We start from the raw sequence: 72,089 nt of genomic DNA on the forward strand, positions 1-72,089 counted from the left end.
GAGATAAACCTAACGAGACAAAGAGAGAGAGAGAGAGAGAGAGAGAGAAAGAGAGAGGAAGAAGTTAGGTATGTGAGAAAGATGCATACATGTAATATACATGAGATGCGTGTGCATCTGGATTCTGTACACGTAGAAGGAGAAGAGACAACATGTTTGATGAGAGAGCAGGAAAAACATGGACGAGAGGGGAAGGATCTCGTGGGTTGAGGGATTGAAAATTTTGTGCGGCAGAGAGAGGGATTGGTAATTTTGTGCAAGAGAGAGAGGGGGGGTGGGGGAGGAGTCAGTCAGCCGTCGTCACATCACCCTGCTTCCAAATGACCCCGCATTCTCTAGCGCGGTGTGGTCGTCGTCTTCGATCTGCTTGTTGCCCTCTTTGAAGATTGAGGTGTTGTGCATGTTGGGGTGCAAAGAAGCACAAGCGAGAGTGGTCGCCGTATAACCTTGGATGGGGATGAATTGTGTGCTCGGGGGAGTGTGTGTGTGTTGTGCTGCGTGTCTCTCTCTCTCTGTGTGTGTGTGAGATATTGAGAGAAAACAAACCTAAGGCGATAAATGGGTATTCACGAAGAGATTGTGCGGGCCTTGAGGTGGGCAGGGGCTGGGTGAGGGTGTCAAAATGTGCGTGTTGATGCATGTGTTGCATGCGACCGTGCGAGGGACGAATGAATCGAGAGAGATGGTTGTTGTGTTACGGATGCTCCTCTCTCTGTCTCTCTCTCCCTCCCTCTCTCTCTCTCTCTCACACACACACACACAAGTAAACTAGAAGACCATTCTCTCATGTATACACAATGTATCGGCATCTGTCTATGTCTCACTCATGCACGATCATTTGCACATTCACACCTCTCTATGTCTGTATCACACGCACACCGTCTCCACATTGCCCTTCCGCCACAACACACATATGGACACATGCACATGTTCTCTCTCAGTCACACACACAAAATCAGTATTAAAAAAAACTAGGGCGCACCTAAAACGTCCAAATCCAAATAAACATGAACTGGAGCTAAATTCAAATATATGGAAATATTGCAGCGTCAAGAACTTTCACAGGAAAAAAAAGTTGAGTAATATTCAAGGATTGTTTTCACACACACAAAAAGGTTCGGTGGATGTCCTTCGAGCGCGACACGGTGATGCACCGTTCGATCGACCACGCGGCTGCGGTTCACACGCTTGCACACGATTCCGTATCGTGGCCGTGGTACTAAGGCTGGTCACAATGGGCAAGAACATAAGCTAGTAACTAATAAAAGCGCTGCCTAAGTCTAATGTTTATGTGTACTAGTACGGTTTTCTTTTAAGTTTGACCAACCTTATATATAAAACTAAAGTAAGCTCCCACACGCGCCGCCGTTGCGCATGCCGGCGCCCGCCTGCTCCGGCCAACAATTTCTCGCCCATCACCATTGTGTCGCCGCCATCCCTGTGCCAAGAAGCCGAAGGCTCACCCGCTCACGTCATCTGCAATCCCTCCTCGTGATGCCGCCGTGCTGCCAAGCACGCGAGCAGCTGGTGGAGCCGCGTCTATGCACGCAGTGTATGAAGAGGAGGACGAGCGTGTGCTCCAGCACGCCGGCGAGGAGGAACTAGCATGTCATTGTCGTCTCCGCCCGTGCGGAGGAGGCGCGCATGGTGGCTGTCGCGTCGGAAGCCGGTCGCGTGCGCGTTGAGCCCGCAAACTGGGTGCGGACGCGGATTCTACCTTCGAGACCTTGAATGCCATGTGGATCCTGCAATCTGAAGGAGCAATTTGGGTCAGTCGACTCATGTGAGCCGTTTGATGCAACATGGATGGCTAGAAGGGCTTCTTCCACCTCTACTGCCGTCTTCTTCCTTCGCTCCGTCGATCTTCTTTCACAAATCGACTGACCCAAATTATACTACTAGTACGAACGTATTAAGTACAGTAGGAACAAGAAGATACGAGCAGTAGTACCAACTGCAGGAAGAACAGTAGTAAGACATAGTACTAGTACTAATGTACGTACTAAAGAGTTCAAATAACGAGAAAGAACATAAAGATGGTTCTGCTGGGGCCTCAGCACAACACACCCTTGAAAATAAACTAATAAGTAGCTAGTCTGCTTGATGCTACAGTAGAACCAGCAAGAGCAACGGCACTGCCACCTACTTGGAGTCCGAGTCCACGTCCTTGACTTCGTCCTCATCCCTCTTCCTCTTCCTCTTCGCCGATGCTTCTTTGCTTGAACCGGACACTGGGCTCTGCTTCTTCATCCAACCCTTGTAGATATTTAAACAAAGGTCGGCATCCATTGCTACGTACAGGATGTGATCTTCATCTAATGTCTTCGACTCCCATGCATGATGAAACTCGTGATGAGGTTTCTTCAGTTTAGCGTACGAAGGATCAATCATGGCTGCTGCCAGGGTCAGCATTGAAGGTTGAGAGGAGGACACCAGGCTTGCCTTCTGGAGATCAAAGGGCTGGCCTACAACGAGACCTATCTGACGCAGGACGTCACTGTCGTTCTTAAAGCCTACAACGAGACCTATCCGATGCGGCACGTCGTGACGAGGCGTGGCGTGGCGAGGCGAGCGAGGAGGAGGAGCGCGCGTGTAGGTCTCCTCTTCTCGTGCTCATACAAGTGGTAGAAGAGCTCACCTTATAAAGGCCTACTAGCAAAATTCCAACATCGACCAGGCCGTCCATGAAACGGGAGTGGCTGTAGGGGACGTTGCGCCAGTTGAATATATGAGCAAGTTACTACGAGATTTAATCCGAATAAGCACAAAATAAATCATGGCGGCTATAACAGAGATGAAACTAATCGTGTGGACTAGCATAGTAGTAGGATACAAAGTACAAACATGAATTCTACCACGATTTCGAATAGGAAGGACGGAAACACATACGGTGCAAAGGGAGCAGCACCGTTGGCGTTGAGGTTGTCGCCCATGTCCAAATACCACATAGACACGGTCTTTGAGCATGGTTCGTAGTTGTTCCACGCTCGGGCATTGAAGTTTGTAACTATTTTAGATTAGAATATACTACTCCTCTGGTTCTAGTAGTAGAGCAGAGTCCTACTCTACTACTCTACTCAAGCAAGTTAGGGCATAGCATTGTAGGGAGTACCAGTACTGTGATCACTCAAGCAAGTTGTCTAGCATCGACATGACCCTACGCTGCTGGTATGTGTCTCGTAAGTCAAGCGGCGTGCTGTAGTCATCATCACCTGTCCACTTCCAGTAGCACATATTCGCTTCTCCATCTTTGTCCGCACATAATCTCGTCCAATCTTCCATCCCCGCTAAGGCGCCGCCCCCCCCCCCCTCGTCCGAAACCCAAGCACTACAATGGAAGAACCGAGCAGTGTCCGCCGAAAGAGTGGCTGGAATTCGCTCCCCACAGAGGTAATCAAGCTCATTGTTTCGCGTGTGGACAATCTCTGTACCATGCCGCTCGCCGCGTGCTCGTCGGGGCTGTACCGTTTACTCAAAGCCCTCAGGCCGGAGCTTTTTAAGCCAGCTCCTTGCTTGCTGATGCCGCCTGATCTTCAGAAACGGCGTGTCACGCAGCATAACGATCATAGGGTGGCGAGCATCAACCCCCTTGACTGTGATCTAATCCCCGTCATCCTCAACTACATTGCGGCATGAACACGTCTTGGATGGTGCTCGTCGACGGTCGTGGCAGCTGGATGCTCGTGGAGGTCTACACCCGGCGATTGATCCCCCTTCCTTCGATTTAACACTGCACTGCTTTGGCACCGCGGCCCAGAATACTCGGAATCTTACAGTAGCCAACATGATACCAAGTTTGATTTGCTCAAGGTTGTAACCTGCCAAGTGCCCACAAGATTTGCGAATTATAAAGACTTCAGGCTAATTGCGTTCTTCAACCGCGGTCTCGCCTATCTGACAGGTCACTGCAGTAAGTGGATAAATCTGCACGTCCATTGCAGGATCATACATCATCCATGGTTCTCTGATGCCATTGAACACAAGGGCTTCATTTACGTTGCCGACTCCTTCTATGGCTGGACGTATTGCTGGCCTACTCCAGTCATCGCTACAAACGGCTGTTAGAGCAGTATGTTACTTTCCTATGATATCATGATGGCTTTCTTATATTACTGTCAACATTTGCTGAAAAAATATTCATGCTCATAACATGTTGTTCTTAAGATTGACTAAACCAAGAGCCCTTTTTTATTTGACTCCAACTTGATATGATGTTGTAGGCCGCCTGGTGTCCCTACCCTTCCTAATCCCAGAACCGTTCAAAGAAAAGCGGCATGGCAGTTGCAGGTGGTTCCTGGCTCGATCAGATGACAGCGAAAGATTGATGATCGTTCGCACGTACCAGACGTGTTGTTTTGCGGAATACAATCACAGTCACTGCAAGGTCTTTGAGCAGGATCCCAGCTTCTCTGGGCCTTCAGGAATTTTTGACTGGAGGCTGGTAAGTAGCCTTGGCACATGCTCTATGTTTGTCGGACTGAATTATCCGATTATCCAGGAGATAACCGACGGCAAGGATCATGATGGCAGCGCGGTTTCATTCATCAGGCAAAACTGTGTGTACACAACGTACCATGCGTCTCTTCATGCACCATACCCTGATATGTGCCGCCACACTCTGCAGCCCAAAGTAGGAGAGAGGGTCGCAAGTATCAGACTTCGACCTGCTGGCTGGAGTTTCCCCCATCAGGCACCCATCTGGTTCAAGCCGTCAGCCAATCTCCACAGCTTAATAAATAGTAATGTCTAACTGAGCCAGTTAGTTAGATGTGTACACTTGGTGTAGTAGGATCTTTATTTAGTTTGATGCATACACTTGTTCTTTTTTGGTAGCCCTTTTGTAATGATGGATGATGTTTGGTTTGGAAGAGAGAGCTGTGTCTTCACTCTTCTGGCCTGCTTACTGCTTCTGTTGCACCCCCAGCCCTAGTTGATGCTGCTACTATTTTCAATGTACAATCAGTAGCATATTTCGTCTGTTGGTTGAATAAATGTGTTATTAGAAAGACAAACACAATGTTTTGGAAGTCATTGCATGGTTTAATCCTTTAGTGCCCGTACCATACGTAGCACATACTATTTATCGTACGGAACACTTTTTTTTAACTCAGAACACATTTTCCACTTGTTGATAACATGCAGCCCACTGATGAAGGCCCAATAGAGAAGCCCATAATTAACTGGAAGGGAGGCTCTCACATGAATCTGGCCCACGTACATGCTCATGGTCCCCTAAACATAAATAAATAAATAAAGCTAAATGCTCATGTACCAGTTCTTTGGGAAAATAGGTAGCCCAGTATTTCTTTTTGAAGAATACCCAAGCTAGGCCTATTTGTTTTCTCCAAATTACTGGGCTGCAAATCTTTCAAGACGAGGAGGGATGCATTCCGGCCTGGCTTAAGAGTATGGTCAATGTCTGTTAAAAGTAATATCAAAAGGGGTTGAAAATTCCAAAAAATGTATAGCAAATGGGATATAAGTTTCTTTTTTTGTTTTTGTTCTTCACTGATATCTTATATGTATTTCATTGGATTTAACATGACATAGTACTAATTTATTTTTAAATTTGTTTTAGTATGGCTATTAATTTTTGGATTAAGAATATTTTGTTCCCCAGAAAAAATTTGCGAATTTTCAAAATTTCCCACATATTTAGTTAATTTTTTGACCCTGGTACTAACCAGACAATGGCCAGCAATTCTAAAAATAGAAAACGGGCTGCAATAAATTCCATATGAATTAGAAAATGATTAAAAATTATAAAAATAATAGCAAATGGGTTGTACACGCCACAGATTTCAAGGCTGACTTGTTTACGCAAGGCTTTGTCAGTGAACACACGATTCTAGCAGCAGTTAGTGTTGGATGTCCATCCAACGGCCGACGTGCTTCTTCAATCTCTGATCTTCCTGCTCCAGCCGCCTAAACTAGCGCCAGCGGGACTGCATGCTCCCTCCTCTTGTGGCCCGCTGTGATGCCGCGCAGGCTTCCCCATCCCACCCTACTCCTTCCGCAGGTCTGGTTGCACGCAATCAACTGCCTACTTATTACGCGAAAAAAATGATTCCTCCCACTGACATCTGGGGCGCACTGGTTGGGAGGCTGACCTGTGGGCCTACTAAGTTGACGCGTACGCAGGGCTTGTCAACTTAGTCAACAAACGATTCTAGCAGCAGTAACCGTTGGATTTGAATCGAACGGTCCTGCTGCTTCTTCAATCGCTGTTCTTCTTGCACCAGCCGCCCAAACCAGCGCTGGGGAGACCGACTGCTCCTGCCTCCAGTGGCCAGCTGTGCTGCCGATGAGGCCTCATCGCCCCCTACTACTCCCATCGCTAGCCAGGCCCTGCGGCGACGGCAGCCTCACACCGCAGCCGAACCAGTGAACCCTCGTACTCCTCTCCGCATGGGCATCCACTGCCGCGTCTTCCCCGGCTCCGCGTTGTCCCCTTCCTAGGCCTCGCCGTCGTCCATCGTCTTGGTGCTCTCGGCACGGCGTGGTCAATGTGGTCAACGACATTCCATCGGAAGAGTACTGTACGTGGAGAGGCTGACAGTTGGGTCCACGGCCACAGCCCAGTTTTTTTGTGATTTGCCAAGTAAGTTGCTTTGTCAGGCCTGTTGGGCTGCAAATCTTTCAAGATGAGGAGAGCTTTCATTCGGCTAGCCGAGAAAATGGCCCGTCAGTAATGAGAAATGGGTTGTACATTTTTAAAACACATCAAACTGGCAATTAGTTTCAAATATCTTTTTTTATTTCGAGATTTGAAATTACATCAATTTTTATGCGTGGAGAATTTGTTGGATTTTATATTGATATACATTTATTTTTTAAATCAGTTTGAATGTGAGTCAAAATTTCGGGATTAAAAACAGTTCGGACCGCACCGAAATATGCAAAATTTTGTATAATTTTTTAACTGTGGCCACAATATGGGCTGTAATGCTAACAAAAAGAATATGGGCTCCAAAAAAACCTTAATAATTAGCAAATGGGCTGTAAATTATTAGAAATAATGGCAGATGGGATGTATGATGTTTTCCACAGATTTGAGGCTTTCCTAAAAAAAGGTTGACGCACAAGCAGTGACTATTGGATGGCCATCCAACGGCCGTCGTGCTTCTTCAATCTCTACTCTTCCTGCTCCAGCCGCTCAAACAGGCGCCGGCGGGACTGCCTGCTCCCTCCTCCCCGCGGCCGGCTCTGCTGCCGTGCAGGCCTCACCACCCCACCGTACTCCCATCGCTGGCCTAGCCATCCCTCTACTCACCCACACCTGCTGTTATTCTCCGGCGACGGTAGACGAACCAGTAAACCCTCGTACAGTCGTACTCCCCTCCGCGTGGGAAACAATTGTCGAGTCTTCCCTGCCTCCGTGTCGTTCCCTTCCTAGGCCTCGCCGTCGTCCACCGCCTTGGTGCTCTCTACGCGGCCTGGTCAACATGGTCAACGACCGACATGCATCTGAAGTGGACTTTACATGGAGAGGCCGACAGCTGGGTCCACAGCCGCACGCAATGAAATGCCTCCTTATTACGCACAAAATAATGATTCCTCCACCTGACATCAGGGACCCACCGAAAGGGCCTCTGTATTTCACGAAAAAAATGTTACCGCCGTTGACAGCTCGGACCCACCAGCTATACCTTCGCACGCAAGGAAGTGCCTCCTTATTACGCACAAAAAAATGAATACTCCCCCTGTTAGCTGGGACCCAGTATAGTGGCAGGCTGACTTGTGGGCCTACTAAGTTGACGGGGACGGAGGGCTTTGTCAACTTAGTCAATATGCACGATTCTAGCTCCAGTGACCGTACGATGTCCATCCAATGGCCGTAGTGCTTCTTCAACCTCTGGTCTTCTTGCTCCAGCCGCCCAAACTAGCGCCGGTCGTGCCTCGTGCTCCTGCCTCTCGTGGCCGGCTGCGATGCAGCGGAGGCCTCACCGCCCCCTACTACTCCCACCGCTGGCCAGGCCATCCCTCTACTCACCCACAACCCCTGTTATTCTGCAGCGACGGCAGCCTCACACCGTAGCGAACCAGTGAACCCTCGTACTCCTCTACGCATGGGCATCCACTGCCGCGTCTTCCCCGGCTCCGCGTCGACCACTTCCTAGGCCTCGCCGTCGTCCACCGCCCTAGTTCTCTCGGCGCGGCGTGGTCAACGTGGTCAAGGAACGGCTTCCATCGGACATGGACTGTACATGGAGAGGCTGACAGCTGGGTCCACGGCCTCAACAAGGAAGTGCCTCCTTATTACGTGCAAAATAATTATTCCTCCACCTGACAGCGGGACCCACCAGACGGGCCACCGTATTTCGCCCCCCCTGACTGCTGGGACCCACCAGCTACATCTTCGCACGGAAGGAAGTGCCTGACAGTCGGGACCCACCTGGTCGAAGCGTACATAGCGTTGTCATTCTGGTCGCGAACGTGTACATACATATATACTGGTCGATGTATAGGCGCGCACGTGTCGTAGTAGAGGCGGTCAGGGTGCAAGAAAGAAAATACGGCCACGTATGTGTACTTACGGGCAGGGTCTCGACTGCCTACTCGCGCATACGTACGGCCAAGGCTCGTGTACATGGCTGGGTCGGAACGGAGAAACAACGTTGTCGTCGTGTTAATGGGGAGGCAACGGAATGCGTCGTGTTCATGGGAAGGCAACGGAATGCGTCGTGTTCATGGGGAGGCAACAGAATGCGTCGTGTTCATCGAGAGGGCTTGGACGGAACAGGCGATGGAAACGAGGCCTGGCGTACCGCAGAACGGAGGAAACGGCCTTGTGTTCGACCGGCCACATTCGAAATGGGATCCTGTTCATCGGGAGGGGTGTGGCGTACCGCAAAATGGAGGAAACAGACCTCCTATGGTTGAAACGGGGGTCCTGTTGATTGGGAGGGGTGTGGCGTACCGCAAAACGGAGGAGACGAACTTGTGTTGGAGCGCTACGGTCGAAACGGGGGTCCTGTTCATCTGGAGGGGTGTGCCGTACCGCAAAACGGGACTCCACGGGATACTGTTCATCTCCACCGTCGACCCCCTCTAGCCTCCACGAGCTACTATTCATCCACCGTCGACCTCCTCCAGCCTCCACCTGCAACTGTTCATCCACGGCCTCCTGTTCATCCAGCCTCCACCGCGCGCTACTCCACCGGCTACTGTTCAACCAGCCCTCTCCACGGGCTCCTGTTCAACCACCCCTCCACGGGCTACTGTTCATCCTGCCCTCCACCGTCTACTGTTCATCCTTCCCTCCACGGGGTGGTCCTGTTCATCCAGCCCTCCACAGGGTCCTGTTCATCCAGCCCCAACCGGCTCGATCAATCGGGGTCCTGTTCATCCAGAGGCAACACCACGGGGTCCTGTTCATCCACCCCCACCGGGAAATGTTCATTCAACCCCCCCCCCCCCCCCCCCCGCAACGCTCACTGTTCATCCAGAGGCAGCATCGACTGGCTTCAGTTAGCAGTAGTAGCGAAGGAATCGCTCGATTGGGTTCAGTTAACAGCCATCGATCGATCGCTCGGGTTCAGTAACGCGTAGCCTGCAGTGCAATCGCTCGAGTTCAGTTAGAGCCCAACGCATCGCTCGGGTTCAGTTAGAGCCAACGCCTCGCACACACGCGCGTACGTGTACGAGAGAAACGCGCATCGCTCGGCCCCCGACCTCCCATCGTAACCAGGAACTCCCCGAAATTTTCCTCGCTCTCGCTTCTACCATGGTTTTTTTTCGTCATGGACGGCCCAAAGAATGTCATGCAGCTGCGTCTCTGGCCCGCCCAGGACAAAAAGGCCATTTTCTGTCATGATTTTTTGTCATAGAAGTAGGAGCCCACCACATCTATGATGATACCGGGGTTTGTCACAATTATTGTCATAGAAGTGTCATATGTATGACAAAAAAATTTCGTTCGGCCCAAAATGTCACGGATGTGTCTTTTTTTGTAGTGATACTTGCATGAAATTATTTAATGCACCTTGAAATCTAAAATTTTGATGGGGAACAACCAAATTGATCCTTATAAAATGGAAAAACTAAGATTTTGAGATAAGCCATATAAACCGGAAAGGAGGGAGTACTAACATAGACTAGTGGCATATGCATGAAAGTACTGGTGAGTATGGGAGCACATGATATTTCCCCGTCCGGACTGATCCCAAGTTGGCTTCTCACCTTCTTGGCCCAACAAAAACCCCTCCACCTCCCGCGCGCGCTTCCCTCCCGACGCCAGCTGAGCCCGCTGCTACCTCTTGAGCATTGCGTTGGTTTTCCCCCGAAGAGGAAGGGATGATGCAGAAGAGTAGCATAAGTATTTCCCTCAGTTTTTGAGAACCAAGGTATCAATCCAGTAGGAGGCTACGCGCGAGTCCCTCGTACCTGCACAAAACAAATAAATCCTCGCAACCAACGCGGTAAGGTGTTGTCAATCCCTACACAGCCACTTACGAGAGTGAGATCTGATAGATATGATAAGATAATATTTTTGGTATTTTTATGATAAAGATGCAAAGTAAAATAAAAGCAAAGTAAATAACAAAGTATTGGAAAATTAATATGATGAAGATAGACCCGGGGGCCATAGGTTTCAATAGTGGCTTCTCTCAAGAGCATAAGTATTCTACGGTGGGTGAACAAATTACTGTTGAGCAATTGACAGAATTGAGCATAGTTATGAGAATATCTAGGCATGATCATGTATATAGGCATCACGTCTGAGAGAAGTAGACCGACTCCTGCCTCTACTATTACTCCACTCATCGAGCGCTACCTAGCATGCATCTAGAGTATTAAGTTAATGAAAACAGAGTAACGCCTTAAGCAAGATGACATGATGTAGAGGGATAAGCTCATGCAATATGATGAAAACCCCATCTTGTTATCCTCGATGGCAACAATACAATACGTGCCTTGCTGCCCCTATTGTCACTGGGAAAGGACACCGCAAGATTGAACCCAAAGCTAAGCACTTCTCCCATTGCAAGAAAGATCAATCTAGTAGGCCAAACCAAACTGATAATTCGAAGAGACTTGCGAAGATAACCAATCATACATAAAAGAATTCAGAGAAGATTCAAATATGGTTAATAGATAGACTTGATCATAAACCCACAATTCATCGGTCTCAACAAACACACCGCAAAAAGAAGATTACATCGAATAGATCTCCACAAGAGAGGGGGAGAACATTGTATTGAGATCCAAAAAGAGAGAAGAAGCCATCTAGCTAATAACTATGGACCCGTAGTTCTGAGGTAAACTACTCATACTTCATTGGAGGGGCTATGGTGATGATGTAGAAGCCCTCCGTGATCGATGCCCCCTCCGGCGGAGCTCCGGAACAGGCCCCAAGATGGGATCTCGTGGATACAGAAAGTTACGACGGTGGAATTAGGGTTTTGGCTCCGTATCTGATCGTTTGGGGGTACGTAGGTATATATAGGAGGAAGGAGTATGTCGGTGGAGAAACAGGGGACCCACGAGGGTGGAGGGCACGCCTGGGGGGAGGTAGGCGCACCCTCCTACCTCGTGGCCTCCTCTTTTGTGTCTTGACGTAGGGTCCAAGTCTCCTGGGTCTTGTTCGTTGAGAAAATCACATTCCCGAAGGTTTCATTCCGTTTGGACTCCGTTTGATATTCCTTTTCTTCGAAACCCTAAAATAGGCAAAAAAAACATCAATTCTGGGTTGGGCCTCCGGTTAATAGGTTAGTCCCAAAAATAAAATAAAAGTGGATAATAAAGCCCAATAATGTCCAAAACAGTAGATAATATAGCATGGAGCAATCAAAAATTATAGATACGTTGGAGACGTATCACCCGCCGCTCCACATTGATGGCAAGTCAGGGCGACGCGACCTCTCACTGCTTCCGCCGTTGAAGCGGTGCGTCGATCGAGGGCACCGCCCGCTGCACGCCCGGCATTTCAGACTACACCGTGGAGAGAAACTTTAGAGCAAGTACTAAAATTAGATGACATAAGGATTTAAATATAGTATCTGTGCTTAGTTGAAGGAGAGAGAAGAGGAGAGAGAAGAGAAGTGGGTTGTAAACTTGTAGCCGGTTGTAGCAGGAGCTCCAACATACTTTGTGAGACAAAAGGTGGGGCCATTATTAATGATATAGTATTATACTAAAGGGACTAACTATTGTACTAGCAGGCTATTAGGTTGGTTCTAGATGATGTGTCAACTTCATATAGCCAGATGTTGGCTATACTATTAACCATGCTCTAAGTGTTGTGTGAGTGGGACTAAACATTAGTCCCATACTTCTAGGTGAGTGTGAGTTGCACAACTTTATTATGTGATCTATTCTAGCATTTGCATGAGCATGATAATAGGAAACCTACACGTGCGCTCTTCGAGAATGAGCTTGTCCAAGGACAAAAGCTATCCACGTGGTCTACATTTTTGTTGGTCGGAAAATTTATTAAATCATTAATAAATAATTAATGGACGCCTTAATTACTCAGCCGTTTTTGATTCTTTTGGATAGTGGGGCTATTATTGACTTGGACATGGGGTTTGGGCCAAAGGTCTACTATTATACTTGGTCTTACTCGCACGACCGACCTGACAGGATCTACCCTAGCCGCCGATGTATCATATGGTTTCGCACCGTTCCAGATCTTAGCGCCGCCACGCAATTCTTATCCATCCCTCCTTCCGGCGTGCACCGCGAGAAGGGACAGCAGTCCTCTGAACCCCGCCTTTCGTGATCCTATACGGGAGAGGGGCGATCGTGTTTTTGGGGAGCACACTCCTGTGACTGCTGCCAGCGACGACTTCCTCAATGACAACCTTCTTCCCCGACCTCGGTAACCTCTTCATCAACTACATGAGTGACAACATAAACCACAACGGTTCTACTCGCGCCGTACAGTATGTGATTATGTCCTCCTGGTTTAGTCTGCATCATTACTTTGATCTTTGCAACTATCGTCATGATCTATTTACTATTGATTCGGATTAAATCTCACAGTAAATTGCTCATATGTTCAACAATCCAATCCAAAAACATGATTATAGGCAATTAACTCCGAGTGGTTTTGCTGCGCTTTTGAAGCCGCCTACTTTTAAGGGGGTGCAATATAAAAGGTGGCACACAAGAGCAGTATATTGGTTTCAGATCATGTACTGCTATGACGCCACTAAGGGTAAGCCTGAGGGCGATCTTAATCCTACACAATAGGAAGCTTTTGAGAACATGGATATCCTCTTCAAAGCCGCCCTGCTGAGTGTTCTTGATGATTCCATTGTGGATTCATATAGGTCGTTTGACATCGGCAAAGACATGTGGGCTGCGCTCGAGGCCACGTTTGGGGCCCCGGGCGCTGGCAACGAGTTGTACGTCATGGAGCAATTATGTGACTACAAGATGACTTGTGAGCGCTCTGTTGTTCAGCAGACTCATCAGATACAGTCACTTGCTAAGGAACTTGAGTACTTTAAGTGTGTGCTGCCGGAAAATTTGTTGCTGGGACCATCATTGCCAAGCTTCCACCTTCGTGGAATGATTTTGCTACTTCTCTGAAAAACAAGAGACATGAGTTTTCCATTTCGGATCTCATTAGTGCTACCTCTTGAGCACTGCGTTGGTTTTCCCTTGAAGAGGAAATGGTGATGTAGTAAAGCAGTGTAAGTATTTCCCTCAGTTTTTGAGAACCAAGGTATCAATCTAGTAGGAGACCACGCGCGAGTCACCTTGTACCTACACAAACAAATAAGAACCTCGCAACCAACGTGATAAAGGGGTTGTCAATCCCTTCACGGCCACTTGCAAGAGTGAGATCTGATAGAGATAATAATAATAATAATAATAATAATAATAATAAGACAAATATTTTTGGTATTTTTATGATATAGATTGAAAGTAAAGATTGCAAAATAAAATAGATTAGAAGCTTGTATGATGGAAAATAGACCCGGGGGCCATAGGTTTCACTAGTGGCTTCTCTCAAGATAGCATAAGTATTATGGTGGGTGAACAAATTACTGTTGAGCAATTGATAGAAAAGCGAATAATTATGAGAATATCTAGGCATGATCATGTATATAGGCATCACGTCCGCGACAAGTAGACTGACTCCTGCCTGCATCTACTACTATTACTCCACACATCGACCGCTCTCCAGCCTGCATCTAGAGTATTAAGTTCATAAGAATAGAGTAACTCCTTAAGCAAGATGACATGACGTAGAGGGATAAACTCATGCAATATGATATAAACCCCATCTTTTTATCCTCGATGGCAACAATACAATAAGTGTCGTTTCCCCTATTGTCAATGGGATCGAGCGCCGCAAGATTGAACCCAAAGCTAAGCACTTCTCCCATTGCAAGAAAGATCAATCTAGTACACCAAACCAAACTGATAATTCGAAGAGACTTGCAAAGACAAACCAATCATACATAAAAGAATTCAGAAAAGAATCAAATATTGTTCATAGATAATCTGGATCATAAACCCACAATTCATGGGATCTTGACAAACACACCGCAAAAGAAGATTACATCGAATAGATCTCCAAGAGAATCGAGGAGAACTTTGTATTGAGATCCAAAGAGAGAGAAGAAGCCATCTAGCTACTAGCTATGGACCCAAAGGTCTGAAGTAAACTACTCACACATCACCGGAGAGGCCATGGAGTTGATGTAGAGGCCCTCCATGATCAATTCCCCCTCCGGCAGAGCTCCGGAAAAGGCCCCAAGATGGGATCTCTTGGGTACAGAAGGTTGCGGTGGTGGAATTAGGTTTTCATGGTGCTCCTAGATGTTTGCGGGGTACGTGGACTTATATAGGAGGAAGAAGTAGGTCGGTGGAGCAACGAGGGGACCACGAGGATAGAGGGCGCGCCCCCTGCCTCGTGGCCTCCTCGATTGTTTATTGATGCCCACTCCAAGTCTCTTGGATCACGTTTGTTGAGAAAATCACGTTCCCGAAGGTTTCATTCTGTTTGGACTTCGTTTGATATTCCTTTTCTGCGAAACACTGAAATAGGAAAAAAAGCAATTTGGGTTGGGCCTCTGGTTAATAGGTTAGTCCCCAAAATGATATAAAAGTGTAAAATAAAGCCCATTAACATCCAAAACAGATAATATAATAGCATGGAGCAATCAAAAATTATAGATAGGTTGGAGACGTATCAAGCATCCCCAAGCTTAATTCCTGCTCGTCCTCGAGTAGGTAAATGATAAAAAAAGAATTTTTGATGTGGAATGCTTTCTAACATATTTCTCAATGTAATTTTTCTTTATTGTGACATGAATGTTCATATCCAAAAGATTCAAGATAAAAGTTTAATATTGACATAGAAAAATAATACTTCAAGTATACTAACTAAGCAATCATGTCTTCTCAAAATAACATGGCCAAAGAAAGTTATCCCTAAAAAATCATATAGTCTGGCTATGCTCTATCTTCACCACACAAAATATTTAAATCATGCACAACCCCGATGACAAGCCAAGCAATTGTTTCATACTTTTGATGTTCTCAAGAAATTTCGATCTTCACGCAATATATGAGCGTGAGACATGGATATAGCACTATATGTGGAATAGAATGGTGGTTGTGGAGAAGACAAAAAGGAGAAGATAGTCTCACATCAACTAGGCATATCAATGGGCTATGGAGATGCCCATCAATAGATATCAATGTGAGTGAGTAGGGATTTCCATGCAACGGATGCACTAGAGCTATAAGTGTATGAAAGCTCAACAAAAGAACTAAGTGGGTGTGTATCCAACTTGCTTGCTCATGAAGACCTAGGGCAATTTTGAGGAAGCCCATCATTGGAATATACAAGCCAAGTTCTATAATGTAAAATTCCCACAAGTATATAAAAGTGATAACATAGGAGACTCTCTATCATGAAGATCATGGTGCTACTTTGAAGCACAAGTGTGGAAAAAGGATAGTAACATTGTCCCTTCTCTCTTTTTCTCTCATTTTTTTGTTTGGGCCTTCTTTTTTTGGCCTCTTTTCCTTTTTTCTATTTTTTTTAATTTTTGTCCGGAGTCTCATCCCGACTTGTGGGGGAATCATCGTCTCCATCATCCTTTCCTCACCGGGACAATGCTCTAATAATGATGATCATCACACTTTAACTTACTCTCCAGTAAAAAAATGGCAGCAAATCTAGTGAGCGCTAAAGTTTCTGTTTGTTACAGCAAGATCGCAAAGACTTTCTCCAAGTCTTTCCAAAGGTTCTACTTGGCATAAACAGTAATTAAAAGCATAAAACCACATATAAACAGAGGCTAGATGAATTATTTATTACTAAACAGAATCAAAAAGCAAGAAACAAAAATAAAATTGGGTTGCCTCCCAACAAGCGCTATCGTTTAACACGACTAGCTAGGCATAAAAGCAAGGATAGATCTAGGTATTGCCATGATAATGATAAGGTAAATCGTGAAAGATCATCTCATACTCCCTACGTTCAGCGGCAAGCTTTCTTTGTGGCAAGCAAAAGTAATCAAAAGGGCTAAATTTAATGGGACAAAAGTCCCCAAGATCAAGCTCGGGAGGTGTTGGTTCCTCCTTTGGCCCCTCATATTGCACAATCAATTCTTCATTATAAGCATTCTTTTGGCAAAAAGTCATGAGCCTTTGTTCAAGGGAAAAACCTAGCCCATTGTTCTGGATGGCAAAATTATCATTAAGTTCAAAGATCCTATTAACAAGAGCATCGGTAGGAACCTTTTTTCTAAGGTTTTCACTAAAAGCAACATGATCTAAAGATCGTAAACGCATAATGTCTTCTTGATAGAAAAGGATTGCTTCTATGGGAGGACGGCCAGCATCCACCCTATAATGCGCAAAAATTTCATTGGCTTCTTGTATTATAAATCTAAACTCATGAGCTAAAAAGGTGGTTGCTGCTCGCTTAACAGAAGAATGCTCAATATTAGAAAATTCTAGGAAAATCCTTTGTATGGAAGGATGCATATGTAAAAATTGTCTTTCAAGTTCAACTATGAGCAAAGATATAGCATCTGCGAGACTACTAGTTTTATGAAGGATAGATCCACTCATGGTGGGCAAAGCACTGGCACAAGTAAAGAAATCTTGAATAACTCCCTTCCCAATAATATTACCGCTACCAACACGAAACTTTTTGGTGTGCAAAATAATAGGATTTTCAAGAGGATCATCAATAGCATCAAAGTTTTCCATATTATTATCCTTATCAATGATAACCTCCCTAGTTTCACACATGATGGCAACAAATTGCAAAAAGAACAAGCACACAGAAGGCAGGAAGGAAAAAGAGGCGAACAGAAAAGAGGGCGAATAAAACGGCAAGGGTGAAGTGGGGGAGAGGAAAACGAGAGGCAAATGACAAATAATGTAATGCGAGGGATAAGAGTTTGTGATGGGTACTTGGTATGTCTTGACTTGTGCGTAGACTCCCCGACAACGGCGCCAGAAATCCTTCTTGCTACCTCTTGAGCACTTCGTTGGTTTTCCCTTGAAGAGGAAAGGGTGATGCAGCAAAGTAGCGTGAGTATTTCCCTCAGTTTTTGAGAACCAAGGTATCAATCCAGTAGGAGGCCACACACAAGTCCCTCGTACCTACACAAACAAATAAGAACCTCGCAACCAACGCGATAAAGGGGTTGTCAATCCCTTCACGGTCACTTACGAGAGTGAGATATGGTAGAGATAATAATGATAAGAAAATATTTTTGGTATTTTTATGATATAGATTGAAAGTAAAGATTGCAAAATAAAATAGATTGGAAACTTATATGATAGAGAATAGACCCGGGGGCCATAGGTTTCACTAGTGGCTTCTCTCAAGATAACATAAGTATTACGGTGGGTGAACGAATTACTGTCGAGCAATTGATAGAAAAGCAATTAATTATGAGAATATCTAGGCACGACAATGTATATAGGCATCACGTCCGTGACAAGTAGACCGACTCCTGCCTGCATCTACTACTATTACTCCACACATCGACCGCTATCCAGCATGCATCTAGAGTATTAAGTTCATAAGAACAGAGCAACTCCTTAGGTAAGATGACATGATGTAGAGGGATAAACTCAAGCAATGTGATATAAACCCCATCTTTTTATCCTCGATGGCAACAATACAATACGTGTCGTTTCCCTTTCTGTCACTGGGATCGAGCACCGCAAGATTGAACCCAAAGCTAAGCACTTCTCCCATTGCAAGAAAGATGAATCTAGTAGGCCAAACCAAACTGATAATTCGAAGAGACTTGTAAAGATAACCAATCATGCATAAAATATTTTAGAGAAGAATCAAATATTGTTCATAGATAGACTTATCATAAACCCACAACTCATCGGATCTCAACAAACACACCGCAAAAAGAGTTACATTGAATAGATCTCTAAGAAGATCGAGGAGAACTTTGTATTGAGATCCAAATAGAGAGAAGAAGCCATCTAGCTACTAACTATGGAGCCGAAGGTCTGAAGTAAACTGCTCACACGTCATCGGAGGGGCCATGGAGTTGATGTAGAGGCCCTCCGTGATCAATGCTCCCTCCGGTGGAGCTCTGGAAAAGGCCCCAAGATGGGATCTCTTGGGTACAGAAGGTTGTGGCGGTGGAAATAGGGTTTCGTGGTGCTCCTGGATGTTTTCGGGGTATGTGAACATATATAGGCGGAAGAAGTAGGTCGGTTGAGCCATGAGCGGCCCACGAGGGGGAGGGCTTGCCTAGGGGGATAGGCACGCCCCCTGCCTCGTGGCCACCTTGTTGGTTGCTTGATGTCCACTCCAAGTCCTCTGGATCACGTTTGTTCCAAAAATCACGCTCCCGAAGTTTTCATTCCGTTTGGACTCCGTTTGATATTCGTTAATAGGTTAATAGGTTAGTCCCAAAAGTAATTTTAAAGTGTAAACTAAAGCACATTAACATCCAAAACAGGTAATATAATAGCATGGAACAATCAAAAATTATAGATATGTTGGAGACGTATGAGTGCCTGACAGTCGGGACCCACCTGGTCGAAGCGTACGTAGCGTTGTCATTCTGGTCGCGAACGTGTACGTACATACGATCCGTCTGTCTGCAGGCCACAGCAAAGAACCATGGCCGTGTAAGCAAGGGCACGTGTCGTAGTAGAGGCCCGCACGTGTCTTGTAGTAGAGGCGCGCACGTAGCATGTACACGTACATACAGCGGCCAGGGTGCAAGAAAGAAAATACGGCCACATACGTACATACGGGGGGTCTCGAACGCCTACTCGCGCATACGTATGGCCAGGGCTCGTGTGCGTGGCTGGGTCGGAATGGAGAAGCTGCGCCGTCGTCGTGATCATGGGGAGGCAACCGGCTGGGTCGGAACAGAATGCGTCGTGTTCATCAGGAGCCAACCGGCTTAGACGGAACAGCAGATGGAAACGAGGCCTCGCGTCCGCAGAACGGAGGAAACGGCTTTGTGTTCAACCATCCAAGGTCGAAACGGGATCCTGTTCATCAGGAGGGGTCTAGCGTACTGCGAAACGGAGGAAACAGACCTCCTATGGTGGAAACAGGGTCCTGTTGATCTGGAGGGGTGTGGCGTACCGCAAAACGGAGGAAACGGACTTGTGTTGGAGCGCTATGGTCGAAATGGGGGTCCTGTTCATCAGGAGGGGTGTGGCGTACCGCAAAACAGGACTCCCCGAGATACTATTTATCTCCACCGTCGACCTCCTCCAACCTCCACAGGCTACTATTCATCCATCGTCGACCTCCTCCAGCCTCCACCTGCGATTGTTCATCCACGGGCTCCTGTTCATCCAGCCTCCACCGCGCACTCCTCCACCAGCTACTGTTCAACCAGCCCTTTCCACGGGTGAGTGAATCCTGGATTAGGGGGTCCTCGGACAGCAGGACTATATCCTTTGGCCAGACTGCTGGACTATGAAGATACAAGATTGAAGACTTCATCCCGTGTCTGGGTGGGACTCTCGTTTGCGTGGAAGGCAAGCTTGGCAATTCAGATATGTAGATCTCCTCCCTTGTAACCGACTATGTGTAACCGTAGCCCCTCTGGTGTCTATATAAACTAGAGGGTTTAGTCCGTAGGACAACAACAATCATACCATAGGCTACCTTCAAGGGTTTAGCCTCTCCGATCTCGTGGTAGATCAACTCTTGTAATACTCATATCATCAAGATCAATCAAGCAGGAAGTAGGGTATTACCTCCATTGAGAGGGCCCGAACCTGGGTAAACATTGTGTCCCCCGCCTTGATAACCCACAAGTATAGGGGATCGCAACAACTTTCAAGGGTAGAGTATTCAACCCAAATTTATTGATTCGACACAAGGGGAGCCAAAGAATATTCTCAAGTATTAGCAGCTGAGTTGTCAATTCAACCACACCTGGAAACTTAGTATCTGCAGCAAAGTGTTTAGCAGAAAAGTAATATGATAGTGGTGGTAGCGGCAACAAAAGTAAAGACAGCAAAAGTAATGTTTTTTGGTATTTTGTAGTGATTGTAACAGTAGCAGCGGGAAAGTAAATAAGCGAGAACCAGTATATGGAAAACTCGTAGGCACCGGATCAGTGATGGATAATTATGCCGGATGCGGTTCATCATGTAACAGTCATAACATAGGGTGACAAAGAACTAGCTCCAATTCATCAATGTAATGTAGGCATGTATTCCGTATATAGTCATACGTGCTTATGGAAAAGAACTTGCATGACATCTTTTGTCCTACCCTCCCGTGGCAGCGGGGTCCTATTGGAAACTAAGGGATATTAAAGCCTCCTTTTAATAGAAAACCGGAACAAAGCATTAGCACATAGTGAATACATGAACTCCTCAAACTATGGTCATCACCGGGAGTGGTCCCGATTATTGTCACTTCGGGGTTGCCGGATCATAACACATAGTAGGTGACTATAGACTTGCAAGATAGGATCAAGAACTCACATATATTCATGAAAACATAATAGGTTCAGATCTGAAATCATGGCACTCAGGCCCTAGTGACAAGCATTAAGCATAGCAAAGTCATAGCAACATCAACCTCAGAACATACTGGATACTAGGGATCAAACCCTAACAAAACTAACTCGATTACATGATAAATCTCATCCAACCCATCACCGTCCAGCAAGCCTACGATGGAATTACTCACGCACAGCGGTGAGCATCATGAAATTGGTGATGGAGGATGGTTGCTGATGACGACGGCGACGAATCCCCCTCTCCGGAGCCCCGAACGGACTCCAGATCAGCCCTCCCGAGAGGTTTTAGGGCTTGACGGCGGCTCCATATCATAAAACGCGATGATTTCTTCTCTCTTATTTTTTTCTCTTCGAAAGCAAATATATAGAGTTGGAGTTGGCGTCGGAGGGCATCCAGAGGGCCGACGAGGTAGGGGGCGCGCCCTAGAGGGGGGGCGCCCCCCACCCTTGTGGACAGGGTGTGGGCCCCCTGGTCTTCATCTTTGGCGAGGATTTTTTATTATTTTTTCTAAGATGTTCCGTGGAGTTTCAGGTCATTCCGAGAATATTTGTTTTCTGCACATAAAACAACACCATGGCAATTCTGCTGAAAACAGTGTTAGTCCGGGTTAGTTCCATTCAAATCATACAAGTTAGAGTCCAAAACAAGGGCAAAAGTGTTTGGAAAAGTAGATACGACGGAGACGTATCACGCCTCCTGTTACCTTCCACCTTAGACGCATAGTTCGGGACCCCCTACCCGAGATCCGCCGGTTTTGACGCCGACATTAGTGCTTTCATTGAGAGTTCCATTGTGTCGTCACCATAAGGCTTGATGGCTCCTTCGATCATCGGCAACGATGCGATCCAGGGTGAGGTTTTCCTCCCCGGACAAATCTTCATACTCGGCGGCTTCGTACTGTGGGCCAACTCGCTCGGCCATCTAGAGCAGATAGAGAGCTACGCCCCTGGCCATCAGGTCGGGTTTGGAAGCTTGAACTATACCGCCGATATCCGCGGAGACTTGATCTTCGACGGATTCGAACCTATGTCAGGTGCGCCGCACGGTCACGATGGGCACGATTTAGCTCTGCCGTCGGACAGTGTTCGGGAGATCACACCTGTAACTACTTTGGCCCTCAATCCGGAACAAATTGCACCGTCCGAGGACGGGTGGATGGACCCCGCCACGGAGGCCACACACTCAGCGGCGATAGAGTCGAACGCTGACTTCGCCTCCTATGAGACATGTGTTGCCGGACACAGACTGCGAACCACCTGCGCACGTGCCTATCGAATCCGATTGGGCACCGATCATGGAGTTTACCTCCGCGGATATCTTTCAGCACTCGCCCTTGGGCGACATGCTAAACTCATTACGATCTCTCTCCTTGTCAGGAGACCCTTGGCCGAACTATGTCCGGCTCGAGTGGGAAGCGGACGACGAAGAAATTCGTTCCCCACCCACCACCCACTTAGTAGCCACTGTCGACGACTTAACCAACATGCTTGATTTCGGCTTCGAAGACATCGATGGTATGGACGACAATGTGGGAGACGAACAGGAACCACCGCCCGCAGGGCGCTGGACTGCCACTTCACCACATGATATATACATGGTGAATACACCCAAAGAAAATGATGACGAGGAACGGGAGGAAGCAGCAAAGGACAATTTCCTCGAGAAGCAACCAAAGCGACGACGTTAGCGCCGCTCCAAATCCTGCCTCGGCAAAAACTGCGATAACAATGCAAGAAAGAGTAACACCCCGATCGACCCCAAAGGAGACAACGACCACATGAACCCAGCGGTGGAGCAGGGTGAACCAGCGGACGGCGAACATAGTACGGAGCCGCTGTCCGGTCACGACGACCCCGAGGGTAAAACTCATCAACCTGTCTCCGGAGACATGAATAGTCCGAACGATGATGCACACATCATCCCTGAAAGATACTTGGAATAAGAGAACCTTTATAAAAGGCTCATTGAAACCGCGCGGAGCCTGAAGAAGCAGAAGCAAAGGTTTAAGACTGTGCAGAATATGCCCAACAACAGATGGAATAAAGTGCTTGACACGGAAGAAAAGTATGGCGGTGATTGCCACACAAAAAGCTATCCAAAGCGCAAGCTGTTACCTGAATTTGACGACGAGGCCTCAGAGCCCACTCAGCCAGAAAATAAAACGGTCGGTCAACCAGACCGGCCACCCCATGGTCGCGACAGGGCGGCTAACGATGACGTACACAAGTCAGCACACGACCTATGTGAGGACCTACACAAAAAAGCCAGTTTGACCAGGTCCATTTACGGACCTAGGAAGCACGTTCCGGCACAGAATCATCGCCTCCCAAATGACTATACTGACAGAATAATAGTTTAGAATCAAAACCGAACACTACAACCGTCAAACAGACCGAAATACAGGGGTGCCGCGCACCCGCTATGCTTCACCGACGAGGTACTGGATCATGAATTCCTAGAAGGATTTAAACCTATGAACATAGAGGCATACGACGGAATGACAGACCTGGGGGTCTGGATCAAGGACTTTATCCACCACATCCACATGGCTCGCGGAGATGATCTCCACGCCATCAAATACTTGCCCCTCAAGCTGAAAGGACCAGCTCGGCAGTGGTTAAAGAGCCTCCCCGAAAACTCAATTGGAAGTTGGGAAGAGCTTGAGGATGCTTTTAGGGCCAATTTTCAAGGGACTTATGTCCGACCTCTGGATGTAGACGGTTTAAGTCACATAATTCAACAGCCCGAAGAGTCGGCCTGAAAGCTTTGGAACAGATTCCTCACCAAGAAGAATCAAATTGTCGATTGCCCGGACGCCGAAGCCCTAGCGGCTTTCAAACATAGTGTCCGGGACGAATGGCTTACCAGACACCTCGGCCAGGAAAAACCAAGGACAATGGCAGCCCTAACAAGCCTTATGACCCACTTTTGCGTGGGTGAGGATAGTTGGCTGGCCCGCAGCGGCACCAGCAACCCAAGCACATCCGAAGTCAGGGATGGCAATGGAAAACCACGACGCAATAAAAGCAAGCATCGAAGCAACGAAGACAGCCCAGACAATAGGGCGGTAAACGCTGGATTCAGGGGCTCTCGACCCGGCCAATGGAAAAAGCCATTCAAAGGCAGCAGAGATGGACCGTCCAGCCTAAACAAGATTCTGGACATATTATGTCAGATTCACGGCACCTCCGATAAACCTACAAATCACACCAACAGAGAATGTTGGGTCTTCAAGCAGGCCGGCAAGCTAAACGCCGAACACAAGGGGAGGGAGACACCAAGTGAAGACGAGGATGAGCCTCACCAACAAAACACTGGGGGACAGAAAAAATTCCCACCAGAAGTCAAAACAGTGAACATGATTCACGTAACGAAGAGGAGGAGCACACGCGCACTCCGAGATGTATGCGTCGTAGAGCTCGTTACCCCCAAGTTCAACCCTTGGTCGGCCTGCCCAATCACTTTTGATCGCCGGGATCACCCGACTAGTATCCGGCACGGAGGATCGGCTGCCTTGGTACTAGACCCAATAATTGATGGATACCATCTCACCCGAGTCCTTATGGACGGCGACAGTAGTCTTAATCTGATATATCAAGACACAGTCTGCAAAATGGGGATTGACCCAACAAGAATTAGCAAAAGCAATACTACCTTTAAAGGAGTAGTACCAGGCCTAGAGGCCCGCTGCACGGGCTCTCTAGTACTAGAGGTTGTATTCGGTTCCCCCGACAACTTCCGAAGTAAAAAATTAACCTTCGACATCGCTCCATTCCGAAGCGGCTATCAAGCACTACTCGGAAGAACAGCCTTCGCTCATTTTAATGCAATATCGCATTATTATCTTAAGCTTAAGTTGCCCGGTCCACGTGGCATCATCATAGTTAGCGGAAACTCAGAGTGTTCCTTACATGCGGAGGAATGCATGGCGGCTTTCGCAGCCAAACACTGAACGACCCCTCCAACCAGAATAAATGATCGCTCGTCAAGACCGCAGACATGGCTAGACGAGTCTGGTGCACCCCTCGCTGTAATAGTTCAGATAAACCCGAGATTTGGTCGAGGGATATACCCCCATAGGTGGCGCTAGGGGCTTCCCGCATGTAAAAAGGACTATAGTTTGGCTGGGCCTCACTTAGATTGAATTTCAATGGTCTATTAAGAATAACCAATTTTCCGCACATAGACTTTCACTTGGGTTTTTTCTCTCTTGCAGATGATAATCGTGCTACACCCTTCCAGGACACGGCACAACGGAGACACAGGCGCAGACGTGCAGCAGGGCCACACTCAAAGGTTTCTTTTTAGATTAAGACCCTGTGTAAACCTTTCTCACTGTCTCTTGTTGCTTCACACCCTCTGCTACCTCTTGAGCACTGCGTTGGTTTTTCCCTGAAGAGGAAGGGATGATGCAGCAGAGTAGCATAAGTATTTCCCTCAGTTTTTAAGAACCAAGGTATCAATCCAGTAGGAGGCTACACGCGAGTCCCTCGTACCTGCACAAAACAAATAAATCATCGCAACAAACGCGATAAGGGGTTGTCAATCCCTACACGGCCACTTACGAGAGTGAGATCTGATAGATATGATAAGATAATATTTTTGGTATTTTTATGATAAGATGCAAAGTAAAATAAAAGCAAAGTAAATAGCAAAGTATTGGAAGATTAATATGATGAAGATAGACCCGGGGGCCATAGGTTTCACTAGTGGCTTCTCTCAAGAGCATAAGTATTCTATGGTGGGTGTACGAATTACTGTTGAGCAATTGACAGAATTGAGCATAGTTATGAGAATATCTAGGCATGATCATGTATACAGGCATCACGTCCGAGACAAGTAGACCGACTCCTGCCTGCATCTACTACTATTACTCCACTCATCGACCGCTATCCAGCATGCATCTAGAGTATTAAGTTAATGAAAATAGAGTAATGCCTTAAGCAAGATGACATGATGTAGAGGGATAAACTCATGCAATTTGATGAAAACCCCATCTTGTTATCCTCGATGGCAACAATACAATATGTGCCTTGCTGCCCCTACTATCACTGGGAAAGGACACCGCAAGATTGAACCCAAAGCTAAGAACTTCTCCCATTGCAAGAAAGATCAATCTAGTAGTCCAAACCAAACTGATAGTTCGAAGAGACTTGCAAAGATAACCAATCATACATAAAAGAATTCAGAGAAGATTCAAATATTGTTCATAGATAGACTTGTTCATAAACCCACAATTCATCGGTCTCAACAAACACACCGCAAAAAGAAGATTACATCGAATAGATCTCCACAAGAGAGGGGGAGAACATTGTATTGAGATCCAAAAAGAGAAAAGAAGCCATCTAGCTAATAACTATGGACCCATAGGTCTGAGGTAAACTATTCACACTTCATTAGAGGGGCTATGGTGATGATGTAGAGGCCCTCCGTGATCGATGCCCCCTCCGACGAAGCTCCGAAACATGCCCCAAGATGGGATCTCGTGGATACAGAAAGTTGCGGCGGTGGAATTAGGGTTTTGGCTCCATATCTGATCGTTTGGGGGTACATAGGTATATATAGGAGGAAGGAGTGCGTCGATGGAGTAATAGGGGGCCCACGAGGGTGGAGGGTGCGCCTGGGGGGTAGGCGCGCGCCCTACCTCGTGTCCTCCTCTTTTGTGTCTTGACGTAGGGTCCAAATCTCCTGGATCATGTTCGGTGAGAAAATCACGTTCCCGAAGGTTTCATTCCGTTTGGACTCCGTTTGATATTCCTTTTCTTCGAAACCCTAAAATAGGCATAAAAACAACAATTCTAGGCTGGGCCTCCGGTTAATAGGTTAGTCCCAAAAATAATATAAAAGTGGATAATAAAGCCCAATAATGTCCAAAACAGTAGATAATATAGCATGGAGCAATGAAAAATTATAGATACGTTGGAGACGTATCAAGCATACCCAAGCTTAATTCCTGCTCGTCCTCAAGTAGGTAAATGATAAATACAGAATTTTTGATGCGGAGTGCTACTTGGCATCATTTTACTGTAATTCTTCTTAATTGTGGTATGAATATTCAGATCTGAAAGAATCAAGATAAAAGTTTAATATTGACATAAAAATAATAGTACTTCAAGCATACTAATAAAGCAATCATGTCTTCTCAAAATAACATGGCCAAAGAAAGTTATCCTTACAAAATCATATATTCTGGCTATGCTCTATCTTCACCACACAAAGTATTTAAATCATGCACAACCCCGATGACAATCCAAGCAATTGTTTCATACTTTTGACATTCTCAAAACTTTTTCAATCTTCACGCAATACATGAGCGTGAGCCATGGATATAGCACTATAGGTGGAATAGAATGGTGGTTGTGGACAAGATCAAAAGGGAGAAGATAGTCTCACATCAACTAGGCGTATCAACGGGCTATGGAGATTCCCATCAATAGATATCAATGTGAGTGAGTAGGGATTGCCATGCAACGGATGCACTAGAGCTATAAGTATATGAAAGCTCAACAAAAGAAACTAAGTGGGTGTGCATCCAACTTGCTTGCTCACGAAGACCTAGGGCAATTTGAGGAAGCCCATCATTGGAATATACAAGCCAAGTTTTATAATGAAAAATTCCCACTAGTATATGAAAGTGAAAAAATGAGAGACTCTCTACTATGAATATCATGGTGCTACTTTGAAGCACAAGTGTGGTAAAAGGATAGTAGCATTTCCCCTTCTCTCTTTTTCTCTCATTTTTTTATTTGGGCCTTTTCTCTTTTTTATGGCCTCTTTTCTTCTTTTTTCGTCCGGAGTCTCATCCCGACTTGTGGGGGAATCATAGTCTCCATCATCCTTTCCTCACTTGGGACAATGCTCTAATAATGATGATCATCACACTTTTATTTTCATACAACTCAACAATTACAACTCGATACTTAGAACAAAATATGACTCTATATGAATGCCTCCGACGGTGTACCGGGATATGCAATGACTCATGAGTGACATGTATGAAAGAATTATGAACGGTGGCTTTGCCACAAATACGATGTCAACTACATGATCATGCTAAGCAATATGACAATGATGGAGTATGTCATAATAAACGGAACGGTGGAAAGTTGCATGGCAATATATCTCGGAATGGCTATGGAAATGACATAATAGGTAGGTATGGTGGCTGTTTTGAGGAATGTATATGGTGGGTGTATGATACCGGCGAAAGGTGTGCGGTATTAGAGAGGCTAGCAATGGTGGAAGGGTGAGAGTGCGTATGATCCATGGAATCAACCTTAGTCATAAAGAACCCATATACTTATTGCAAAAATCTACAAGTTATCAAAGCAAAGTATTACGCGCATGCTCCTAGGGGGATAGATTCATAGGAAAATACCATCGCTCGTCCCTGACCGCCAGTCATAAGGAAGACAATCAATAAATAAATCATGCTCCTACTTCATCACATAACGGTTCACCATACGTGCATGCTACGGGAATCACAAACTTTAACACAAGTATTTCTCAAGTTCACAACTACTCAACTAGCACAACTTTAATATCACCATCTTCATATCTCAAAACAATTATCAAGCATCAAACTTCTCATAGTATTCAACACACTCATAAGAAAGTTTTATTATTATTCTTGAATACCAAGCATATTAGGATTATTTAAGCAAATTACCATGCTATTTAAGACTCTCAAAATAATCTAAGTGAAGCATGATAGATCAATAGTTTCTATAAAACAAATCCACCACCATGCTCTAAAAGATATAAGTGAAGTACTAGAGCAAAACTATATAACTCAAAAGATATAAGCGAAGCACATAGAGTATTCTAACAAATTCCAAATCATGTATGGCTCTCTCAAAAGGTGTGTACAGCAAGGATGGTTGTGGTAAACTAACAAATAAAGACTCAAATGATACAAGACTCTCCAAGCAAAACACATATCATGTGGTGAATAAAAATATAGCTCCAAGTAAAGTTACCGATAGAAGTAGACGAAAAGAGGGGATGCCTTCTGGGGCATCCCCAAGCTTTGGCTTTTAGGTGTCCTTAGATTATATTGGGGGTGCCATGGGCATCCCCAAGCTTAGGCTCTTTCCACTCCTTGTTCCATAATCCATAAAATCTTTACCCAAAACTTGAAAACTTTACAACACAAAACTTAAAGTAGAAAATCTCGTGAGCTCCGTTAGCGAAAGAAAACAAAAGACCACTTCAAGGTACTGTAATGAACTCATTCTTTATTTATATTGGTGTTAAACCTACTGTATTCCAACTTCTCTATGGTTTATAAACTATTTTACTAGCCATAGATTCATCAAAATAAGCAAACAACACACGAAAAACAGAATCTGTCAAAAACAGAACAGTCTGTAGTAATCTGTAGCTAGCGCAAGATATGGAACCCCAAAAATTCTAAAATAAATTTCTGGACGTGAGGAATTTATCTATTAATCATCTGAAAAAAGAATTAACTAAATAGCACTTTCCTAAAAAAATGGCAGCAGTTCTCATGAGCGCTAAAGTTTCTGTTTTTTGCAGCAAGATATCAAGACTTTCCCCAAGTCTTCCCAACGGTTCTACTTGGCACAAACACTAATTAAATACAAAAAACACAACATAAACAGAGGCTAGATAAATTATTTATTACTAAACAGGAGAAAAAATCAAGGAATAAAAATAAAATTGGGTTGCCTCCCAACAAGCGCTATCGTTTAATGCCCCTAGCTAGACATAAAAAGCAAGGATAGATCTAGGTATTGCCATCTTTGGTTGGTAATTCTTCAATGAGGCATCTACCATCCTTAGGAATTTCTTTCTTTTTAGTTATTATCAAACTTTTAGGCACAAGATCGAAAAATTCATTTGTAACAAATGGTTCCTTAATGATAGCAACAAGATTGGGATGAATACTTATAGATTTTAGATCCGCAGTTTCCTTACTAGAGGATTCACCCTTATTTTTAGGAACATACATAAGCTTGGCAATTTTAGTAGGAGGACTTGGAGTATTCTTTACGGAAGAAAAAGCGGTTCCCAAGTTGGTGATGATACCCTCAAGTTTATCGATTCTAGTGGAATCATGATTTATTTTCTCATTAACTATGGGTTCCTTCTCTTTAATATTTTTCAAAGTGACTCCTACTTTAGATCCATATTGAGAGATTCGATTGTGGATCTTTTTATCCAAATTTTCAATTGACTCTACGGTAGCAACCTTATTTTCAATAATTTCGAGCCTTTGCATTACATGCTCCAAAGTTAATATAGTTCCATTAACCAAAAGAGGTGGTGAGCCAAATAAATCTATCATAGCATTATAAGAATCAAAAGTGTGGCTACCCAAGAAATTCCCTCCGGTAATGGTATCAAGGACATATATGTACCAAGGAGCAACGCCTACATAAAAATTACGAAGGAGAACGGAAGTAGATTGCTTCCTGGTAGATCTATTTTGAGCATTGCAAATTCTATACCAAGCGTCTTTTAGATTTTCTCCCTCCCTTTGCTTAAAATTTAGAACTTCATTCTCGGGAGACAATGGAGAATATAGAGGACTCGCCATAACGACAAGCAAATGGAAAAGAGGCAAACGGGAAAAGAGAGGGAGGATAGAGAAAGAGAGGGTGAATAAAACGGCAAGGGTGAAGTGGGGGAGAGGAAAACAAGAGGCAAATGGCAAATAAAGTAATGCGGGAGATAGGGATTGTGATGGGTACTTGGTATGTTGACTTTTGCGTAGACTCCCAGGCAACGGCACCAGAAATCCTTCTTGCTACCTCTTGAGCATTGCGTTGGTTTTTCCCCGAAAAGGAAGGGATGATGCAGCAGAGTAGCGTAAGTATTTCCCTCGGTTTTTGAGAACCAAGGTATCAATCCAGTAGGAGGCTACGCGCGAGTCCCTCGTACCTACACAAAACAAATAAATCCTCGCAACCAACGCGATAAGGGATTGTCAATCCCTGCACGGCCACTTACGAGAGTGAGATCTGATAGATATGATAAGATAATATTTTTGGTATTTTTATGATAAAGATGCAAAGTAAAATAAAAGCAAAGTAAATAGCAAAGTATTGGAAGATTAATATGATGAAGATAGACCCGGGGGCCATACGTTTCACTAGTGGCTTCTCTCAAGAGCATAAGTATTCTACGGTGGGTGAACGAATTACTGTTGAGCAATTGACAGAATTGAGCATAGTTATGAGAATATCTAGGCATGATCATGTATATAGGCATCACGTCCGAGACAAGTAGACCGACTCCTGCCTGCATCTACTACTATTACTCCACTCATCGACCGCTATCCAGCATGCATCTAGAGTATTAAGTTAATGAAAACATAGTAACGCCTTAAGCAAGATGACATGATGTAGAGGGATAAATTCATGCAATATGATGAAAACCCCATCTTGTTATCCTCGATGGCAATAATACAATGCGTGCCTTGCTGCCCCTATTGTCACTGGGAAAGGACACCACAAGATTAAACCCAAAGCTAAGCACTTCTCCCATTGCAATAAAGATCAATCTAGTAGGCCAAACCAAACTGATAATTCGAAGAGACTTGCAAAGATAACCAATCATACATAAAAGAATTCAGAAAAGATTCAAATATTGTTCATAGATAGACTTGATCATAAACCCACAATTCATCGGTCTCAACAAACACACCGCAAAAAGAAGATTACATCGAATAGTTCTCCACAAGAGAGGGGGAGAACATTGTATTGAGATCCAAAAAGAGAGAAGAAGCCATCTAGCTAATAACTATGGACCCATAGGTCTGAGGTAAACTACTCACACTTCATCGGAGGGGCTATGGTGATGATGTAGAAGCCCTCCGTGATCGATGCCCCCTCCGACGGAGCTCCGAAACATGCCCCAAGATGGGATCTCGTGGATACAGAAAGTTGCGGCGGTGGAATTAGGGTTTTGGCTCCGTATCTGATCGTTTGGGGGTACGTAGGTATATATAGGAGGAAGGAGTACGTCGGTGGAGCAACAGGGGCCCCACGAGGGTGGAGGGCGCGCCTGGGGGGCGGGGGGTAGGCGCGCCCCCTACCTCGTGGCCTCCTCTTTTGTGTCTTGACGTAGGGTCCAAGTCTACTAGATCATGTTCGGTGAGAAAATCACGTTCCTGAAGGTTTCATTCCGTTTGGACTCTGTTTGATATTCCTTTTCTTCGAAACCCTAAAATAGGCAAAAAACAGCAATTCTGGGCTGGGCCTCCGGTTAATTGGTTAGTCCCAAAAATAATATAAAAGTGGATAATAAAGCCCAATAGTGTCCAAAACAGTAGATAATATAGCATGGAGCAATCAAAAATTATAGATACGTTGGAGACGTATCACCCTCCGGATACTTAGCACAACCGAGAGGGATGCTTACGTTATTGGCATTTTCGCCACGTCAGACTGATGCATGTACCTGGAAATTCAGGGTTCATTATCAAGGGCTTTGCTCAGCCCGATAGATGTTGTAAAGTCCAAACACCTTAGGGAGTGTTCGGCGTCACGAGTTTGGCCTTATAGGCATCATCTCCGAATCATGTCTTTGGTCAAATGTTGGGTTTGCCCGGCTCCCGTGTTTTGCTACCTTACGTTCCGCTCTATCGGCTAAGGTGGCACCGGGAGAACTACTGCGATTGTGCCCTGGTTCATCTAGATGAGCACCTCTGTAGAGAAAGCCGAAAACTGACTGTCATGATAAAGCGTGAGACTGGTCAACCACTCGAGGACTCAGCGGAATCTTCGCAATTCCTCCGCATTAATGAAGGACCGGTTTCCCGGTCATGTATGTACACGCACCGTATTCGGATAAAGCGCAGAAGTACCAGGGGCTATATAGTAGCCCCACTGTCAAACTCCTATGGCTAAGAGAAAGTGTTAAACAATATAGTCTGATTGCCTTGTTCGCTGCGCTATCACCTCCTTCATGGACCAAGATGTTGGATCAAGTGTGAATACGTGCTTTCCGAACACCCCCGCATTATGTGTGTGGGGGCTGAAGTCGACGACTGCAAACCTTCAGGTTATATACTTACATAAACAGGCGCACAGGAGGCATCACAATACCTTCAGGCAATAAATACAGCCTGTATAATTCAAATAATATTATTTTCACAATGGGGATACATGTCACTCGAACATGATACTCTTCGAGCACTGAGCCTCTATTAAACGAGCGCCTTCTAGGACTTCTTCTAAATAGTGATCGGCCGAGACCTGGCCTACGGCCGGACCTTGGGTTACAATAGCGGTGGCATCCATCTCTGCCCAGTATGTCTTAACACGGGAAAGAGCCATCCGCACACCCTCTATGCATGCCGACCTCTTTACAACATCAATATGCTGCATGGCACTAAGGAATCGTTGCACTAAACCAAAATAACTATTCGGCTTTGGTCCTTCCAGCCAAAAATGATCCACGGCAGACCTCATGGCAAGCCCGGACAACCTATGGAGCTCAGCCCACTCGGCCATTTGCTCATTTAACAGCAGCGGACGCGCCGGAGCACTGAACTGCGACCATAACAACTTCTCCACTTCATGATCTTTAAAAAAGGCACTCGCATCAGCAGCACTCATTGCCAAGTCCGAATACGCGTCTGCAGCACTCCATAATTGATCTAGAGGAGCATACTTCGGATCTCCGAACTTCGTCCGCAACAAAAAGGGCTTCCCAGCCGTGACTTCTACGGCTTGATGGAGCTCCTCCTTTGCCGCTCTAATTTGAGAACGGGTTTCCTTGGCTGCCTCCACGGCTCTCTTCAGGCCAGCCGCTCTCTTTTGGCTTTCCTTTTCAAGAAGCTCATATCGGTCGGCGACATCTTTCAGCTCAATAGCCATCTTGGCTATTTCATCCTCGCTCTTGCGATGAGCAGCCTGTTCGACTCTTAAGTCTTCGGCCGCCTTTAGGGCGGCCGCATCACTTCTCCTGGCTTGTTCCTTGGCTCGGGCAAGTTCTGCCTGAAGGGTCTCCACGGCGGCAGCTCCATCTGTAGTCAAAACATATTATAGATACTAGCATCATGCTCCTCTTAATACTTGTTGACTACCCGAAAATACATACCATGTGCCTCGTCAAGCCGCTTGTTCACAAGCACAATGTCGACATCTGTCGCGTCCAGTTGTCGGCTCAGTCCGGCCAACTCGGCAGTCCGGCCAGCCACCGGACCGTCCGCTGCCTACACATGAAAGTAGCGTGATCATTACCTGGGACTATGATCCTCTGTTTGTCGCCTAGGGACAGCAACCAGAGTCTAAGGGGCTACTATCTGTATAGAGCACACCTAACATGTGCAGTATCATCAAACAAAAATTTTATATTACTTTGCGTACCTCAAAGCCTTTTAGCAGGCTTGTAAAAGATTCATGCAACCCACTTTTGGCGGATGAGATCCTCTCAACCACCGTACCCATTAAAGTAAGATGCTCCTCTGAGATAGCCGCTTGCTCCAAGAGACCCGTCAGTATGTCTGGTTGCGCACCGGACAATCCCGGACTCTTTATGTTGCTCCCCTTAGGAGTCGAATATTCCGGACTTTGAGTGGCTGAAGGGTTACCTTCTGGCCTCGGCGGATCAGGAAAAATCCTCCGTGATGACACTTCAGGGTCATCCGCCCCAAGAGGCGGGGAGCAAGGGGAGGCATTTCACTCTCCATCATCTCCGGAAGAAGATCCCCCGAAGACGAACTTTGTCGGGAAGGGCTACGATCCGGACTGCAAGACATATGTCTCAGTTATTGTCCGTGGAAATAAAGCAGAATATATTTACCAAAAGTACTTTTGTTCACTTACAGCTCGGTGGAGGGCTGACCCCTTTGCGGGCACTGTGCGGTAAGGATGCCCACCGAGTCAGGGCCCCTAGGCGAGGGTTTCTTCTCTCGTTTGGAAACCCTTGTTTCCATGTCTTCAGGAGCGGTCCTTTTCCTTCCTTGGGGAGAGGGAATTTCAGATTCTTCTACCCGATTATCCTCCTTCGTGGAGGTACAAATTCCCCCAGTCTGGATGAGTAATGCGTGAGGCTTGCTTTCGGCTTTTTCGTCTCTCCCTTTATCTTCCCCCGAGGGCACTTGATAAGGTGCGTACTCCAGCATCCTGACTAGTACAGGATCCGGCGATCCTTCAGGAAGGGGAGCCGAACACCTGATCATCTTTGCCTTTCTTATCCAGTCCTGGCCAAGAGTAATTTTTCAGAATTATGTTATGGCAAATTAAAAGACAGCGTGTTCGGTCTACGAAATACTTACCTGGGTATCTGGACGATTACAGTTGAGACCCGCATCCTCGGTGGTGTCCGGACAATTTATTCATGATCCGAAGAACAATCCATACATCTCTTCGAGCATCACGCTGAAGAACTGCTGGATAGTTCGTGGTCCTTCCGGGTTGAACTCCCACATATGAAGAGATCGACGTTGGCATGGCAGGACCCGACGAACTAGCATAACTTGCATTACTTTGACGAGACTGACATCCCTCTTGAGGAGATCTCGAATGCGACTTTGCAATGTCGTCACATCATTAACCGGCCTCCAGTCTAGCCCCTTGTTGACCCATGACGCAGTTGTTGTGGGGGGCCCGAACAGAAGGCGGGGGCAGCCACCCACTTAGTACTTCGAGGAGCTGTGATGTAAAACCACTCCCGCTGCCATAAGTTGGACATCTCCGGGAAGGAACCCTTTGGCCATGGGGCATCGACACCTTTGCTTATTGTGGCACCTCCGCATTCTACGTGTCGCCCATCGATCATCTTCGGCTTCACATTGAATGTCTTGAGCCATAAGCCGAAGTGTGGGGTGATGCGGAGGAAGGCTTCACATACGACGATAAACGACGAGATGTGAAGGATGGAATCCGGAGCTAGATCGTGGAAGTCGAGCCCATAATAGAACATGAGCCCTCTGACGAAGGGATCAAGACTAAAGCCTAGCCCTCGGAGGAAGTGGGAAACAAATACGACACTCTCATTAGGTTTGGGAGTGGGGATGACCTGCCCTCGGGCAGGAAGCCTGTGCGAGATTTCAGTGGTCAGATACCTGGCCTCCCTTAGCTTCTTAATGTCCTCCTTTGTGACAGAGGAAGCCATCCACCGGCCCTGAAGGTTGGATCCGGACATGATTGAAGGTCCGAAGTGCTTCGCCTGAGCCTTGGGTGTTGGAACTCGGGGTGGGGGAAGGGAGGGGTTGAGCGCGAGAAGAAAAGGACAGGCTTTGCCCCTTTATAAAGAGGGCGAATATCAAGCGTCCTCCGCGTGGCCGTTTGGAACTTGCCTAAAATCGAGGAGTCGTACTAACGAGCACAATTGGGTTACCCACACCTGTATTGATGAGAATCTCGTAATAAGGGGACACGATCTCTACTTCGACAAGACGTGCCAATAAAACTGCCTCGCAATATGTGCAGTAGCTGGTTGAGAAAAACGATTCGAATAATGACCGGGCCATGGCGTGATGTCATGTTATGAAAAATTGTCAGCAAATTAGATTTGTGGAAATATTATACTCTCTATTGTGGTATGTGGAATTTGTTTTGCAGAGCCGGACACTATCCTTGTGTTCAAAATCTTCTATGGAGTATTCGGAGGAGGAACCCGCCTTGCAATGCCGAAGACAATCTGCGCACCGGACTCATCGTCATTGAAGCCTAGTTCAGGGGCTACTGAGGGAGTCCTGGATTAGGGGGTCCTCGGACAGCCGGACTATATCCTTCGGCCGACTGTTGGACTATGAAGTTACAAGATTGAAGACTTAGTCCCGTGTCCGGGTGGGACTCTCCTTTGCGTGGAAGGCAAGCTTGGCAATTCGGATATGTAGATCTCCTCCCTTGTAACTGACTCTATGTAACCCTAGCCCCTCTGGTGTCTACATAAACAGGAGGGTTTAGTCCGTAGGACAACAACAATCATACCATAGGCTAGCTTCTAGGGTTTAGCCTCTCCGATCTCGTGGTAGATCAACTCTTGTAATACTCATATCATCAAGATCAATCAAGCAGGAAGTAGGGTATTACCTCTATCGAGAGGGCCCGAACCTGCGTAAACATTGTGTCCCCCGCCTCCTGTTACCATCCGCCTTAGACGCATAGTTCGGGACCCCCTACCTGAGATCCGCCGGTTTTGACACCGACAATGGGGTCCTGTTCAACCACCCCTCCACCGGCTATTGTTCGTCGAGCCCTCCACCGGCTACTGTTCAACCAGCCCTCCACGGGGTCCTGTTCATCCAGCCCTCCACGGGGTCCTGGTCATCCAGCCCTCCACGGGGTCCTATTCATCCAGCACTCCACAGGGTCCTGTTCATCCACCGGCTCGATCGATCGAGGTACTGTTCATCCAACGGCAACGACCTCTCCGACCACAGGGTCCTATTCATCCAACCCCCCCCCCCCAACAACGCTCATTATTAATCTAGAGGCAGCATCGACCGGCTTCAGTTAGCCACAGTAGCGAAGGAATCACTCGGGTTCAGTTAACAGCAAGGGATTGATCGATCGCCCGGGTTCAGTAACGCGTAGCCTGCAGTGCAATCGCTCAGTTCAGTTAGGCGAATGCCTCGCTCGGGTTCAGTTAGAGCCCAATGCCTCGCACCCAAGCACGTATGTGTATGAGAGAAACGCGCATCGCTCGGCCCCCGACCACCCACCGTAACCAGGAATTCCCCGATATTTTCCTCGCCCTCGCTTCTACCATGGTTTTTTCTGTCATGGACGGCCCAAAGAATGTCATGCAGCTGTGTCTCCGGCCCACCCAGGACGAAAGGCCCATTTTCTGTCATGATTTTTTGTCATAGAAGTAGGACCCCACCACATCTATGATGATACCAGGTTTTGTCACAATTATCGTCATAGAAGTGTAATAAGTATGATAGAATTTTTTTTGTTTGGCCCAAAATGTCACGAATGTGTCTTTTTTTTGTAGTGTTAGGTGTAGGGGTTTTGGGTTTTTCCTCATTGATGATTTTCTCTCAAAGGACTATTTGATATGGGCCGGACTGATGTGCCGTGAAGATAAAAGCAGAAGACTTTCCCCCGTGTCCGAGTAGGACTCATGTATGCGTCAAGGGCAAGTTTGGTGTCCGGATATGTTATTTCCTTCCCCCATAAACTGACTTTGTACAACCCTACGCCCCTCCGGTGTGTATATAAGCCGGAGGGTTTAGTCCGTAGAGGCTATCAGAATTCTCATAGGCTAGACAGCTAGGGTTTAGCCATTACGATCTCGAGGTAGATCAACTCTTGTAAACCCCTATACTCATTGAATACAATCAAGCGGGACGTAGGGTTTTACCTCCTTTAAAGGGCCCAAACCTGGGTAAACATTGTGTCCCCATCATCCCTTATTACCATTGATCCTCATACGCACAGTTCTAAACCCCCTACCCGAGGTCTGCCGGTTTTGACACCGACATTGGTGCTTTCATTGAGAGTTCCGTTGTGTTGTCGATAGAAGGATCAATGGCTCGCCTCGTCATCAGCAACGACGCTGTTTCTGGGGAGACCTTTCTCCCTAGCCAACTCTTTGTGTTTGGCGGCTTCACGCTACGTGCCAACTCGACCGGCCACCTTGAGCAGGTCGACAGCTATGCCCCTAGTCATCAGTTCAGGTTTGGAAGCCTAAATTATGCCACCGACATCCGAGGAGATCTGATCTTCGAGGGGTTCACGGCCTCGGCCGCCGCTCCCCACCCATACGAAGAAGGCCCTATAGATCCTTCATCAAATCCCGTTCGGGGATCGACTCTCATGCCTGCCCCGGCCTTAGATCTGGAGTAGACCGCTCCGTCCGAAGACAGGAGGATAAACCCCGCCGCATTCTCTCCCATTACGGAGCTTCCTGCCGGAGACCCAGATGCGACCATGCCTTCAGCGGGCCCGGAGTCAAACGGTACTCTCCCTGTCATCGGGAAGCCGGACTCATCTCTGGTTGTCAACTTTGAACTCTCGAGGACTGCGTCCATCGATCTCGGTCAAGTGGTTATTACTGGACCTAGCTTTGCAGGTCCTCGGACACCCATCCAGCTTTCGCTCTTAAACGAAACACTGGACCTAATGCGATCTCTCGCCATCGCGGAAGTATCACCTTTGAACTACGCCCAGCTTGAACTGGGGGCTAAGGGTAGGGAATTTCATGTCCCACGCACCACCCACTTAATAGCCACAGTCGAAGACTTAACCGACATGCTAGACTATGCCTCCGAAGACATCGATGGCATGGACGACGATGTCAAGGCCAAACCAGGCCAAAATCCACCCGTCACTAGGCGTTGGACGGCCACTTCTACTTATGATGTATACATGGTGGACACACCTGAGAAGAAGGACGACGATGGCACAACAAACCCAGATGAAGATAAGCCCGTCGATGAACCACCAAAGTGCTGGCGTCAGCGGCGCCGCTCATGATCGCGTCAGACAAGGGAAAGCAATACGAACACCGGAGATAATAACACTCTAGACAATGCTGAAGATCCCGATCACCCCGTCGAGCCTATGTTTGAGCAGGAAGAAAGGGAAGAAGGTCAATACAGCCCCGAACACACCGATCATGAGGATTCGGAAGAAAGTAACTACTTACCTGCTTCCGAAGAGGATGTTAGCCTCGGCAACGAAGATTTCATCATCCCAGAGGAACCCCTCAAACAAAAACACTTCAAGCGACACCTCATCACCACCGCGCGAAGCCTGAAAAAGAAACAACAACAACTTCAAGCCGAACAGGATACGCTCAACGACAGATGGACCAAGGTCCTGGCCGCCGAAGAATATGGCCTCGAGCACCCGCCAAAGAGCTACCAAAAACGTAGGTTGCTACCACAATTCGACAATGAGGCCTTCGAGCCAGTACCGTCAAAATACGATCACACCAATCAACAAGACCGACCACCAAGTGGGCGGGACAAAACGGCTACTTACGCCGAATACCAGCTCGTGCCCCTCGCCGTAGAGGCAAGGAGACAGCGGCTCCGGGCTACACGTACGACCTACATAAGTACCTGAACAATAGAGCCGATCAGACTTGATCAATCTATGGATCAAGAGGATGTGCTCCAGCACAAGATGATGGCCATCAGGCCTGGCACGACAAACATAATCAAATCCGGGGTCAGCCCCGAACTCAAGTGTCATCCGAACTCCGTCGCGATGTTACCCGGTATAGAGGTGCCGCACACCCCATGTGCTTTACCGATGAGGTAATGCAGCACCAGTTTCTAGAAGGGTTTAAACCCGTAAACATCGAGCCATACGATGGAACGACAGATCCCGCTGTATGGATTGAAGATTTTCTTCTCCACATTCACATGGCTCGCAGGGATGATCTTCACACCATTAAATACCTCCCTCTAAAGAAAAAAAGGACCAGCACGACACTGGTTGAATAGCCTCCCAGAGAACTCCATTGGCGGTTGGGAGGACTTAGAGGATGCTTTTCGAGACAACTTTCAGGGCACTTATGTCCGGCTACCGGGCGCTGATGGTGTGAGTCACATAGTCCAGCAACCCGGAGAGTCAGCCCGCAAACTTTGGACTCGGTTCTTAATAAAAAGAACCAAATCGTCGACTGTCCGGATGTTGAAGCCTTAGCGGCATTTAAACGTAGCGTCCGTGCGAATGGCTCACCCGACACCTCGGTCAAGAAAAGCTGAAGACTATGGCAGCTCTTACTGCACTTATGACCCGCTTTTGTGCGGGCGAAGATAGCTAGTTGGCCCGTAGAAGCAACAGTACCAGGGACCCCGGCACCTCTGAGGCCAGGGATGGCAATGGAAGGCCATGACGCAACAAAAATAAGTGTCGGAACAACAACAAAGAAATCGAGGATATGGCGGTAAACGTCGGATTCAGCGGCTCTAAACCTAGTCAGCAAAAGAAGCCGTAATAGGGACGGTCCATCCAATTTGGATAAAATACTGGATAGGCCCTGCCAGATTCATGGCACCCCTGACAAGCTTGCCAACCACACCAACAGAAATTGTTGGGTTTTTAAACAGGCTGGTAAATTAAATACTGAACATAAGGGGAAATGACCTCAAAGCGAGGACGATGATGAGCTCCGCCCTCTAAACACCGGGGGATAGAAAAAAAATCCCCCAAGGTGAAAATAGTGAACATGATATATGTCACTCACATCCCCAAGAGGGAGCACAAATGCGCATTAAGGGACGTCTACGCCATAGAGCCTGTCACCCTAAAATTCAACCCATGGTTGGCTTGTCCGATCACTTTTGATCGCAGGGACCACCCAACCAGTATCCATCATGGAGGTTCGGCGACCCTGGTGCTCGATCCCATCATCGACGGATACCATCTCACCAAAGTTCTAATGGACGGGGGCAGCAGCCTCAATTTGACCTATTATCAGGATACTATCCATAAGATGGGTATGGACCCGTCACGAATCAAGCCTAGTAACACTACCTTTAAAGGAGTGATACCAGGCGTGGAGCCCCGCTGCACGGGTTCCTTAACACTTGAAGTAGTATTCGGCTCTCCAGACAACTTCTGAAGCGAAGAATTGATCTTCGACATCGTCCCTTTCCGATGTGGTTATCATGCACTGCTTGGACGAACTGCTTTTGCCCACTTCAATGCAGTCCCGCACTATGCTTATTTGAAGCTCAAGATGCCCAGACTGTGTGACGTCATTACAGTAAATGGAAATATGGAGCGCTCCCTCTGTATAGAGGAGCACACCGCGGCCCTAGCAGCCGAGGTACAGGGCGGCCTCATCAAGACGAACAACTCATCGGTCATCAAGACCCATGACACCGCTAAGCGAGTCCGATTTGCTTTACAGCACGACAGCTCCGCGGATCCGGAGCTTGAATAGCAGTTCAGTCTCCGCCATTCGCCCCATGAGGTTGCGGCATACGTACCACGCATGCATAACTATGCACTTAAAATACCTTGGGCAGGGCCAGAGGCCGCGGAACAGGTCTATAGTACGGCTTGACCCTATTTGGACCTTAACATTTTTTTCACCGCAGGTTCATTAAAAACCTACCTACTCTACGGTTGTACAGGGGCTCTTTGCCAGGTTCCCCTTTCTTGTAGACGACCATCAACTCCTCCTCTCAAAGGATTTCCATCCAAGGAGAAACGGTGCAAACGTGCAGCAAGGCATCATTGGGATCTTCAATCCATTGTTTTTTACAAGCCCTGTATAAACCTTTCCCTTGTGTAAACTTTCGATATGTAAAATGGCCTTGGCTTTCTAGCATTATCTGTAATAACACGTCTCGACGTATTAATCAGGGTATAAAGGAAACAGTTGATCACCACTTTTGTTTGGTATTGATTTATTTCATATCATCATCTATATTCCCTCCTTACTTCAGACTGCCACATGTGCTTTAGTCCGGCCTTAACACCAGGGGTTGTATTCGGCTCTGCACGTTTTCAAGTCTGAACACCTATAGGGTACTCTTCGGCATCCCTGATATTGCATTATATGCATCGGCTTCGAGTCATGTCTTTGGTCCACAATTGGGTTGCCAGGCTCCTGTGCTTACCACCTTACGTTCCGCTCATTCGGGTAAGGTAGTAAAGGGAGAACTACTGCGATTGTATTTCTTTCGTCCCGTCAAGTACCTCAGTAGATAAAGCCAAAAACTTACTGTCATGATAAACGAGAGCTGGTCGGCGATTCGGTGACTTACTACAGATCGTTCGTCATTCACTCCGTGTTATACGAGGGGATGGTCTTCGTCCAGCCACGTGGAAAAGGCACCATAGTCCGGATTGCCGCACACGCACTAGGGGCTAGTACTTAGCCCCACAGTTAAACTCCTATGGCTAAGTGAAAGTAGTAAAGACGCATAATCTGACTGCCTTGTTCACCTTGCGGACACCTCCTTTACGGACCAAGACGCTGTATAAAGTGTGGTCATGCGTCACAACGAACACCCCATGTAGCACACCCTCGTAACATCTACATGGGGGCTGAAGCCGACGACTGGCGACTTTTATAAGTAAAACGGCCACCCAGGAGAAAAAATCGCTTGAAACAAAAGGCGCAACACATAGATATGTTACAAGCATGGGTTCATAACATAGTCTTTACAACCTGAACACATCTACTCAAATATGATGTCCTTAGAACATTGGCCCTCTACTATTCGGTCCCCTTCTAGGACGTTGTCGAAGTATCTCTCCGGCTTCCGAAGAACTTTGCCTTCGGGCGGGCCTCCGGTCGCCACGTCGGTGGCCTTCATCTTTGCCCATTGCATCTTGATGCGGGCGAAGGCCATCTGGGCAGCTTCTATGTAGGCCGAGCACTTCACAGCATTAGTCCGAGGCAGCGCGTTGACGAGTCGCTTCACCAAACCGAAGTAGCTACTGGGAATTGGTTCGGCCGGCCAAAGCTGGACTATTAGATCCTTCATGGCCAAATCTGCCAGCCTATGCAGCTCCATCAGCTGCTTCAGTTGGTCGTTCAGAGGCGTCGGGTGCTCCGGCGCAAGAAATTGTGACCAGAATAGCTTCTCGGTCGAGTTCCCCTTCTTGGGCTTGGAAGAACTGTGCGGCATCGGCGGCACTCCACAGAAGATCCACAAATGCGTCTGGAGAACTCCCCACTCGAGTGAGTAAAGCATATCTTTGACCTCCAAAAATACTCCGCAAAAGAAAGGCTTTACCGGCGGCTATCTGCCTCGCCTGACGGATCACTTCGCGAGCACTCTGGGACTCTGTAGGATCGAAAGTATGTCTAGAGGGGGGTGATTAGACTACTTGACCATATAAAAACTTAACCTTTTCCCAATTTTAGTTCTTGGCAGATTTTAGCTATTTTAGGACAAGTCAAGCAATCATCACACAATTCAAGCAAGCATGACAAGAGTATATTGGCAGCGGAAAGTAAAGCATGCAACTTGCAATAATGTAAAGGGAAGGGTTTGGAGATTTCAAACGCAATTGGAGACACGGATGTTTTTCCCGTGGTTCGGATAGGTGGTGCTATCCTACATCCATGTTGATGGAGACTTCAGCCCACGAAGGGTAACGGTTGCGCGAGTCCACACAGGGCTCCACCCAAGGGTAACGGTTGCGCGAGTCCACACAGGGCTCCACCCACGAAGGGTCCACGAAGAAGCAACCACCCACAAAGGGTCCACGAAGAAGCAACCTTGTCTATCCCACCATGGCCATCACCCACACAGGACTTGCCTCACTAGCGGTAGATCTTCACGAAGTAGGCGATCTCCTTGCCCTTACAAACTCCTTGGTTCAACTCCACAATCTTGTCGGAGGCTCCCAAGTGACACCTAGCCAATCTAGGAGACACCACTCTCCAAGAAGTAACAAATGGTGTGTAGGTAATGAACTCCTTGCTCTTGTGCTTCAAATGATAGTCTCCCCAACACTCAACTCTCTCTCATAGGATTTGGATTTAGTGGAAAGAAGATTTGAGTGGAAAGCAACTTGGGAAGGCTAGAGATCAAGATTCATATGGTAGGAATGGAATATCTTGGTCTCAACACATGAGTAGGTGGTTCTCTCTCAGAACATATGAGTTGGAATGGTGTGTGTGTTCTGATGGCTCTCTCCTCGAATGAAGAGGAGGTGGAGAGGTATATATAGCCTCCACACAAAATCCAACCGTTACACAGTTTTCCAATCTCGGTGGGACCGAATCAATAAACTCGGTCGGATCAAAAATGTAAACCTAGTGACCGTTAGAGATTTTCGGTGGGACTGACATGCAACTCGGTAGGACCGATATGGTTAGGGTTTGGGCATAACGTAATCTCGGTGAGACCGATTACACAAACTCGGTGAGACCGAATTTGGTAATTAGCTAACCAGAGAGTTGGTCAGGCAAACTCGGTGGGACCGATTTGTTCTTTTGGTGAGACCGAGTGGAACTTGGTGAGACCGAAAAGTTACAAAGGGGAAACACTGAGTTTACATTGCAATCTCGGTGGGACCGATTCGCTCTTTCGGTGAGACCGAAAAGTTACGAAAGGGAAACAGAGAGTTTGCAATCCCATCTCGGTGAGACCGAGATCCTTATCGGTAGAACCGAACTGCTAGGGTTTGGCAGTGGCTAATGACAAGTGAAAATCGGTGGCGCCGGATAGGAAGAATCGGTAGGACCGAGTTTGGCTTAGGGTTTAGGTCATATGTGGATATGGGAAAGTAGTTGAGGGTTTTGGAGCATATCACTAAGCACATGAAGCAAGAGGCTCATTAAGCAACACCTCATCCCTCCTTGATAGTATTGGCTTTTCCTATGGACTCAATGTGATCTTGGATCACTAAAATATAAAATGAAGAGTCTTGAGCTTTTGAGCTTGAGCCAATCCTTTGTCCTTAGCATTTTGAGGGTTCCACTTTCACATCCATGCCATGCCAATCATTGAGCTTTCCTGAAATAATCATCTTGGAATAGCATTAGCTCAATGAGCTATATGTTGTTATGAATTACCAAAACCACCTAGGGATAGTTGCACTTTCAATCTCCCCCTTTTTGGTAATTGATGACAACATATAGATCAAAGCTTCGACAAATGATAATAAGCATGAAATATATCGTCGCTTTGAGAAGTATGTGATAAGTAAGAGCTCCCCCTAAATTTGTGCATATTTAAAATTTGCTTTGGACTGCAAATGCACAAGGAGTTAGAGTCATGGGTTACTCTTCCATGTCACATACATCTTGGTGGAGCACTTAAAATGATAAGAATGAAATACATGCACTCATCACCAAGAATAGTGAGTGATCACATAAGATAGATAAGATAATAGCATTAAGTGTAGCTTATGATCAAACACATGATCATCAATGTCTCACAAGCATAGTATCTTAAGCACTCAAAAGCAAACAAATTCGAAAAACCACCGAATAAAGCAAGAGAGAAAAGAAACACTCTCTCTCTCGAAGCCTATGATCTATACATCTTCTCCCCCTTCGGCAACAAGTTACCAAAAAGTTCCTAGAAAATGCATAGCACTAGATCGACGCTCAGGCTTGATCTTCAGGTGGTGGTGGAGTCCGGATCACTCCAAGGACGAAGGCTTCGGTATATGCTGAAGTAGACGCTGGAGTTGGAGCTGAAGTAGATGCTGGAGCTGGTGGAACTGAGGCTGTGGCTGGTGCTGAGGTGGTGGCTCTTGTGTCAGCAACTGGCACGGCAGACGACCTCGGACCTCTTGGCACTCTGGCAAAGGCATGAGTGGTAGTCCTACCTCTCCTCTCCTGCATATCATCTTGGAGCTGCTCCACTGTAGACTGAACTTCCGTTACTTTGACATCCAAGTCATAGAACTTCTGTTCCATGATTCTCTCTAGGCTCTGCTGATTCTGAGTGAGGGTGGCTAGACTTTGCTCAATCCTCGGCATGGATGCAATCAAGTAACCAAGCTGCTCTTGTTTAGTCTTCAAGAAATACTCAGATGCCTCCTCTTGAGTTGGCATCTTGGCAGCTTTCTCCTTCCTTTCCTTCTCCTTCTTCGCGTAAGCTTGGGCAGATGACGGTTCATTTTCAGTCATGACAACTTCATTGTCCTCAAAATCTGGACGGATGGGCAGGTGTTCCTTGTCCAATAAATATATGCCCGTGCCCATCTTGGAGTTGATGAGCTCCTGAATTTGAGGGGCATATCCGCAACTCCTCTTCTGATCTGCTGCAGTCCTCTTGATTGTTTCCACTATGAGGCTCATCACCTTGAACTTCTGAGGTACATCGAATACATGAAGCAGGTTGATAGCATGGCCTCTGATCATCTTGTGATCTCCAGACTTGGGCAATAAGGTGTGCCTCAATATCCAATTGATTGGCAGTCCTGATAGAAGGTAGTGCACTGAGCCAAATTTGAACGTGTCAAGTGCCTCATTGGGAATTTCCTTGTACATATTGGACATGGAGTTATGGTCCATCTTCTTCTTGGCATATATATCCAAGTCATCATCATGCTCCTCTGGGGCATTAATGATCTGTGCCCATTCCTCAACAGTGGATTGGTACCTCGTACCCTCAGACATCCATGTGATCCTCCCATCTGGATGAAAATGTGTCGTGGAGTAGAATTGCATGATCAGCTCCTCGTTCCACTTTGTGAGCTTCTGCCCAACAAAGTCAGCAACTCCACAAGCACTAAAGCTATCAAATACTCCAGGATAGTGCTCCTCATTCTCCTTCATGTAGGTCCAGTCGACCCATCTCATATCACAGACTATGGGCTTCTTATCAAGCAAAACTGTCTCATAAAAATCTTGCTGCTCCTTGGTGTGGAACCTGTAATCCATAGCAGTCCTCCTCCTAGAAGCATACGGATCTGCTTCTCTCCACTTCCTCAGCCCTGAATCTCTCCTGAGCTTCATGTCCTCAGCCACAGGATGAGCATCGTTGTGGTCTGGGATCTTGGGCTTGAGCTTTCTCAGAACTTGCTCCTCATCCTCTTCTTCAGCAACAGTCTCAGGCACTGGGGCCTTGTTCTTCTCAGCTGCAGGAATGCTCCTTGTATTCCTCTTTGGTTTTGGCTTGGAGGCAGCTTTGGGCTTAGATGCAGTAGCCCCTGACCTTATGGCATCACCCATCAGCTTGGGTGCCTTGGGTGCTGGTGCAGCTACCTCTTCTTCCTCTTCCTCTTCCATGATGGAAGCCTTTCCTAGTACTCTGGCCACGGTCTTCTTGACCCTTTCCTTCCTCTTCTTGCCTTCTGCAGCAACTGGTTCTATGGGCTTCTCAGTTGACATTCTGGCCTTTGACATTGGCTGCCTGCCTGCTGGCCTTTTGATCTTCAGCCCTGGCTTTGTGCCTTGAGCTGGCTCAACTCTCTTGGAAGTGGCCTCTTCCTCTGCCACATAGTCTTCATCTTCAGAGTCTGAAGTCCTCTTCTTCCTCTGTCTGGTGGCAGCCTTTGGCAAGTTGCTAGGGGTGCTCCTGCTGCCTTCATCTGAAGAACTTGAGGGACTAGTGCCCTCACTCATGTGCACCTGCTGCTCTGACATGTTTTGGCTATCACTTTGATCAGACATGCTGCAAACTGACTGCTGACCCTGTGAACAGATTATAGATGAGATAGAGTGGATGAGCATCACAAAATGCAGAGATTTTTGCAAAAGAATGATCCAAAAACTTAGTTTTAGTTTCCCACTGAAATCATCTCGGATCTACCGATTTTCAAACTCGGTAATACCGAAGCAGTTTTGGAACCTAAACTAGTGAACTCGGTTGGACCGAGTCACAGTTCGGTGGCACCGAGACTGCTAGGGTTTCACTGAGTTCCAAAATCAGTCACACCGATAAGTAATTCTCGGTCAGACCGAGTCTCACTTGTGCAATGGCATAAGCCAAATCGGTGGGACCGAGTTTTTCAACTCGGTGGGTCCGAGATGGTTTCGGCGGAAACCTAACCCTAAAATTTTCGAATCAAACCTAATCTATAAGCGTTTTGACTGGATAGAAGTGTTTCAATCGTGGCAAGAAACATGAAGAACACAATGTGCTAGGAATTGGACGGGGAATAGCACTGTGATCGAGTCCATACCCTAGTTCGGCGGAGACTCGCTACGGCGGCAACGGCGGGGGCAGAATTCCCGTTGACGGCGACGGAGACCAGCTACTGCAGGCGGCTGGCGGCGAGAAGACGGTCCGGGGACCACGAAGGGAGAGCAGGCTATCGCGCGGGCGAAGGGGTTCGGAGAAATTTCCAAAATTTTGCCCGTGACTATATATAGCCCGACCCTGTCGGTGTGACCGAGTGGAATAACTCGGTGGCACCGAGATTCATAACTGCGTGCAGTTACTGAAACTCGGTGTGACCGAAAGGTTCAAATCGGTTGCACCGAGATCGAAAACCTAGATCAACTTAATGATCTCGGTAGGACCGAAAGTGGAGTATCGGTCAGACCGAGAATCATAAAGAGGTTTTGGAAGTTTAAGTCTATGACGAATCAGGGACTCCGAGCGCTCCTCACACAGAGTGGTTCGAATCTGACTTGATCAAATTTTGTGATGCAGCATGAATAGAGTTTGAGACGAGAAAAGCATAGATAGCTAGAGGAGGTTCTTAGGCATTCTTGTCCATCCACTTGGCAAAAAGAAATAAAGCCGAACAATCAAAACAACAAGTGGATGTCCTCGAATGAGTAAAATATGCATCCAGCATGCTCACACAATAAGATGGCAAATGAAATATGTGACAAGGCATGCACAACCAATTCTATCATCTATCAAGAAATTTGCGATGACTAGGTCATCTATATATGAGTATATTGACTTAGGAGTCAAGTGAGAACACTTGATCATAGGTCATACTCATCGTTTAAGCTCAAGTGGGGTTACCACTTTTACATAAAGCATTGTTGTGTTCACATCTTTAGAGTTGCTTTAGCTCAAGTCTTAGAGTAAAGCTCCCCCTAGATGTGATATCCCCCCTAAGAGGGATGAACTAACCTTGGGTTTTGTCGATGATGACTTCATGTAGATATTGAAGATGTGGATGCTCAATGTTGATGTAGATCTCTTGGAGCTATCCATTTGAGTGAATTGCACTTTCAATACCTACATGGGTTAGTCCCACAAGGAACAAACAAGGATATCCATAGACATAGAGTGATGCACACACAAGATGATGTCCATGAAGACTCTTAGGTTACCTTGTCCCTTGTCTTACCAACAAGAGGGTTTGTGACTCCTTGTACTAGTGCAAGATGTGGAAGTTGATTGCACTTGTTCTCGCCAAAATGATAAGAGTGAAGTATGTTGGCGGAGTCACCCTCAAGAACTCTCTAGTTCTTCTTCTTTTGGATCCACATCATCTTGATGGGAATCCTTGGAGTTGTAGTCGTACTTGATGAAGTGGAACTTGAAGTAGTCTTGGGAATCCACTTGACTAAGGTCTTAGGAGCTTCTTCAAATGCGTCGATTTCCTCTTGAAGCTTGTCCTTGCCTTTTTGCTTGTAGTCTTGTGGTGGAAGATCATCTTGAGCTTGTGTCCCCTTGAAAGAAGTATCATACTTCTCTTGTTGAGGGACAAACTTTGTCTTGGGGTATTGATCTTCTTCCCACTCAACTCCATTGGCATTGAACTTTCATTCAAAACCAACACCTTGATTCTTCCGGTGCATTCCTTGCTTGCGCACAATTTCCTCGAATTGCTTACTCCTGGCAAGGCTTTTGTACACTCCTTTCTCTATAATTCCCTTCAATAAACTATTTTCTTGCTCAAGTGTAACTTGGCTAAGAGAATCATTAGTAGAATCAAGAGAACTACTAGAAGCAACAATATTGGATTTAACATGATCATTGTTACTGCTAGAGGAAGAATCTTTCTTGTTACTAGACTTGACTTGAGGCATGTAAGTGGATAAGAGTAAACGCTTTGCAATGTAAGAAGAACTTTTCTTGCGGAGATCATCATTGATTGCTTTTAAGAACTCATGCTCTTGCTCAAGATTGAGCTTCTCAAAGCGTAATTTCTCATGAGCTCTTAAAAGTTCTCGATGATCTTCAAAGATGGTTTCATGAGCTAACTTAAGAGTGTTTAGTTCTTTAGTTAGGGCCTCAATCTTCTCCTTATCATTGTCATTCGTTTTATCTCGATTAGCATGTTTAATTGACATTTCATCATAGTATTCATCACTAGAGTTGTCAATAAGCAAATCATCACCTAACAAGTCATCTTCATCACTATTGAAATCAACATACTCGGGGTGTGTTACCTTAGGACCTTTGGCCATGAAGCATCTTCCAATTCCTTCATTTGGTGAGTCAAATATGTCGTAGGAGTTGGTTGACACAAGTGCTAGACCAGCAACACCTTCATCTTGAGTATCTTCGGAGTCGGAGTGATAACTTCTCTCGGAGTGGCTGTCGGAGTCGGAGCCGGATACCCATTCACCAACATGATCTTGATGTCTTCGTCTTGTGTAGCTTCTTGATGATTTTTCCTTCCTTTCCGAATCCTTGCTTCTCCGTGAGTATCTTCGTTCATAACGATCATCTCTACTCCTTCTCTCTCTTGGTGATGATTCTTTGCTTCTTCTTTTTGGAGAATCTTCTCTTCTCTTGTAGGGAGCCGTACACTCATTGGAGAAGTGTCCGGGTCTTCCACAGTTGTAGCAATTTCGCTCTCAACTAGAAGATCTTTTGTCATTGTAGGACCTTGACTTGAAGCTTCTATCTTTGCTTCTACTCTTGTAGAACTTGTTGAAGTTCTTCACCATTAAGCTCAATTCTTCATTGAAGTCTTGTTTCTCACTCGACGATGTAGGGGCTTCACATGAGGCTTTATAGGCACCACTTGATTTGTTGTGAAGTTCCTCTTTATCCTTAAGTGACATCTCATGAGCAACAATTATTCCAATCACCTCCGTTGGCTTGAGATCTTTGTAATTGGGCATCATTTGGATCAATGTGCACACGGTATCATATTTTCCATCCAAGGCTCTTAGAATCTTCTTGATGATGAATCTATCGGTCATCTCTTCACTTCCTAAGCCGGCAATCTCATTTGTGATGAGAGCAAGCCTAGAGTACATTTCAGCGACACCTTCACCATCCTTCATCTTGAACTTGTCAAGTTGGCTTTGGAGCACATCCAACTTGGATTCCTTGACGGAGTCGGTACCTTCGTGCATATCAATCAAAGTGTCCCAAATTTCCTTTGCATTCTCAAGACGGCTGATTTTGTTGAATTCTTCGGGGCACAATCCATTGAAGAGAATATCACAAGCTTGAGCATTGTATTGCAACATCTTCAACTCATCCGTAGTAGCTTCACGGTTTGGTTCTCTCCCATCAAAGAGGTCACCTTGCAAACCAACACACACAATAGCCCAAACGGCGGGGTTATGTCCAAGAATATGCATTTTCATTTTATGCTTCCAACTAGCAAAATTAGTACCATCAAAGTAAGGACCTCTACGGTGATAATTTCCCTCGCTAGACGCCATACTCTCCTAGGTTGTGAAACCAAGGCTATGACCACCAAAAGCTATGGAGATCAAAGCAAATGGAGACCAAAGCTCTGATACCACTTGTAGGATCGAAAGTATGTCTAGAGGGGGGTGATTAGACTACTTGACCAAATAAAAACTTAACCTTTTCCCAATTTTAGTTCTTGGCAGATTTTAGCTATTTAGGACAAGTCAAGCAATCATCACACAATTCAAGCAAGCATGCAAAGAGTATATTGGCAGCGGAAAGTAAAGCATGCAACTTGCAAGAATGTAAAGGGAAGGGTTTGGAGATTTCAAACGCAATTGGAGACACGGATGTTTTTCCCGTGGTTCGGATAGGTGGTGCTATCCTACATCCACATTGATGGAGACTTCAACCCACGAAGGGTAACGGTTGCGCGAGTCCACACAGGGCTCCACCCAAGGGTAACGGTTGCGCGAGTCCACACAGGGCTCCACCCACGAAGGGTCCACGAAGAAGCAACCACCCACAAAGGGTCCACGAAGAAGCAACCTTGTCTATCCCACCATGGCCATCGCCCACACAGGACTTGCCTCACTAGCGGTAGATCTTCACGAAGTAGGCGATCTCCTTGCCCTTACAAACTCCTTGGTTCAACTCCACAATCTTGTCGGAGGCTCCCAAGTGACACCTAGCCAATCTACGAGACACCACTCTTCAAGAAGTAACAAATGGTGTGTAGGTAATGAACTCCTTGCTCTTGTGCTTCAAATGATAGTCTCCCCAACACTCAACTCTCTCTCATAGGATTTGGATTTAGTGGAAAGAAGATTTGAGTGGAAAGCAACTTGGGAAGGCTAGAGATCAAGATTCATATGGTAGGAATGGAATATCTTGGTCTCAACACATGAGTAGGTGGTTCTCTCTCAGAACATATGAGTTGGAATGGTGTGTGTGTTCTGATGGCTCTCTCCTCGAATGAAGAGGAGGTGGAGAGGTATATATAGCCTCCACACAAAATCCAACCGTTACACAGTTTTCCAATCTCGGTGGGACCGAATCAATAAACTCGGTCGGATCAAAAATGTAAACCTAGTGACCGTTAGAGATTTTCGGTGGGACTGACATGCAACTCGGTAGGACCGATATGGTTAGGGTTTGGGCATAACGTAATCTCGGTGAGACCGATTACACAAACTCGGTGAGACCGAATTTGGTAATTAGCTAACCAGAGAGTTGGTCAGGCAAACTCGGTGGGACCGATTTGCTCTTTCGGTGAGACCGAGTGGAACTCGGTGAGACTGAAAAGTTACAAAGGGGAAACACTGAGTTTACATTGCAATCTCGGTGGGACCGATTCGCTCTTTCGGTGAGACCGAAAAGTTACGAAAGGGAAACAGAGAGTTTGCAATCCCATCTCGGTGAGACCGAGATCCTTATCGGTAGAACCGAATTGCTAGGGTTTGGCAGTGGCTAATGACAAGTGAAACTCGGTGGCGCCAGATAGGAAGAATCGGTAGGACCGAGTTTGGCTTAGGGTTTAGGTCATATGTGGATATGGGAAAGTAGTTGAGGGTTTTGGAGCATATCACTAAGCACATGAAGCAAGAGGCTCATTAAGCAACACCTCATCCCTCCTTGATAGTATTGGCTTTTCCTATGGACTCGATGTGATCTTGGATCACTAAAATATAAAATGAAGAGTCTTGAGCTTTTGAGCTTGAGCCAATCCTTTGTCCTTAGCATTTTGAGGGTTCCACTTTCACATCCATGCCATGCCAATCATTGAGCTTTCCTGAAATAATCATCTTGGAATAGCATTAGCTCAATGAGCTATATGTTGTTATGAATTACCAAAACCACCTAGGGATAGTTGCACTTTCAGACTCAATCCGCGCCTCTTTAGCCTCTTGGAGAGCTTTGGCGAGTTCAGACAATTGGGCCAAAGTCTCCTCCTCCAAAGCCTCGCATTTTCCGATGGCATCCTTCAGCTCCTGCTCGACTTCGGCCACCCAAGCTTCGTGTTGGCAGCGGGAAGCCTGCTCAGTCTTCAGTTCTCCAACCGCTTTGTCAGCGGCTGCCTTGTTTGCCTTCGCCTCTTTCTGGGCTTGGGCAAGGGCACCTTTGAGGGTCTTGACCTCGGCTGCACCAACTATGCTCGTAATCAAAGCATTACATGAGTTAAACCTCTAAACATATATATCACTTTTTATATACCACTAAAGCTTTTAAACATTATACGCATACCTTGCGTCTCGTCGAACCACTTGTTAGTGCGGTCAATTTCTTCATCGGCCACCTGAAGCTTCCGGTTGAGTTCGGAAACTTCTGCGGCCTGGGCGGTCGCCGCCAACAGGGAATCTTGTTACGACAACAGAGCAGTATGTTAACTCTCCCGAATACTATGTGGATCCTCTGTCCGATTTCTTTCAAACCAGATAGAGCCTCAGGGGCTACTGTTTGTACACAGGTATATTCCTCTATATGAAAGTTTTTAGAACATTACGTCGCATACCTCAAAGCCCATCAGTAGGCTGGTGAAGGCTTCATTCAGTCTGCTTTTAGCAGACTGAACCTTCTCTACCACCGCACCCATCAGGGTGCGGTGCTCTGCCATGATGGAAGCACGTTGTAGTGCTTCCTCCAGGGCGTTCGTCACCTCAGATTAGTGGAGGCCGCCGGTGGAGCTGATGCTCCTCCCCCTCCTTCAAAGGGGGCTGCTCACCCGATCCCGAGGCGTGTTGGTCTCTGGGATGGTGTCCGGCTGGGGCCCGGATTGTTGGGGGTTCCCATCATCGGTTGTCATAGGGGTCGCCTCCCCTAGGTCTTCGGCAACCGAGGTATTAACCTCAGGTGCTCTCTCGATGGCCTCGCCCCCCCCCCCTCGACCAGGAGAGGTCCTTCGGGATAACACCTCGGTGTCATCCATGGTGATAGGCGAGGGGGCTCGGGGCGGCATCTCGCTCTCTGCCATCTCGGGCGGCAAAGGGTTCCCCTCCAATAATGGAGTTTGCGAGAGCTCGCGGGGAGGGCTGAAAGGAAAATAACAAAATAACTTGCATAATGGAAATAGGAAGGTCGAAGATAAGCGGTGAGTATCTGAATACTTACGATTCAGCCAGGAGCTTCACCCTGGGAGGTTTTTTTGGGACCAGTTCGGCATCTGAGTCCAAACTATCCTGGAGGATCACCTTCCCTCTCTTGGGCGCCTCCCCGTTTGGGTCTTTGGAGGCCGCCCTCTTCTTCTTCCTCCCCTTAGAAGGGGAGTCGCCTTCCACCTCCTCCTCCTCTTCTTCTTCCTCATCTCCCTCATGGGAGGAGAGGGCTTCAGTCTCTCCGGACATTGTGTCTGAAGGACCCTTGTGGCGGGGGCCGCCTTTGGCCTCCTTTCCCTTCTTCTTCTTAGCCTTCTTATCTGGCGCCTGATACGGTGCTGGGACCAGCATCTCCATTACCTGGGGTGTGGTCGGGTTCTCCGGCAGCGGCGCCGGACAGTTGATCCGCTCCGCCTTGGTCATCCATCCCTGTATGGAAGACATGCGATATAATATTCACTATAATTGGAGTATTGACCGGATAAGTACGTCTTCGGAAAGATGATGCTTACCGTTGAGGCCGGGTTCTCGATGTCGAGTCCGATGTCCTCAGTCTTCATCGGCCAACTCTTCTAGGCCTTGAAAAGCTGCTTCCATATATCTTCGTGTGTGGTGCCGAAGAAGCGCTTCAAGGTCCGTGGTTCTTCCGGATTGAACTCCCACATGGGGGAGGCCCGGAGTTGGCAGGGAAGGACACGGCGAAAGAGCATCACTTGAATCACGTTTGTGAGACCAGTGTTTTTACCCAACATGTTGGAGATGCGCTTCTGCAGCATCATCACCTCCGGTTGGGACCCCCAATCAAGGCCCTTGGCGGTCCATGAGGTGAGTCTCGTGGGGGGCTGGATCTGAAGTCAGGCGTGGCCGCCCACTTGGCGTCGCGGGGTTTGGTGATGTAGAACCACTCTTGCTATCACACCTTGACACACTCGACAAATGCCCCTTTGGGCCAGACGGCGTTGGGGAGCTTGCTTACCATAGCCTCGCTGCAGTCCGCGTGCTGACCGTCGACGACCTTCGGCTTCAGATTGAAGACCTTGAGCCATAGGCCAAAGTGTGGGGGATGTGAAGAAGAGTCTCACACACGACGATAAACGCCGATATGTGGAGGAAGGAATTTGGGGCTAGATCATGGAAATCTAGACCGTAGTAGAACATGAGGCCTCGGACTAAGGGGTGAAGGGGAAATCCTAGCCCTCATAGGAAATGGGGGATGAACACGACCCTCTCGCCAGGCTCCGGAGTGGGGATAACCTGATCTTTGTCAGGGAGCCTATGCGCGATGTCCGTGAACAGATAGCCCGCGCTCCAGAGATCCTTGATGTCCTTCTCGGTGATGGAGGAGGCCTCCCACTTGCCCTTGGAACCGGATCTGGCCATGGCTGGGGAGGGTGGTGGCGGTGGGAAAGATTGAAGTTTTGGGCGCTGGAGCTCAGAGGTGGGAAGGCGGGAGCTATAAGAAGGTGTGGGGAAAGAAGAAGAGATTTTTGACCCTCTTATAGGCGGTGAAATACCAAATGCCCCCCCTCTCAATCCTTAAAACTCACCTATTCCCAAAGAGATCATGCGAAAGGCACAGTTGGATTAGCCCAAACCGTATTGTTGAGAATCCCGCAACGGGCAGGCACGATCTATGTTTTGACAAGACGTGCCAATGGAGGCTAAGCCTCGAAACACGAAACGGGAGGCGTGAAAATGGTTCGAAATGTTAAAAAGCCAAGTATGACGCTTCGCAGAAAAATTGTCAGTAAAAGACACTGTTTTATTTTGACATCTTGCTTCATGGCTAAGGGTTGTATTAATTATACAGAGCCAGATATAGTTCCTTTGTGTAGGGAGTTATCCTAAAATATTCAGGAGAAGGAACCCTCCTTGCAATGCCGAAGACAATCTGCGTGCCGAACACATCGTCATCGAAGAATGGTTCAGGGGCTACTGAGGGAGTCCTGGATTAGGGGGTCCTCGGGTGTCCGGACTATTTGATATGGGCCGGACTGATGGGCTGTGAAGATAAAAGTAGAAGACTGGAAAGTTTGGTGACTGGATATGGTCCGGGTAGGACTCATGGAAGCGTGAATGGAAAGTTTGGTGACTGGATACGTTATTTTCTTCCTCCATAAACCGACTCTGTACAACCCTATGCCCCTCCGGTGTGTATATAAGCCGGAGGGTTTAGTCCGTAGAGGCTATCAGCATTCTCATCGGCTAGACAGCTAAGGTTTAGCCATTACGATATCGAGGTAGATCAACTCTCATAAACCTCTATACTCATTGGATACAATTAAGGAGGACGTAGGGTTTTACCTTCTTTAAGAGGGCCCGAACCTGGGTAAACATTGTGTCCCCATCATCCCCTGTTACCATTGATCCTCAGACGCACAGTTCGGGACCCCCTACTCGAGATCTGATAGTTTTGACACCGACAGGGGGTGGCTATTTATAGTCGGGGAGCAGCCCAACATGATAAGACATAAATGCCCCTAACGATATGACCGTTATGTGGATAAGATATTTGGGACAGCTGGCGCGAAGCACAACAATAGTCGGAAATTTGAGCTCTCAAATTCCTCAGGGCTATCATGTTCCTCACTGTAGGCAATTCGAACTAGCGAATTCCTAACTCCTCGGTTCGAACAAATTCCTGAGAGACCAGAAGAACTTCATCTCTATCACTGAAGAAATTGATTGAACTGTATGAGATTTCCAAAGGCTTCACTATAAGGATTGGGTATGTGTAGGCTTTGATATGAGCATCACTTGGAATTTTTTCCTTAGTATTACCTCGACCCCCTTAACAGTATGGTGTTTCCTATGACTCAAGAAAGGAAAATGAAACTACGAAAATAGAAGTCTTCATGCTTCATAATCCTCGCATCAATATAAAATATCTTCAAGGTCACACCAATTTCCTCATTTTCAAAGTCTTCAAGCAAACCAAAGTCTTCAAATGAAGACATTCATTTTTAGGGGTCGACTTTCTTCAGAAATATCAAACTATTCATAAAAATTATGCAAATGCATGCCAACATCTTCAGAAGCAGAGCCTCCAAATTGGTCTTGTTAAGCCACAGAGGCTAGGTTTAGTTTAATCTCATACTCTGTGCTACATCATCAGGTTGTGCAATTGGTTCATGCATGAAACTATTGCTAGAACCAGCAGAGCTTCCAAGATTGTGAGCCATAGTAATCTTTTGGGGTTTTCTACTGACAACACTTGCAACAAAAATTAAACTAAAATTGAAATAAAAACTCTAACACAAAGACTAAGCACACAAATCCTCCCCGGCAATGGCGCAAGAAAAAGGTTTGATTAGTCCCTTTAGTGAGCCGGTAAAGGAGTAGAAAGGATTCTCGCTTTTTTCCTAGAGGTGACTCTGAGTTATCGAACCCACGAGACGAAGGCACCTTTGAAGTCAGAGGTTTCTACCAAGATTTTGCAAGAGTATTAATTCTAGATTTTGACCAGATCAAAATTAAGTTGAGAGTGAAAACACTTATAATAAAATTCGGCATGGGTATGAGGACTTTTCTTACATATATTTGTGAACATGATCATCATGATATTAATTTGCGCTCTGAAAGCCATTCATTGATATGTGCTCGCAATGTATTGAAGTGTGGGATGTGTCCAAATTACGTTTGTACCGGAGCATGTCCTTCATCAAAAGTCAGTTTTCCAACCATAAGGCCCTATCCGTCATGCGGGGGTTGCCCCGGTAATTAAGATAGAAATCAAACAAAAGCATTAGACTTTTAATTACTACACCTCTTGTATCCCCAAGGATAGGATATGTGTTGTCATACTGAACCTTTATGTCACTGGTGTTCAGAATAACACTTCAGGGTCTCCCTGCCCTTAGCCTCTCCGTGGCTTGCTCTCCATGATCCTGGGTACCTGCAGGGACAAAGAACGTGGATGAGACAATAGACAACTATGAAGAAATTTTATGTTACACACACGGGACATTAATTCAAAGCACTTCTATCAATCCCTTAACAAGTACATCGAGTTGCAAGGCTATGCCTGAACCCATGACCTTATCAAATTACTCACACATGGAGACCAGGTCATAAGGAGAAACCATTGAAGAACATATCATGAAGATTGATTGCTTGATAATATGTCTCACAATAGTTGTTGGATGTGATACACGATTACAAAGTAAGACTAGTTGGATGAATGCTATGGTGGTGGAGATGGTGGTGACTATGGAGATGGAGATGTGAAATGGCGGTGGCTAGGGTTGCTATGGGTGACGAAGATGGAGGCCTCAACTATTTCCTCCTGCTCTTCTGGTGTGGGACCCTTTATAAAGTTTGTTCTGGTGGATTAGGGGACGCCATTGGAAGTCCATACGACCGCTCATACGAGCGTGTGCGGTCATAAGGAACGCCCTCTTGCGCTCTGTTTCTTCTGATGCACCTCCCACTTGATATTCTATATCTCCTCTTTACTCCTTCTCATGTATTGGCTTGATTTCGTCCATAAATAGCCCATTTCCCGTGTAAAAAAATAAAGATAGGATATTTGGAATCCTTTGCATTCATTAGTCATTAGTAGCAATATCGGAGCGGATATCTCGGTTTTATGAAATAACTCGGTTTAAACGCTGGTTTGATGAGCATAAAAACATCACTCATCATTGGGCTCTATTGTCAGCGGAATGGAGTGGGTAGGGGCATGCCATCCTTGGCAATGGACCAAGTCAAAGAGGCCCAGGCGGAACTACCTCGACCGGCTCGTGGCAGTTCTAATGGTGTGAGGCGGTGTGAGGGGTCACGTCGCCCTTGTCGTCATTGTGCTTCTGGGTACAGGACACCGTGGTCACGTAAGCCGATCAAAGTACTCCTTCTTTTATTTTTAGCCTGCATATAAAGTTTGGTCAAAGTCAAGCTTTGTAAAGTTTGACTAACTTTATATTAGAAAAAATCAACATTCACAATATGAAATCAATATTATCAGATGCACCATGAAATGTATTTTTCATACTAGTATATAGTTTTAATATTGTAGATGTTCACATTTTTTATATGAATTTGGTCAAACTGTGTGTAGTTTGAATTTGACCAAATTTGTGCGTGGAGTAAAAAGAAACGGAGGGAGTATGTTTGCGAACCTAGGAAGCCTAGGGAGGAGGCAACCACTAAGCTCCCATCATGTACTCACCACCAAATTATGGGAAGGGCTCGTTGAGCAGCCACTGCCCTCATTGTGACGCCCCCGATTCAATCGTACACTAATCAAACACGCAAATGTGTACAATCAAGATCAGGGACTCATGGGAAGATATCACACCACAACTCTCGACACAAATAAAATAAAATAATACAAGTTTTATATTACAAGCCAAGGGCCTCGAGGGCTCGAATACAGAAGCTCGAAAGCACAAGAGTCAGCGGAAGCAACAATATCTGAGTATAGACATAAAGTTAGACAAGACTGCCTTAAGAAGGCTAGCACAAAAGCAACAACCATCGAAGAGGCAAGGCCTCCTGCCTGGGACCTCCTAACTACTCCTGGTCCTCGGCGGACTCCATGTAGTAGTATCTGTCGTCGGTGGCATCTGGCTCCATGGATCCACCATCTGGTTGCAACAACCGGAAAGAAGAAAGAAGGGGGGAAAGGGGTAGGAAAGCAATCGTGAGTACTCATCCAAAGTACTCTTAAGCATCAGATCTATACTAAGTATGCATTGGTATCAAAGGAAGGGTTGTATCTGTGGACTGAACTGTAGAATGCCAGAATAGACGGGAAGGCCTAGCCTATCGAATACTAGCATCTTCAAGCAACTCCAAGCATCTTGCAGCATGTATAAGAGTATAGAATAGCAGTTTATAATTAACAAGCATGTTGTAACATTAACGCCCAGAGTTCCTTCCTCGACTCCCTGCGAGAAAGCAATCCTGGAGCCAACATATCCATCACATGTCTTAAGTAACCAGTTCTAGTTGTAATAGATCATGATACAAGTCTAAACGTCCATTACCATGGACATAGTATTCGAATAGATAACTTCCCTCAAGGGGTGCACCACGTTACCCAACATGCTTGATTAACATGTCGCAGCCCTACCTCGGAAGATCAACATGTCGCAACCCTACCTAGGCTTAGCAGAGAGGTTCCCGCCGGTCTACATCCTAAGCATTTCAGGGTCTTGGGCCCATCGCCTGTTGCACTTTGGGTCATTGCGCGCAGGGTGATCCAGGCCACCTTGTAGGCGTTTTGGGAATGGGGGTCCCCAGACTTGCCTACCTGCCGCCCATGGCGTGGCTGGGCTGGCAGGTCTGTACGGCCCATCATCATCAACAGGGCATTCAAGACCCTCGCGAGGGGCCAAGCCTCGTGAGGCGGATGACGCAAGACCTCCTCAGGAGCGGCCTCACCAGGCTGCCTCGCGAGGAGTGGAGATATTAAGGCGGGGAAAACCTCGCGAGGCTCTCATGACGTGAGCCATGACGATCGAGACCAGGTGGGCGCCAGGCGGGCGTAAGCGTGCGCAGTGTCCTTGCTTCCTCTTTGGTGCTAAGGGGCAAGAGCGGGCACGGAGTACCGAGGCATCAGGAAAAGGTTTCCATATCAGTGCAATGAGACCAAGACCCGCAGGACGGAGGTCACCATGGAGCCCAAGACGGCGTCATCACCAGAACCTTTGGTAGGTGAAGACCACCTTTTGTCAGGATAGCTTGTACTAGTTGTCCCCTTTCAAATTGGCTGCCATTGTTGGCTCCCTTCCCGCTCAATATTTGGGAAGAGGACCAGGGCCTCTATAAATAGGACTAGCCACCACCAAAGGGGGCAGCTTGATGGGATCATATCAAGAGCCAACCTTTAGCCACACCGAACATAAGAGCACCTCAACCTCAGGAGGCTGTTCTTCCCCTTGTACTATTCATCATCCGCCCAAGAGGCAATCCACCACCACCACACTGGAGTAGGCTATTACACCACAACGGTGGCCCGAACCAGTATAAATTTTGTGTCTTTGTGTTGCGAGTGCGTCGAGTTCATCCGCGAGACCTTAGCGAGCTAGGGCATAGATCGGTAGGAGGGAAAGAACTTCGCGTGCACCCCACTGTTTGAACCTTAAGGATTTGCCAAAACCCAAGATCCGACATTTGGCGCGCCAGGTAGGGGTGCGCCGTAGCTCCTCTCCACCGGCCTATGCTCCGCGTCACCGCACTTCGCCCCCATGGCAGGTGCCATGCCACCGGCTCCAACGACCGGTGCTGACGACGGGGCCAGGGGGCTCCGAGCCCTGGCCCCCGCCCTGCGGCAGGTGCGGTGGCCACCAAAGTTCAGACCGGAGATGCCGCCGCGCTACGATGGCGCGGCAGACCGTCGGCTTTCCTGTTGGCATACGCGGAGGCCATCCTCGAGGCCGGGGCGACGACAAGGTCATGGCCAACTGGCACCCCATGGCCCTTGCCGGTGAGCCACGCGCCTGGCTGCTCAACCTCCCAGGATCCACGGTGGCATCCTGGGGGGAACTCTGCGACCTCTTCACTGCTCGTTACGCGGTACCGGCGCACCACACAGTTGCGGCCCTGTTGGGCAGCTCTCAAGCACCGCCTTCAGATCACCACGTCAAGCCATTCCTCCGCCAGATTGGTGCCGCTTCCAAGCGCCCGGGGGCTCCGCCGGGCTGGGCTGCGCCGGAGGCCGACCTCACCTTCGGCTCAGAGGACCACCCCGACTCCACCGCCGGCTCGGGCGTGCTCCCAATGCTCTGCACGCCCACCATCTGCAACGTGGTTGTTACCAAGACCCTCAACGACGGTGGTGTCGGCCTCAACTTGCTCTCCGTGGAGGCCTTCAGCCTTCTTCACGTGCCACTCGGGAGGCTTAGCCTCAGCAAGCCCTTCTTAGGAGTTGGTGGTGGCACTGCCTACTCTCTGGGACAGATCCGCCTTCCCGTCACCTTCAGCACGCGCGACAACTACCGCACCGAGCTGGTCGACTTCGACATCGCCCGCATCGGCCTCCCGTACAACACCATTCTCGAGTACCCAGCTCTGGCCCAGTTCATGGCAGCGATCATCCGGCCTACAACCTCATGAAGATGCCTGGGAGCAAGGGCGTCCTCACTATCAAAGGGGACGCCAAGGAGGCCCTAGCGGCGCTCAAGCTCGCCCTCAAAACCGCCGCGGCGGCACAGCCTGCCGACGCGGGCACCTTCGAACCCAAGGGAGCCATACCGACCAAGAAGAAGCAGTTGTTCACACAAGACAAGGCGGAAACCAAGCAGGTGCGAGTCAATGAGGACGGGCCCCTAGGAGCCACCTTTACCATAGGTGCCAGCCTCGACCAAGGTCAAGAGGAAGCATCGGTGAAGTTTTTGCGCGCAAACAAGGATATATTCGCGTGGGAGCCCAATCAGCTGGTAGGAATCCCGAGGGAAGTGATTCAGCATCATTTAAGGGTATGCCCCAATGTACGCCCTGTGAAGCAGCGCGCGAGACGGCAGTCCACTGAGAAGCAGGCCTTCATCGTCTAAGAGACCCGCAAGCTGGAGGCAGCGGGTGCCATTCATGAGGTTCGGTATCCCGAATGGCTGGCGAACCCCATCGTAGTACCGAAGAAAGGCGGGAAGGAATGGATGTGCGTCGACTTCACCAACATTAACAAGGCCTTCCCCCAAGATCCATTCCCGCTCCCACACATCGACCAGATCGTCGACTCCACCGCCGAGTGCGACCTGTTGTGCTTCCTCGATGCATTCTCAGGATATCACCAGATCAAGATGGCGGTAGAAGATGTGGAGAACACAGCCTTCCTGACCCCATGTGGGGTGTACTGCTACATCTGCATGCCTTTTGGATTGTGCAACACGGGCGCAACCTTTTAGCGACTGATGCACATCGCCCTGGGTGGCAGCTCGGGAGAAACACGGAGGCCTACGTCGACGACATTGTGGTGAAGTCTCGGGAAGCAAGGACCTTGATTCAAGACCTGGAGGAGACCTTCGCGAGCCTGCGCCAAGTGAACTTGCGGCTTAACCCGGAGAAGTGTGTGTTCGTCGTCCCTTCCGGCAAGCTGTTGGGCTTCCTCGTGTCCCACAGAGGGATCGAGGACATGAGCCCGCCGAGGACCCTTAGGGAGATGCAGAAGCTGGCTGGTCGGGTAACTGCGTTGGGACGCTTCATCTCCAAGCTATGGGGCCCATTCGAGTGGACCCAGGAGGCCGACCGAGCTTTTCAAGACCTCAAGAGATACCTGACCAGCCCTCCGGTGATGGTAGCGCCATGACCCCTCGAGCCCCTAGTACTCTACCTCGCTGCTACCCCGTACTCCACAAGCGCAGCACTGGTGGAGGTTCGGGAGGGGCACCAAACCAAGGGTACGCTGTGTCGGGCTACAACTGAAGCAATGTAGGATCAGGAAGGCACCACAGGTGTTGGCGTTCTGGGAACGGGGGTCCCCAGACTTGCCTGCTTGCGGCCTGCGGCGTGGCTCTAAGGGGGGCCCAGCACGGCCCATCTTCACCAACACAAACCCAAGACCCTCGCGAGGGGCCAAGCCTCGTGGGGCGGACGACGTGAAGCTTCCTCAGGCACGGCCTCGTCAGGCTGGCTCACGAGGAGGCGGAGAGATCAAGGCGGGGTACCTCACGAGGTGCCCATGACGCAAGCCATGACAACTCAGGGCGCCAGGCGGGTGCCAGCCCGCGCAGCGTCCTCCTTTCCTCTTTGGTGCAAAGGGGGCAAGCGCAGCCGCGGAGTACCGAGGCATCAGGCAAAGGTTTCCATTTCGATGCAACGAGACCAAGACCAGGAGGACTACGAGACGGAGGTCACCATGGAGCCCAAGACGGCGTCATCACCAGAGCTTTGCGCAGGCGAAGACTACTTTTGTCAGGATAGCTGATACTTGTTGTCCCCCTTCAAATTAGCCCGCCATTGTTGGCTCCCTTCCCGCTCAATATTTGGGGAGAGGACCAGGGCCTCTATAAATAGGACCAGCCACCCACATAGCAAGGGGGCCGGGGGGAAAAAGGAGAGCAGAGAGAGAGAGAGAAAGGTGGATGAACTCCTCCTAGCAGTTCATCGCCTCAGCCAAGAACAGACCCTCGCGAGGATGTTCTTCCTTGTATTGTTCATCATCATCAGCCCAAGAGGCAATCCACACACCACACACTGGAGTAGGGTATTACACCACAACGGTGGCCCGAACCAGTATAAACCTTGTGTCTCTTGTGTTGTTCTTTCCTTAGTTTAGATCCTAGCATGGCGGAGGGGTGCGGGTAGGTAGGAGGCGAAATCTCCACGCGCACCCCAGTGTTCGAACCTCAAGGGTCTGCCGGAACCCGAAATCCGACAACAGGAGCCATGGCAGCGCCGATAGAAGACCAAGCTCAACAGGACGCCGCCGCCAAAATTCCCGCAAACAATCAGGCGTCAGGAGCCCCGTCACCTCACGAGGCATCTCAACTCCCGCAAGACACGAGCCCAGACACCGCGCCAGCCCTCGTCGAACACCCAGTGTATTTCGTCAGCACCGTGTTGCGGGATGCGAGGGCACGATATCCCATGCCTCAGAAGCTTCTGCTCGCACTCTTGGTGGCCTCGCACAAGCTGCGGCACTACTTCCAGGGGCACCCCATCAAGGTTGTATCAGCCTACCCATTGGAGAGGGTGCTCAGGAGCCCCAATTCTACTGGAAGGGTCGCCGAGTGGAACATCGAGCTGCAAGCATTCCAGTTAGAGTTCAGCACTACCAGGTGTTGGGGAACGTAATAATTTCAAAAAAATTCCTACGCACACGCAAGATCATGGTGATGCATAGCAACAAGAGGGGAGAGTGTTGTCCACGTACCCTCGTAGACCAAAAGCGGAAGCGTTAGCACAACGCGGTTGATGTAGTCATACGTCTTCACGATCCGACCGATCAAGTACCGAACGCACGGCACCTCCGAGTTCAGCACACGTTCAGCCCGATGACGTCCCTCGAACTCCGATCCAGCCGAGTGTTGAGGGAGAGTTTCGTCAGCACGACGGCGTGGTGACAATGATTATGTTCTACTGACGCAGGGCTTCGCCTAAGCACCGCTACAGTATTATCGAGGTGGACTATTGTCGATGTCAAAATCGGCGGATCTCGGGTAGGGGGTCCCGAACTATGCGTCTAGGCGGATGGTAACAGGAGGCAGGGGACACGATGTTTTACCCAGGTTCAGGCCCTCTTGATGGAGGTAAAACCCTACGTCCTGCTTGATTAATATTGATGATATGGGTAGTACAAGAGTAGATCTACCACGAGATCAGAGAGGCTAAACCCTAGAAGCTAGCCTATGGTATGATTTTTGTTCGTCCTACGGACTAAAACCCTCCGGTTTATATAGACACCGGAGAGGGCTAGGGTTACACAGAGTCGGTTACAATGGTAGGAGATCTACATATCCGTATCGCCAAGCTTGCCTTCCACGCCAAGGAAAGTCCCTTCCGGACACGGGACGAAGTCTTCAATCTTGTATCTTCATAGTCCAGGAGTCCGGCCGAAGGTATAGTCGGGCTATCCGGACACCCCCTAATCCAGGACTCCCTCAGTAGCCCCTGAACCAGGCTTCAACGACGACGAGTCCGGTGCGCAGATTGTCTTCGGCATTGCAAGGCGGGTTCCTCCTCCAAGTACTTCATAGAAGATTTTGAACACAAAGGTAGTGTCCAGCTCTGCAAAATAAGTTTCCACATATTGCCATAGAGAGAATAATATTTACACAAATCTAATCTGCTGACGTATTCTGTAGCGTGACATCACACCACGGCCAAGTCTTTATTCGAATCGTTTTACTGTTCCACCTAAGCGCGTTTAGCGAGGCGGTTTCCTTGGCACGTCTTGTTAAAGCAGAGATCGTGTCCCCTTATTCCGGGATTCTCATCAATACGGGCGTGGGTAACCCAACCGCACCCGTTGGTATGTTTTCTCGATCAAGGGCGAGTCCCAAACGGTCACGGGGAGGGCCCTTGGTATTCAACCTCTTATAAAGAGACCAAGGCCCTACTCCTTTCTTTCAATCTCAAACGAGTTCACCCTTCGCCTCGAGTTCCAACACCCAAGGCTCCAGATTTCAGGCGCTTTGGACTTTCGACAATGTCCGGTTCCGACCTTCGAGGCTGATGGATGCCCTCCTCCGTCACGGAGGAGGACGTGCTGAAGTTGAGAGAGGCCAGGTTCTTGACCGGCGAAATCGCGCATAGGCTGCCTGCTCAAGGGCATGTCATTCCCTCTCCCAAGCCTGGTGAGAGTGTGGTGTTCATGTCTCACTTCCTTCGGGGGCTAGGCTTCCCGACGGATCCCTTTGTGAGGGGGCTCATGTTTTATTATGGGCTGGAATTTCACGACTTAGCTCCAGAGTCCATCCTCTAGATTTCCTCATTCATCGTCATGTGTGAAGCCTTCCTCCGTATTACTCCTCACTTCGGACTATGGCTCAAGACCTTCAAAGTAGAGCCGAAGATGATCGAGGGATGGCACGCGGAGTGCGGAGGTGCTTTTATAAGCAAGAATGTTGGTGCTCCAAGGCTCGAGGGCTCTTTTCAAGGGGAGTCCAGCTTATTGCAACGAGAGTGGTTTTATATCACAGCTCCCAGGAGCACCAAGTGGGTGGCGCTGCCTGCTTTCCGCTCGGGTCCCCCGCCACGACTGGTGTCATGGTTCAATAAGGGGCTAGACTGGGGGTCGGCAAAGGACGTGCCCCTGTTGCAGGGCCGCATCCGAGATCTCCTAGAAAGAGACATCAGTCTGGTCATGGTGACGCAGGTTAGGTTAATTCGCCGAGTTCTGCCCTGCAAACGTCGCCCCCTCCACCTGTGGGAGTTCAACCCAGAGGGGCCACGAGTTCTCCAACATTTTCTTGGTATGACACCCGTGGAGATGTACAAATTGTTCTACGGACCACAAGTAGTGTGTCCGGATTCTACGGAGGACGCAGGTCTGAGCTGCAATCGTCCGGATACTCAAGTAAGTAGCCTTGTGCCCGGACTCGCTATCCATATATTTATCATAAAATTGCCCCTAAAAGAGTTGTCCTTGAAACAGGAGTGGATAGCGAAAGCAAAGCTAATCAGGTGTCCGGCCCCCCTCCCCGAGACCACGCTGGGTCCCATGCTAGTCAGGATGTTGGAGGTTGTGCCTTCAAAGGAAAGCGAGGGAGGGGACAAGGAAGCTGCGGCCTCCTCGAAGGAGGCTGTTTGGAAGGGAGGAATCGAAAATTCCTCTCCTCAGGGGAAGAAGAGGACCGCCTCTGATGACCCGGAGACCATGGCCTCAAAGCGGGGGAAGAAATCTTCGCCAGAGGGTCCTGTGCTGGGGGATACTTCGGCCGAATTATGCCCTCAAGGGGATCAGCCCTCCACCGAGCCGTAAGTAGAGAGGAGTTTTCTTTTTAAGAAATGAGAGAAATCCTTGCTTTATATCTGAGAAAAGTAATCGAAAATTTACCTTGTAGCTCGGACCTTAGCCCTTCTCAACAGAGCTCATCTTCGGGGGATCTTCTTCCGGAGATGATGGAGAGCGGAACGCCTCCCCCTGCCGTACCGCCATGCGAGGCGGGCGACCCTGAGGTATGGTCGCGGAGGGTTTATCCGAATCCGGCAGGGCCAGAAGGTAGTCATATGGCCCCCGGAGCCCTCCGCGTCCGGCCTTCGAAAAGGGCCATCGGACGAGTCCGGCATTGTCTGGTGCACGGTCGGAGGAGCTGAAGGATCTGCTAGGGCGAGCATCTATCCTAGAGGAGCACCGTGCATTGATGGGTACGGTGATTGAGAGGATTTCATCCGTGGAGAGCGGATTGCACGAGGCCGTCAGGAGTTTACTGACAGGTTTTGAGGTACGCGAAATAATGTACCCTTTATGGACAATTGCGCATAAATAAGATGTGCCCTGTGTAGATAGTAGCCCCTGAGACTCTGTGCGTTGTCGAAAGTGATGGCACGCAGAGGATCATAATCCCAGGTCTAATATGCCGTCTTCATACGTAGGTGGCGAAGTGTCCGGTGGCCAACAGGACTGATGAAGTTGCCGCGCTAAAGCGGCAACTTGACATGGCAGATGCCGACATCACGCTTGTCAACAAGCGGCTTGATGAGGCACAAGGTATTTAATTCCTCCGGCGGCACCTGGTAAGAGGAGCTTTATGCCAGTATCTTACAATGTGTGCGCTTGATGCAGATGGTGCTGCTGCCATGGAGAATCTTCGGGCGGAACTTGCCCGAGCCAAGGAGCAAGCCAGGAAAAGTGATGCGGCTTCCTTAAAGGCAATTGAAGAGCTGAAAGCCGAACAGGCTGCTCACTGCCGAAGCAAGAAGGAAATGGCCGAGATGGCCGTGAAGCTGAAGAACGCTGCTGACCGTTGCAAGCTTCTTGAAAAAGAAGATCGGGCAGAACAGACGGACCTGGAGAAGGGCGTTGCCGATGCCAAGGATGCTCGCTCTGCGATGAGAGCTATGAAGGAGGAGTTGCGTCAGGCCGGAGAGATCGCGGCTGGAAAGCCCTTTATGCTGCGGAGGAAGTTCTGTGATCCTAAACATGCTCCGTTAGACCGGATGTGGAGTACGGCGGACAGCTATCTGGATTTGGCAGTGAGTGCCGCAGATGCGACCGAACACTTCCGAGATCAAGAAGATCGCGAAGTGGAAAAACTCTTTTGGTCGCAGTTCCACAATCCGGAGCGTCTGCTGTCATTAGCCGATCGTTTGGCCGAATGGGCTGAGCTAAATAGGTTGTCCGGACTCGCCATGAAGTATGTCATGAGTCATCTGTGGCCAGAGAGGCCGGAGCTGAAAAGTTATTTCAACTTGGTGCGGCAGTTCCTTGGTGTGGCGCCGCATATCAATGCGATGAAGAGGTCAGCGTGCATAGAGGGTGCGCGGATGGCTCTTGCCCGTGTCAAGACATACTGGGTGGAAATGGAGGCCACCGCTGTTGCATCCCCAGACTCGGATGGAAGCCGAGTACCTGCCGAGCACTATTTTCAGGAAGTTCTGCAAGGCGCTCGTTTAATAGAGACGCAGTGCTCGAAGGATACTATATTCGAATAGCATATATTATTGTAAAACAATATTTTGATAAATTGCAGAAGCTTTTTATACTTGTGCCTGCAAGTATTGTAATACCTCCTATGCGGCCGTTTAACATATATGTATATATAATCTGAAAGATGGCAGTCGTCGACTTCAACCCCCACGCACATAATGCGGGGGTGTTCGCAGAAGGCGCATTTTCACACTTAATCCAATGTCTTGGTCCTACAAAGGAGGTGATAGCGCAGCGAACTAGGCAATCGGACTATGATGCTTTATCACTTTCACTTAGCCATAGGAGTTTGACAGTGAGGCTACTTATATAGCCCCTGGTGGCGCCTGCGCTCACCCCAAACTCGGGGCGCGTATGTGCCTGGCCGGGAAGCGGCCCTTCGTTAATGCGGAGGAATCCTAAAGATTCCGGTAAGTCATCGAGTGGTTGACCAGTCTCACACTATATCATGATAGTCAGTTTTCGTCTTTCTCTACTGAGGTGCTCGCCTGGCCAAACCGGGGCACAATCGCAGTAGTTCTCCTGGTGCCGCCTTAGCCGATAGAGCGGAACGTAAGGTAGCAAAACACAGGAGCCGGGCAAACCCAACATTTGACCGAAGACATGATTCGAAGCTGATGCATATAAGGCCAAACTTGCGACGCCGAACACTCCCTAAGGTATTCGGTCTTTATGAAGGCGGGCGGGATAACGCCCTTAGTAATAAGCCCCTAGTGTCCAGGTACGTGCAAAAACTCTGACGTGGCCACATGCCAAAACGCCAGCCTCCTCCTTGGTTATACCAAGAAACCAGGGGATGTGTATCAACAAGAGACAGTAAAAAAGGTTTACGCAGGGTCTTAATCTGAAAAGAATCCTTGGAACGGGTCCCTGCTGCACGTCTGCACCTGTGTCTCCGTTGTGCCGTATCCTGGACGGGCGTAGCACGGTGTTCATCTGTAAAAGAGAGGAACTTAGTTAAAGAAAGATCGTGCCGAACATGGGTTATACTAAATAAACGAAGTATAAATCGAAATGGGTAAAATTGAGCTTTATTGTCTCTTGCTTTATATGCGCGGAGCCCCTAGTACAGGGGCATACGGCTATTAAGCCTTTATCAATTGTATGTTTATGCCGGACTCGTCTAGCCGTGTCCGTGGTCTTGACGACCTGTTTAGGTGCTTTGGCTGGTGAAGCCGCTTTATTGTGGGGCTGTCAAGGCAGCCGCACTGTCTTCCGTGCGGGGGGAACACTCAATGTTTTCCCTTTAAAGAGATGATGCCTCGTGGACCGGGCATCTTAAGCGTGAGAGATGCATAATGCGGTATTGCGTTAAAGTGGGCGAAAGCTTCGCGTCCCAGCAGTGCTTGATAGCTACTTGAGAATGGGGCGATGTGGAAAGTTAGCTGTTCGCGACGGAAGTTATCGGGGGAGCCGAACATAACTTCTAGCCAGAGAGAACCCATGCAACGGGCATCCGGGCCTGGCGTTACCCCTTGAAAGGAGGTTTTTCTATGGCGAATTTTTGTTGGGTCTATCCCCATGTTGCGGATTGTGTCCTGGTATAACAGGTTTAGACCACTGCCGCCGTCCATCAGGACATTTGTAAAGTGGAGTCCGCCGATTATTGGATCTAATACCAAGGTAGTCCAGCCTGTGTTCCGGATACTTCTAGAGTAATCCTGATGGTCAAAGGTGATCGGTTTTAACAACCATTGGCGAGACTCCTTTCGGATAGGCCGTGTGGCGCGTATCTTTGTTGGCGCCATTCTATTCGTCACGTGAAGTAAGTTTACTGTTTTGACTTCTTGTGGGAAATCCTTTTGTTTCCTGGTGCTCTGCTTGTGGGGTTCGTTGTCGTCCTCACTTGGTGTGTCGAGCCCCTTGTGTTCGGTGTTGAGTTTGTCGGATTGCTTGAAAACCCAACAATCTCTGTGGGTATGGTTCGCAGGCTTCCCGGGAGTACTGTGTATTTGACATATCTTGTCCAGGATTTTGTTTAAGTTGGATAGCTCGTCCCTATTATCCTTCAGGGGCGGCTTTCTCTGATTCTGCCGCGAGATTTTGAATCCGGCGTTGACCGCCGTGCTCTTTGGGCTGTTTCTCTTATTCCGGCGCTGGTCCTTGTTGCGTCGGGGTTTTCCGTTTCCATCCCTAA

The sequence above is a fragment of the Triticum urartu genome, chromosome 7A, assembly GCF_056163025.1.
Source record: "Triticum urartu cultivar PI428250 chromosome 7A, HENAU_Tu73, whole genome shotgun sequence".
Classification (NCBI taxonomy): Eukaryota; Viridiplantae; Streptophyta; class Magnoliopsida; order Poales; family Poaceae; genus Triticum; species Triticum urartu.